Genomic DNA, 72,089 nt, shown 5'->3' with positions numbered 1-72,089 from the left:
CAGTTAGCTGGTTACAGGAGAAGTGCAGAATAGCCCAAAAGAGCACACGGGTCTTTGTGTACATCAACCCTCGTGTTTGTTATTGTGCCTGTTGCACATAACTCGAACAAAGGCTCCATCTGGTTAATCTGTGTGGGGTGGAGGGTAGCATGCATGGTACCATACGTGGAATCCATGATTACCTTTGTTCAGCGCTTGTCTGCTAGAACCGCAAGGAGGAGGAGCTGCCCGACGCTTGCATCTGGAGTGGGACGTGTGCTTGCACGACCATCTCTATTGTATATGTGAGGCAGTCATGGAGATTGCGCGTGCTCGTGACTCGTGTCTGCAGACTAGGCATGGGCGAATACGAAAGGGCGGGGTGAGCTGTAGTAATGTAGTTGCTGTGTCTGTGCTGGCTCCCGCCACTGTCAACCCCTTTCAGTATCCATCTGATTGGTGTCTACCAATGTGTATATACCACATCGGCATTGTAAGTGATTATGAATTAAACACGGGAGATGATCCCCGCGCGGCCGACTCTGCTGTTTATGTAGATTAGTGGTGGTGATCACGCGTACTGGTTGTTCATATGTGTGCGCAATCAGTTCATGTACTCCTGAGTTGGGTGGGATGACATATGTGTAGCTGCCAGAATAGTATTGTGTGTGACAGAGCCGGACATCCGGTTCTAGTGCGAGGGAAAACCACATAGTTGTGTGTAGGCTTCTGCTTGCGAGGCAAGGCACTGCCTGCATAGAGACTGTCCTGGTGCAGTCACACAATCGCAACATGGACAGTGCATAGCTCAGCACCCTGGTGATGTTAACATACCGAAATAATTGTATGTAGGATATTACATCTGCAGGCAAGGCTTAGACTGCAGTGTTGCAAGGGTGGGCGCATCTAAATTCGTATATACGGTAAAGCAGAACATAGTTCTAAGAGTGACAATATGTAGTGCTGGAGCGTAGAGTTAATAATCTCAGTGTTCTGTATTGGTGAAGTAAATGCTACAGTAAGACACCAAACACATAATGGAGAAAGGTCATTGGTTCGTTTTTTTATATTACAGGCTGGAAAATCTCATTCAGGCCATGGTAGTAGGTGTCTAAATGGTGGATCCACCTGGATTCTTTTCTGAGGAGGCTATGTTGGATGTCCAGGCCTCCTTTGATTTTCTCTACTACCCATATCATTGGGTGTGTGGTTAGCGGTTAAGAAGTGTTCCACTAGGTGTGCTGTTAGGTTTTTGCATCTGATTTTCGAACTGTGTTCAGATATTCTGATGTTTTGCTGCCCGTGTGGTTTGGCCGATGTAGCGCAGGCCACACGGGCATTCAATATAGTAAATCACATTCTGACCTTTGCAGTTGGTAAGGTCCCTGAGGATCCATTTGTGCCTGACAATTTTACAAGGTTTTCATCTTTTTAGTGAACTGCCAGGCAGTGGATGTTTCTCTCTCAAGTTGACAAACCCCTTTGAAGTACTAAAATCCAGGACTTTATGGAGGAGTGCATGTTGCCGGAGCACTTGTCGTAGGTGACTTGTCTCATAAGAGCATGTATCATAGGAGCATGTGCCATAGGAGTGTGTGTCGTAGGAGCGTGTGTTGTAGGACCGTGTGTTGTAGGACCACGTGTTGTAGGACCACGTGTCTGAAGGGAAAATGTCATATGATGGTGTCTTAGGAGGGTGTGTCACAGGATCATGTCGTGTAAGAGTGTGCTATGGGAACATATGCCATGGAAGCGTGTTTTGTAGTAGCTTGTGTTGTATAATTGCATGTCGGAAGAGGACATTTAATGTTGTACACCCATTTGCATCTGTAAACTGACATAAAAGTCAGCCCTGACAGTCTTGTGTTTGTAGAAAATGCTATGGTGTAATGTATAAATTGTGAAACCTATACATTCTTGGAACAATTTGTATGAAAAATGCACGCTTGTTCTGGGCATTTGCGATATGTAGATACATGATTTTTTCTTCAGTGCACTAATGTATGATGAAATCTAGTCACATGCCAAAAATTGTGAAAATCAAGGTAAATAATTTTGAGATATTTCCCCCGAATTAAATTTTTTTTCCTTTGGGAAAACCATGTTAAAAACTGTTCAAAATAAATTCAAAGGTGACATTTTTTTAATCTAAAAGGTGTTAATATACAATTCTGAAATGTTGCACACACAGGTCTGCCTCGAAATATTATTGACAAATATTTTCAGATTTATTCAAGCAAGGGTCTGGAAGTTATCCAGAAAAGTAATGTTCTCGAAACAAAAAAGCAGGTTCATTCTGGACACGTGCAATATATAGATTCATTTAAACTATTAATTCAAAATTCGGCAAGCTCATTTTCATTTTTTTTCGTGTACCAATTTCCATTTTGTTGTGTCTATTAGATAAGAAGGGATTAGTGATGGTATATTGTGACAAAGAAGAGTGAAGTGGAGTTAGTGGGCACTGTGACGAGGAAGACTGAATTTGTGTAGTTTGGGACTGCAATGAGGAAGAATGAGGTGGGGTAGTTGGGATCTGTGATGAGGAAGAGTGAGGTGCGGGTGGCAGTGGGGGACTGTGATGAGGTAGAGTAATGTGGTGGTACTGGACATCCATGAAGCGGAAGATTGAGTTGGTGGTAGTGGGTTACTGTCATGAGGAAGACTATGCTGGTGGTAGTTGGGGACTGTGACGAAGAAGAGTGATTTGGTAGTGGGGGACTGTGATGAGGAAGAGTGGTGTGGTGTTAGTGGTGGTAGTGGAGGACGGTAAAGTGCTAGAGTGAGTTGGTGTTAGTGGGGGTCTGTGGCAAAGAAGAGTGAGTTGGTGATAGTGGGGTGCTGTGATAAGGAAGTGTGACATGATGGTAATATGGTATTGTGATGATGAATACAACGATGGTGGTAGTGGGGGACTTTGATAAGGAACATTGAGGTGGTGTTAGCGGGGTACTGTAACAAGGAAGAGTGAGTTGGTGGTAGTGGGGTATGGTGACAAGGAAGAGTGAGTTGGTGGTAGTGGGATACTATGATGAAGTATGACATGGTGGTAGTGGGGGACTATTGTGAGGAACATTCAGATAGTGATAGTGGGGGTCTGTGATGAGGAAGAGTGAGTTGGTGGTAGTGAAGTAGTGTTGTGAGGAAGAGTGATGCTGAAGTGTGAGTTGGTGATAGTTTGGTGCAGTGATGAGGAAGAGTGACATGGTGCTAGTGTGGTACAGATGGAAAAGAGTGATGTGGTGATAGTGTGGCACAGTGATGAAGGAGAGGGAGTTGTTGTTTGTGGGGTACAGTGATAAGGAAGAGTGATGTGGTAGTAGTGTTGGATGGATGAGAATGACTGATGCAGTGGGAGTTGAGTACAGTGATGAAGAAGAATGTGGTGGAGATAGTAGGGGACTGTGATGAGCAAGAGGGATGTGGGGGTATATGCATAAGATTACTATTCAGTACTGGAACAAGGAAGAGGGATGTAGGAGTTCAAGTAGGATTACTAACTAGTTACTGTGACAAAGAAGAGACAGGTATGATCATGTAGATATCTTCCATGCTGATGTCAGGTATGATTTAAGACCTTCACTGTTAAGTCATGTGAAAAGCTTCTCCAAGCAAAGCAAAGGATATAGTAAACAAGCATTGGCTTCCTCCAGTGTTTTGTCACACAATTGTTATTCCACTAACTAAGGAATTATACGTTTTTTTAAACATTTAACAGCCGAAAAACACTACTGGGAACGTTAGACGCCACACCACACATTTTAAGATAATTTAGGAAGAAAGCCATGTAATTTTTATAATAAGAAAATCCATCCTTAATTAACTAACACTATTTCTGTTCCCCTACCTAGTAAAACACATTGGTTGCCACATTTCAGTATATCAATATAACATCATTTTGAAGTATGTACTCTTTTTTCTACCGTTTGTGCCATTTCTCAAACTCAGAAAAACACTTGGTGGGAAAACAACTACACCCTTCCCAAACCCCAACAATTCATAAGTCATCCTTTCCTATACTGCCCTCATGCTCCCTAGCCTCAGAACTGCCCTACATACACTCCATATATGATATTGCATTTCCTCTCTCTTCATATGTGCCTAAATAACAAATTGCTGTGTAACAAAAGGGCTTTGAAATGATTGACTTAATCTAATTTCAAGATTCTAGCCTCTCCCCATTGATCTTTAAACTTTACATGGAACTGCTCAGAACCCGTCTCCAGACAACATCCACTTTCACTGATTTGCAGATGACACGTAGTTCTACTTCAAGACATCCTCCATCAAACACTTCCACAAGCTCAAGAATTGCCTCACATTGAACCATTCTTGGATGTCCAGTGCTTACCTGAGGTGCAACCCCTCAAAGGCCAAATTCCTACTGCTGACAACAGCACCAAATACCCTGACATCCAGACCTGTCTCTCTGCTATAAAACTTGTGGGCTTCACAAACCTGCTGGAAAATTGCGTCAAGTCGCTTGGAGTATACATCAACTGACAACTGTCCTTCAAAGAGCACCTATCAAGAAAGACATGAATAGCATAGTCCATACTTTCTCTCCTACAGAAAATCAGGTTCTTAATCACAGCAAACAACTTCAGATCTGCTGTTCAAGCCTTGGTCCTCCCCAATCTGGATGATGGCGATGCCATTCTACAAGGCCTTCACGCGAACACACTAGCACCCCTTAGATGAGTACTACATTCTACAGCATGACTCACCAACGGACTCTGCAAATTTGACTATATCACCTCGTCCCTCATCAGAAAGCATTGGCTCCTACTGCAAGCACATATCCACCTTCAAATCCTGCTGAATCATCTACAAGGCTGTCACCCTCAAGTCCACAAGTTACATTGCTGACAAGCCTAGCATCTCCTGAGGCCTACGATCCCCCAGAAGGAAGGACATGTGCAGACTTGAACTCCACCATTGTAGGAGGGAAAGAACAAGAAGGCAGACTGTCTGCATATCCCCAGAACCTGTAAACTTATCGCCATCAACACAAGACTCGGCTCTTCACTTCTACATTTCAGGTAAGAGCTCATGACCCTCCTCTTCAAGAAATGTCTCCTCCCTAACATCTAGGTCCACTGACAGTCTTCAATTGACTTCAGATTGGGTGATATGCTTCCCTCTGTTTTCTCCCGTAGTTTAGTTGTTTGATGATCACTTGCTGCCAAATTACCCAAGGATGCCTCCTTGTGTTTAGCTCCCTCTCTATTGTATCTCAGTTTCCTGCACTGTGTACTACTCCCTATGACATGTAAAGCACTCTGTTCCTTCCTGAAGCTAGGTCAGTAATTAATGCACTAATAATCATCATCATCATCATCATCATCATCATCATCATCATCATCATCATCATCATCATAATAATAATAATAATAATAATAATAATAATAATAATAATAATAATAATAATAATAGGGATTGGCAAGCTGCAATGTAGGGAGGGCGTGCCTCAGTGGAGCTCCCGTAAGATTTGTGTTTGAATATGATTCCTGAGATTTTGACTCCTGCACGTAATCCTCAAAATGGGCAGGGCCTAGTACACCTCCCGGGCTAGACTCAAACTGGATAACAATGGTGTTTGGGCAATCGAGTCGGGTTATGTGAACGGAGCCCTGCAGGCACACCTACAAGAAACAAATGTGCACCTGGTGCGGACCCATGGTGCCAAAGATCAGGAGGAGGCTGTAGTTCACCCCTTTCTGATGGAAGAGGAATGAGGGGATCGACTGCCCGACCTGAATGAGGAAACAGTGACACTAAAGAGGCGATGGACAAAGGCTGGCAGCAACAGTTGTGCCCTGAGGTGGACGAGTGATGCCCGACGAGTTCAGTAACTTTTCTCTTTTGCTTAATTAGTGCCTGATAACAGGGGTTCCACCATGTCACGTTTGTATTCCGTTATCACACTGAATGAACCACACAGGTTAGTTGATTGTACAAGTTAAAGAGTGCCAACGTGCATTCTCTTTTTCTCTCAATCTTGCTTCGATGCAGTGTAGTGCTAAAAGGCACACGCTAGGTTTAAAGTAACTAGGCATGTGACAACTGCTATTCAAATGAAGACATTTATAGAATTTGATTGAGGTTTCCTTGTTTAGCAGGTGCAGTTTAAAATATACAAGGGATAAAGGGAAATTTCTCTTAGGACAAGAGCAAAGTGAAAAAAGTGAGAGAAGTGAAGATACTTTGAAATAAAATGAAAAAAGTGCAGTAATTGAAATAATTAAAAGTAGTTTCGTCCATCCAAGCGGTGATTGTTTCACTGGCTTCGTACACCCACTTGGTGTGAGGACTAGCTGCTGTATAGTCTATTTTCAGAAGAAATGGTTGGTTGTCTGTTCTTTATAATTGGTGACAACCCCTTGTAGACACTAGAGATTGCCATTTTTCATTAGGTTGCTCCGTTTGAGTTTTTGTACTGTACCCCTCTCAGTTTTTAAGAAGGGGTATAGAGGAAAAGAAGAACAATCTCATACTGTGACATCATTGGTTTTCACTAGGTTGGATTGTTCAAAAGCAGTTTGTATTCCGGACACCACATTAAGGTGTCCAAGTGTCAAGTGCCACGGGGATGAGGTGGGCTGAACCGCAGATGGGTTCTGAAAGCCTGTTACTATTGGGCGGAGTAGTTATAGTTTTGTTTTGAAATTTAAGTTACAGGGCAGTTTGCCATCACATTGAAGGTTAGGGACGGTGAACTGTAGGGCATCTTCACCAAGAATAAACTAGGACAAATCGCTGTTGAGGAAATATGATCATTTGAGGGGGTAGCCAGCTGAAGCATTGGTCGACATTAGCACACTGGATACTACCTTGCAGGCTGATATCGTGGGTTGGATGCTAGGCATACAGAGGACGGATCATGTTGTATTAATATTGCTGAATTGTTGAGAGTTGCTCCTTGGAATGTACAGGGGCTGAAAAGTTAAATCAAACGCCATAGTGTTGTCAAATACCTGTGTAAGAAGCAAGTGGGGATAGCTGTGCTGCAGGAAATACACCTAACAGCGGATAAACAGACCACCATTGTGGGGATGTAGGGTGAGGTTGGTAATGGCGCCACCTGCTCCAAATTCACCATATGGAGTGTTAACATGAGTTGTGCCCTCTGTGACCTTCAGATTAGGTGAGGTCCAGATGGACGATGGAGGGCGTATGGTCCTGCTGCATGGCTATGTGGATAGTAGGGAGGTGTGCATTATTGATACTTACACCCCAAACCACGATGCCTCAAGCTTTTTTCAATCTTTGTACAGCAGACTGGACCATATAGAGGGATTATTTGGATCTGGGGGAAGGGGATTTCAGTTGCACATTGAACCCTAGATTAGACAGAACAGATGACAAACACACAAAGCCAGTGACACCAGCTAGTGTACTAGGGAAGCTATTAGAGGATCTGAAGCTGGTGAATGTCTGGATGTGGCTAAATGGGCACAGCAGAGAATATTCACATTACTCATACCCGCATAAGATCCACAATCGTGTAGGTTAACTTTTTACTGGTCTCAAACAGATAGGGGAATTTGCAAGTGCCACATTCAAGGGAAGGACTCTTTTAGATCACGCATCTTTGTTTGCGAGCTTTGTGGTGAGTTTAGACTCTCTCCCTGTTTCTACATAGAAGCTTAGGGCCCAGGCTCTCCAGGGTGGTCCTTCGCAGGACCATATGGGTGATAAGCTAGAGGAATATTTCAGGGTTAATATGGGTAGTTTGAAAGGAGGAACAGTTCTATGGGATGCGCTCAAGATGGTGATGAGGGGTGAAGCAATTGACAAAGCAGGAGAAGTTAAAAGAGAGCTATTCGGGTGTCTTTCAAAATCAGAAGTGTGGGTTAAGGAATGGGAGAACTCACAAAGGAAGGTAATGCAGCAGGCAAACTTCTCGCACTTTGGATTTTATGGCAGATTGGAAGAGGCTGGATAGGTATGACTACACAAAGTACACAGAAGGGCTGCACGGACACAGGGACAAGCTTAGCAGGTTCTTAGCCTGGCTTCAAAAGAGGAGTATAGGGGTGCACAGACAGGTTAAGTAAAAAGTCTGAAAGTAGTAGGATTTATAAATAAGAAATGTATCAACAAAGGGTAGTGTTCAGTATTACAATCAGTCTTATGGTGCAATCGGGCTGTCGTCACAAGGCCACTTGGGACAGAAGAAAGCAAAAGAATCCAAAGCTGTTTATTGCTTTTTTTTTTTTTTTTTTTTTTTTTTTCTTAGCCTAGCTTTGCCTCAGCTTGCCACGAAAGATGATTCATACAATGGTTGACAAATGCAGGAAGCTATGGAGTTCTCAAAGAGAGATGAATAGCATATTCCACAGGTTTTACAAAACCTTTACAGTGTGAATAGGGAAGATGATATGAGGGACATTTTGGAGACATTGTCCCAAGTTGAAATGCCAAGGTTGGAGGATATGCAGGAAGAGGTATAAGGGGTGCCACTTACAGTGCAAGAACTAAGAGTATTGATTGTTGCTTTACCAACAGGTAAAGCCCTGCGGGCAGGGGGCATGGTATGCCAGCAGAATTGTACAAAGAGTTCTCGGATTGCATAGCACCAAGGCTACTGGAGATTTTTGAGGGAGCTTACTACCGCTTAGTATGACTGGGTCAATAATTGTACCAATGTGGAAACCAGGGAAACCAGCGCAAAATTGCCAGTCATATAGTTCATTGTCTATGGGTAATCAGGATTCCTCCTGGCAGAAAGGCTGAAAAGGGTAAACAGACTGCTGAGTGACTCACATCAGACAGGGTACATCCCAGTGTGTGGGAGCGAGGGGCCAATGGGCCCCTCTCTACCATCACTTCTCAGTACAAAACTTGGACCAAGTGGCTCTAGTAGTGGGTACGCCCCCCGCCCTTATGCGATACTAACTTTTGGTTATATTCGCGTAGATGGGACCTCCGTGCATGACACAGGGCATCCATTTTTTGTACCCCCTTTCGACTCCATCTTGGTAGCCAGGCCTCACTGCGATAGTACAAGACGCATCTCTCCCTTTTGCCTGCCACTGTAGCTCGGAGCACATGGCCCCCACCCTCGTCCCCACTCCAACTGGAAAACTCTGCAGCTCCATTCTCACGCTGAGGCCGGAGCTGCTTGCAACAAATAATAAATGTAACACATCCCTTTTCCTCTGAGATCACTGTCTCGCATGTGAACCAACATGAGCCAAGCACATAGCTCATTCATCTCCACAAAAGTGTCCTTGCCCTCTTACCCTCGCCATTTGAATTTATTGCCATTCTAACCATGTGTCCTTGCGAGGCGTCCCTTTCATGTGCCAGACTGCCAAGCATACTATGAAACCCACCCAGCAGACCCCAACTAACATTAGACCCCTGTGCAGTATATTGTGCCTAATACTAACAAGTGCCACATACCTGAGATTCTTGTGAGACTAACCCTATAGTTCAATGACAGTATTATAGTGGTCAAGGCCCTTAAACCTGTGACCTGTATAACCCAAATGTGTAGATGGTATAAACCCTTGAGCGATTTGTATAACAACATGATACACTACTAAGAGTCTTTTGATCAGCTATTATTTAGTGCATGCATTACTCAGAATGTATTATCTCAGCTTAGACAGTGACCACCGTGTTTCACAGCGACCTGACCTTCACCCATCCGGAGCACAAATGTCTGACGTCAATCCTCCCGCCAACCAAGCAACCAACCCGGAGGAAGAGATGATGCCCACACCTAAGTCGCCACCACGGCTGACCAATCCTGGTCCAATGTAGCATCATATGTTAAAAATGTAGATGTACTTTATAAATGTGTGGTAACCTTGATGTGGTCAGAGCGTTCTCAGAGATCTAGATAAACTTTTCCTTGAACTCTCACAGCCTGCGCTTTTGTGCCTTATTCCCTGCCCAGGGAGTGGCTGTTTTATTAATTTTACACGTGTGAGTCAGGGTGGGCACAAACACCAGGTAAAACCACCACCGGAAACATGAGGAAACTCCATGCGGTTATTGATAGGAGGAGATCCAGAAAGAACAGTTGCGGATTGATCTCGTTAGATGCGTTTAAAGCAATTGACCTACAGGCCGATTCATGGAATTAATGTGCGCTGAAAATTTCCGCACAAGCGTGCAAAAGCGTGCAAATTGCAGCGCAAGTACGAAAATCGCAGAAAAAACCCACGCACAGCGATTCATGGAAGTCTGTGCGCGTGTAAATCCATGGATGTGCGCCAAAATCCTGCGTGGCGCATGATGACGCACACGTCTTCAAACAGCTTGCGCTACGCGCACATAGCGCAGCGCACACAACAAAAGTAGGCCTAACACGGGGCGTAACACGCAGAATGGGGAACAACGCGTGAAAATGTGGGCGTCATGGGGGAAGTACAGGAGGCAAATGCGCGTAACGCCTACATGCGCGCCTACAACACCTATTCATGGATTCGAACGGGGCTAATGCGTGCGCCAAAAAAGACGCGCTAATCCGGAAACACGTGCGCCAGCAGGAAGCAGGCATACATGGACCCGCGCAGCATAAAAGTGCGCGTAAACAACAAACAACTCAGACGCTAAGATGAATGTACCGTTCCTTGCAGCAGTGGTCGTGGGATACCGCATGACCAGGTGTATGGGAGGTACAGGTTTCCACCTCACATAATACTCGACCTGGTGAGTGAGTGGGAGGATGACCTCTCATCACCCACCCTGTGCTCCCAAGCACTGAGCCCCCTTGAAAAGGTGCTTAATGTACTGCACTTCTTGGCCACTGGATCATTTCAGCGGACAAGTGCTATCGTGGGGGGGGGCTCACAGGCCACGCATTCACGCTGCCTACACCAGGTGTTGGCCATCATGACTGTATGCCCATCAGTCCGCAGGCACATATACCTGCCCAGAACACCTGCAGAATGGCAGGCTGCCGTCCAAGATTTCTACGGGGTGGCACAATTCCCCAAAGTGCTAGATGCCATTGATTGCACCCATGTGGCTCTACGTCCCACCAGGGCAACAGAGCACATCTATGGAAACCGCAAGCACGGGCATTCCATCAACGTGTAGGTAGTATGTGATGCCAAGGGAATCATCACCTCAGTATATGCCAACTATCCAGGGTCCACCCATGACAGTTTCATTTACAGAATGTCAACCCTAAACCGGGACCTAGAAGCTGGGCGGCATGGCGATACATGGCTGCTTGGTGAGTATAAATGCCACTGCACATGCATGCATGTCAGATACTGAGTAATGTCACAAACCCACTAATGATACCCATCACCACCTCCCCAGGGGACAATACCTACCATCTGAGCACCCACATGATGACGCCAATTCGGAACCCCACCACACCACCCGAGGTAAGATACAACACAGCCCATATTGCAACCCGGGGCATAGTGGAGCGCACATTCGGAGTGCTCAAGTCACGCTTTCGCTCTCTTGACCGCTCTGGTGGGCAGCTGCTATACGCTCCCCCAGTTTTGTGCAGGATCATAGTGGCAGCATGTGTCCTGCACAACGTTGCAACACGCCGGGGCCTGCCAGTGGTCATGGTCGTGCCCCCACATCCCCAACCACATGCACGGCTGCTGCGCATGAGAGGGGAAAGGGCACGTGGTGAGGCAGCCCATACGCAGCTGGTGGCTAATTACTTCACCTAAAATCACACCCCTGTGAAGTGCACACAGCCCTGGCACATACCAGCTGACAATCAATGATGATGACATAAGGGACAGTCAACTGTCACAACCATACCAGCCTGAGATTGGTCACCTGGAAGTGTTACATTGTGTGCATCCCTACCTACCGAAACATCACCAATGCTGTGTCATTATAAGACATACATCTATGCTGCTAAATTGATTACCCCCTTGCAAAATACAACATGAAAACAGCGCCATGTCACCCAACCCCTGCCCAGCTACGCCACCCAACACACCATGGCATGTCATGCAATGTGAAAGCAAACAAAGCAATGCACAAGACCTGACACAAGTGTCACAAAGTGCACTGTCCCAAATGGAAACTGCCAACAGACAATATGCTCCCAGTAATCAATAACAAACAGCACACATGAACAAATACTTACCACCAACACAATACAGCAACACACCATGAAACATTGCAAAAACATGACAGTACTAATTCAAAGTAGTGGTAGTCTTACAACCTGAATAAGCCAGCACATCGACCCTTTCCAACTGTAGAGTGGTGCTGCCACGCAAATGTGTCAGTGTACTGCAAACAACATGAACTCCATCTGCTAAGGAGACGGCCTTGTGAAGACATGAGGAAGGAACCTGCAAATTAGGAAGAAGACATGAATGCACAAGCACATATCAATACACCATGCAGTGTACAATACAACAACAATACCCACTAGGGATGTCCACACAGTATTGACTACAGACTGCCCACACAGCTCATGGGAGCCGAATGTCACTGTGTAAGTCACTGTCACTTGGTCGCACCCTTTGCAAGCCCATGGAAATGGGAAGCAGGAGGGGTGTGTGTGTCACGAACCCAAGCATCTAACCCAAACTCAGGACAAGCCTGCATGTGCCCAGCCGGAATACAGTGGATGATCACTGGAGCCACACGAGGCAACACAGAGTAAAAAAATAAATTAAAAAAAATCAAAAATGGCCATGTGGGGGCGAGGAGGGGAAGGCCACCCAGGAGGTTCGAGGACAGGGTGCACACCAACACCCACCTGAATGGATGTTGCAAAAAAAAAAATACCTCCATGGGCTCATGGCCTGCACGGCTATGCCATTGTGGGAGAACTGTTGTCGCTCTCTTCACCCTCTGCTGCTGCATCAGGAGGTGGTGGCACTATGGGAGGCAGTCCACCCAAAGCCCTGGTATGGTCCTCCATGGCAGCAAGCATGCGGGTCTGGAAGGTCTGATTCTGGAGGATTAAAGTGTGGAGATCCCCATGCAGCACCTCACGGGTTGCCTGCACTTCTGCATGCATGGCCTTGTGTGATGCCCGGATCTCCTCACGTGTGCCTGCAGCTCAGCTGAGAGCGAACGTGTGAGCTGCTCCAGCTGCTGTTCTGCCCTAATATTTCGGGAAGCCTCAAGTTCAAGCAGACTCTGCCTGAGGTTATGGAGTTCTACCCTCAGGGCTTCCCTGTGTCCCTGTGACTCTATTAATATGGATTCGCGCAGAGTCTCCAGTGCCGCCCTTCGGTCCCTGTTGGACGCCAACATGTCTTCCCTGTGTGATTGGCAAATGGAGTCTGTTGCCTGCTGTTGTTGCTCCATCTGCCTTTCAGGGGGGATAATGGAAGTGGCCACCCTCTCCATTGCCTAAGCCATCATTTCTACTGATGCTGCCTGTTGGGTTGCCATACCGTACATGGAGTTTTCCCATACAGTATTGCCGGTGGTGCACGACCACCGCGTCTGCGGGCACCACACCTGTTCGGGGCAAGGTGATCTGCACCTTGCTGTGCTGGCACTGCCTGAGGCTGCAGGACTGCATTCAGCCTCTGATCTGCAGGCCCAGGAACAGGATCAGATGCTGTGGAGTGTGACCCTGCATCCGTAACCGCCAAAGGCGGACCTACCAACACTGACATCCCCATAGAGGGTTCTACCCCTGGTGCAGGTGGGTTGGACAGAACAGAAACCCTGCCAGAAGCACTGACCTGTGACAGCACATAAGTCTCATCATACGACTCAGCACCTGAATAGAGGTCTGGGGAGCTGCACCCAGAGACACCCCTTGACAGTATGGTCTGCAGTACCAAAGTGTTTTCACCCACCACCACACCACGTCCCCCACTGGTGCTGTGCTTGGTCGTGGCTGAGAATCCTCCTGGGTCTGCACCATCTCCTGAACCTCACCAGCATCAAGTGCGTTGTCACCTGCAAAAACATGAAATACAAGAAATGGAAACAGGCATGAGCACCATAGCCCACACATAGGCCTGACAAGACAGCGATCCTGTACATGGTTTACACATGTCCCACATGACTATAACCCTGGCATGCATGCACTGTCAATGAGTTTGAAGGGGAGTCAAAAAGGCAGACAATGAGGACACCAAGATGGAAAAGCAACACATTCGCAGCATGTTGTGTAGCACTGGCATCACACATCAGCCTGTGAGTGGCATGTCCAATACACATACAGGACACATGCCAGCACACAGATGTCATGTAGCATAGCCATGGTAAATTAGACAACTACAGCGATATGTCAGTGCATGAGTACTGTCACACATCCATGTCACATGGACATGATGAGAAGATTAACGCAGAATAGTGTTGCAAAATATGCATGTGCCACACACTGCAACACATCCAGTGTACAATAAGACAGTGATTTTAGGCAGATGTACACATCAATGGTTGGTCACTTCAACATGACAGGAAACAACTATCATGTTCCACATGAAAACAGGCCCTAAAAATAAATTTCAGCAGGCCAATACTCCCTCGCCCTGAATAGTCTAATCATTCACATAACCAGGTAACTAAAGTGGCACAATATGGGGTGTAAACAATGACAGAAGCATTACACATATGTGGCATTAGGGATGAAAAAAGCATATGAAAAATGGGATGATCTAAACAATCAGCCTGAATGAACACAGAAAAAATCAGAACAATGTTGTTGCAAGATGATAGTTCAAGGGCAACAGCAGTAATGTGGGGGTAATTGGCTACTGTGGGCAGATGGGATACTGTCATACCCAAATCAAAGACACTTGACTGTATTGGAGGAAGCACATGGGTGACACATAACACTCAGGAGTACACACCCTCACCTGGCACTCAATCAGAACCCGTCACCCAAACAACATACACATGGATTACACACACATGCATGGGCACTCACCGGACAATGTGTCGTAATCAGGTAGGTCTCCCATGCCTTGGATCTGTTCCTCTGTGACGAAGGTCGCAGCAACAGACTCATGTTCAGTGAGTTTGTTGTCCTCTGGTGGAGACCCACCGCCAGTCACCAGAGTAGCGGCATGATTTGAGGACAGCTTGTTCTGTGCTCTGCGTTTCAGGTCATTCCACCGCTTTTAGCAATCATCAGCTGTGCGCCTCACAAATCCAAGGGCACTTATGCGGTCCGCGATGGTCTGCCAGTGTGCCGTACGTTGACCAGGTGTGGTCTTGCACCCTGCAGTCACCACCATTTTGTGGCTATGTGCCGACACATAGGTCACAAGTGCATCAAGTTCGGCATCATTAAAACTAGGCTTCCTTGACGTGCCGGAGTGTGTAGCCGTGTCTGGGGTCTCAACATGTAGTGCAAGAGCACCCTTCTTCCTCTTTTTCAAAGGTGGAGCGGAGCCTGAGTGGCTTACGCTGCTCTGGTCAGTAGGGGCAGAAGTGCCAGTGGACTGGGTACTAAGAGTGTGTGAAGGCACAATGACCATAGGTCTTGGTGCAGGCATTGTCTGAAGTGTGATGTTGGCAGGGGCACTCCTTGACAGTATGGTCTGCAGTACCAAAGTGTTTTCACCCACCACCACACCACGTCCCACATCCCCCACTGGTTCTGTGCTTGGTCGTGGCTGAGAATCCTCCTGGGTCTGAACCATCTCCTGAACCTCACCAGCATCAAGTGCGTTGTCACCTGCAAAAACATGAAATACAAGAAATGGAAACAGGCATGAGCACCATAGCCCACACATAGGCCTGACAAGACAGAGATCCTGTACATGGTTTACACATATCCCACATGACTATAACCCTGGCATGCATGCACTGTCAATGAGTTTGAAGGGGAGTCAAAAAGGCAGACAATGAGGACACCAAGATGGAAAAGCAACACATTCGCAGCATGTTGTGTAGCACTGGCATCACACATCAGCCTGTGAGTGGCATGTCCAATACACATACAGGACACATGCCAGCACACAGATGTCATGTAGCATAGCCATGGTAAATTAGACAACTACAGCGATATGTCAGTGCATGAGTACTGTCACACATCCATGTCACATGGACATGATGAGAAGATGAATGCAGAATAGTGTTGCAAAATATGCATGTGCCACACACTGCAACACATCCAGTGTACAGTAAGACAGTGATTTTAGGCAGATGTACACATCAATGGTTGGTCACTTCAACATGACAGGAAACAACTATCATGTTCCACATGAAAACAGGCCCTAAAAATAAATTTCAGCAGGCCAATACTCCCTCGCCCTGAATAGTCTAATCATTCATATAACCAGGTAACTAAAGTGGCACAATGTGGGGTGTAAACAATGACAGAAGCATTACACATATGTGGCATTAGGGATGAAAAAAGCATATGAAAAATGGGATGATCTAAACAATCAGCCTGAATGAACACAGAAAAAATCAGAACAATGTTGTTGCAAGATGATAGTTCAAGGGCAACAGCAGTAATGTGGGGGTAATTGGCTACTGTGGGCAGAAGGGATACTGTCATACCCAAATCAAAGACACTTGACTGTATTGGAGGAAGCACATGGGTGACACATAACACTCAGGAGTACACACCCTCACCTGGCACTCAATCAGAACCCGTCACCCAAACAACATATACATGGATTACACACACATGCATGGGCACTCACCGGACAATGTGTCGTAATCAGGTAGGTCTCCCATGCCTTGGATCTGTTCATCTGTGACGAAGGTCGCAGCAACAGACTCATGTTCAGTGAGTTTGTTGTCCTCTGGTGGAGACCCAACGCCAGTCACCAGAGTAGCGGCATGATTTGAGGACAGCTTGTTCTGTGCTCTGCGTTTCAGATCATTCCACCGCTTGTAGCAATCATCAGCTGTGCGCCTCACAAATCCAAGGGCACTTATGCGGTCCGCGATGGTCTGCCAGTGTGCCGTACGTTGACCAGGTGTGGTCTTGCACCCTGCAGTCACCACCATTTCGTGGCTATGTGCCGACACATAGGTCACAAGTGCATCAAGTTCGGCATCATTAAAACTAGGCTTCCTTGACGTGCCGGAGTGTGTAGCCGTGTCTGGGGTCTCAGCCTGTAGTGCAAGAGCACCCTTCTTCCTCTTTTTCAAAGGTGGAGCGGAGCCTGAGTGGCTTACGCTGCTCTGGTCAGTAGGGGCAGAAGTGCCAGTGGACTGGGTACTAAGAGTGTGTGAAGGCACAATGACCATAGGTCTTGGTGCAGGCATTGGCTGAAGTGTGATGTTGGAAGGGGCAACGTAGGTTTGTTGGACCTGGACCGACACTGTCCCGGCTGGGAGACTCAGAGCTGGGGTGGATAGATCTGCAGCTGCCCCTGCAGCCTCTCCACCCTGCCTACTTGGGGCAGCAGATGACATCGCTGCCCCAGATCCACGTGGCCTGGTGACACCAACTTGCACCACCACACGTGGCTTAGACTTGCTGACCTGGAAGTCAGCCTGGGAGTCATCCTGTGCCGGGTCAGGTGCCACAATGGGCTGGTCCAACAAGGGCTGAGCTGGGATGGTCTCAGCTACGTTTCCCACAACCATGGGGGGGCATGGGTGTCCCTGATTGGTCCTCCACCCATGGGAGTCCAGGGGCACCAATGAAATCCTGGCCACATCCCCTACCGCGCCCACCACGCCCACCTTTTGGAGGTCGGCCACCTTTGCCTCCCTTACCGCTTGGTCGCCTCCCAACCATGGCACTGATGTTGTTGTGCGTATGGGAGTAGCAGTAAATGATTTTCCTGGGCAATTGTGGGGTGAAAAGGGTAGGGTACTAGATGGAATTCGTACCCTAGTGCTCTAGCAAGGCTGTCTGTGACCCCTGGGGGAAGATGACGGGTCACGCAATGCACAGGCACCCCGAAAACAAAAAATAAGGTGCATGCAACCCCTCGTAGACCACGTGCGTGGAAAAATGAAGCCACACTACGCTGTGGCACCCAGGAACACAAAAATAAGCGTTCGCGTGTTACACACAGCCAACAATGACCTCTGAAGGGGTACGCGACACACGGGGCAAGCACAGTTGGTAAATATGTGCGCAACTCACCGTCTGCCTGGAAAAAGAACGTGAAAAAGACGCGCGTGTGCGAGTTGGCAACACCCCCACCAAAAGAAGAATTGTACGCTGTCTGTGGAGACAGGACAAAAGTAGAAGTGAACACTGTTTGAGTAAACAGGCCCAACAAAAAAAATTAACGCTGGTAGAGTTAATAGGGAGTACAAACTTGAAACGTTGTGAAGTAATCGCGTGTGAACTGACAAGAAGTACAGAATTCACCCACTCGCTCTCCACGAAAAGCACGTACAAGGAAATGTGGTCCTACACGTACCTTTTAAAGCAGCCCACACGTACAACGTCACTTACGCGTGTACGCGCTAAGGCCCTTTCCTCCAATTACACAAACTGACACTCGGATGTGCAGTTTTTGGACGTGTATGATGAACATGCACCCGTGTTGAGGGAAACGCCCACGCGGGTCACATCACATACGCGTAGGCCCTTTCCTCGGATTACACGCATTCACACGCAGACGTGCAGTTTTTTCACGCGCCATGAGCCACTATGCCCACGTCACGAGGGAAACGCCCGCGTGCATAACGTCACAGATGTGTTTACGCGCTAAGGGCCTTTCCTCGAATTACACGCAGACGTGCAAGATTTTCACGTGCCAAATCACTCCGTATCAAGCTGGCCACGCAACAACACACGGAAGACCACGCTCCTGCCCAGAAGGCCGAATTACTGCCCCCCAGAGCCCCGAGCACGCTCCCACCTGCCATCTGCTGCTGCCTGCCAGCCGGCTGCCCACGTGCCCTGCTATTTGGTGCCTGCACGTCAGCCAGGGTTCCAGTTGCTGTGTCCACCCCTGCTGAAACAGAAGACTCCCGACTGGGATACCATCGCTCCACAGCCCAGCTCCAGGACCCAGTTGCCCACCTACGCCTGCCTCGGGGGTCGCCATGTCGGGGCAAACACCATCTGAGACCACTGGCGACCCCCAGCCAGAGAGGCAGAGGGCCACCAGCTTCAGTGTGAAGGAAGTTGGTGTCCTGATGAAGCATGTCCTGGGGCATTATGATGCCCTCTTCGGAACATCACGCGCCAACAAGGAAGGACGGGAGAGGATCTGGGACGATGTAGTGGTTGCCATCAACGCGGAGGGGGTTGCAACCCGCGACATCAAGCACGTCAAGAAGCAATGGGAGGACTTCAGGTCCAGGACCCTCCACAAGGCCCGGCGCCTCGCGGAGGGGGGCTGGGTCAGCATGAGTGACATCCAGATGAGGGTTCTGGAACACGTATGCCCAGCGCTCCACGTCTAGATCCTTCGGAGGAAGACCCATCTGGAGTTGAGCGGTAAGTGAAACAGGGCATGTTGCAGTGTGCTGGTAGTCTGAAACTTGCCTGTATGTGTTACATGGGCCATGTATGGATGTGTGTGTGCAGGGACATCATGGTCATGCATGTGAGACCAGTAATGTGCGAACCACATGGTTGGTGCATGAGTTCCAATGCAACATGGAGAGCTGTATGGCAAATGCACACATGAAAGCATGCTAGTGTCTGTTCTTGCACATGGTGGGGGTGTGAGGGATGGGTGCTGCTGTCATGTACATGTATGGTGCACATGTGTGTGTGTCTGAGAAGTGTGTCTGTGACTTCGATACGCCATTATTCATGACACATGTCCGTGATGATGTGTACATTCACTCATGCAGTGCGGTCACCGCTGTATGCACTGTGTCTATCCACTGTGTCTGTGGTGTACAAGGCATGATGCATGACCCTCCGGTGATGTGTGTACATGGGATCAGTGTGAGCCATGATGCATGTGAGTTTGAAGGCAACATTTCGATTAATAGAGGCCCTTGTACATGGATGCTGATGTTGATTGCAGGCGCCATGCCTGTTAATGCATGTGTGTTGCGTGCATTCGCCCATGTGTTGTGGAGGGACAGCATGGAAGTGACGTTAGACACTGCCACTCATGTGTTATTGCTTCCTGTCTAGGGGAATATTGTACTGTACCCTGATGCTTGTGTTCTATGTCTCCCTCTACGCAGCATCAAGTGAAGAAGAGGGCGGAGACGGCGCTGTGGAGCCAAGCGGCAGGGATGCCTCCACTGGGGAGCGACGCAAGGCGCAGCCAGCCTCCCAGGACTTTGCCATCATCCGGGAGCGAGGGTGCTGGTGCCGCATCTGCCACTACGGCTTGCAATGGCGGAAGACGTAACGGAGTCATCCAGGTTGGTGGTCTCCACAGAGGAGGAGGAGCCCGCTACTGGCCGCACATGGGGCCTGGTGGGGGTAGTACCACTGGTGCAAGTGGTGCAGTCCAGGGCCAGGGTAAGGAGGCAGCACAGGTCACCGCAGAGGGGCCTGTGCATGTGCCTGTCCTTGACCCTGTGACTGCACCACCATGCACCAGCAGGGATACCCCGTCCCAGACCTGTCCGCAGGTAGGGGAGAGTGCCATGTCATCTGCCTCTCCACTACCTGCGGACAAGGGGTCCAATGAACGTATGGGCTCCGTCCTGATTGGTGTCGCGCTGCGAACGTGTGACATTCGTGATGACGTGCGTTCTTCCTGGGCAGAGAACGCACGCCATCACGAACAGCAGCGTCGCAATGTGGCACTGTTGGGAGGGGCCCTGGTTGGTGGGTTCCTACATGTGACGCGCACTCTGGCGGACCTCTCCTCCTCTGTGGAGACTATGCGCCAGTCATTCTCCCTGCCGTCTTCCGGCCCAGATTCCACCAGGGCCCCCTGTGGACCTGGCCTGCCCAACACAGCCAGCTTGGTGGAGATCCCATCCCTGCCACAGTCGGGAGTCGGCGGTCCAGCAGGGGTGGACACCACAACTGGAGACCAGCTGATGGAGGATGTGCAGGCATCATCGGACAGGGCACATGGACAGCAGAAGCAGCAGCAGGAGCAGGCTCTAGGTGGGAGCAATGATTGCTCGGGGCCATCGACATCAGGGGGGCAGGGATCGGCCAGAGGGCAGGAGAACCCTGGAATGGATGTGTCTTCCATGTGGCTGCGGTTGGGCCAGCGTATAGGTGCGGAGCGGCGGCGGGCGGAAGAGGCACGGCTCACCATGGTCAGGGCGGAGTTCTCCATGCGTCGGGCATTGAGGCGGGCAGAGTGCCCCGAGGCGACTCGCAGGGAGTTGGAACAGGCCATGAGTGCCTCCATGCGAAACCTCAGGGCGAGGACAGAGGCCCGCCTCCAGCAAATAGACATGGAGTTCGATGATGCCCTGGCCGAAAACATCGCTGAGTGTGCCGCAGGACTTGTCCGTCGCCATTGTAAATAGTTTATAGTGTTAGGTTTCCTTTTATTTTTTTTATTTTGGGGCTTTTGGACTATGCCCCCCACTTTTGTAAATAGTTTTTTTGTTAGGTAGATTATTAGATAGGTTTCTTTTGTTTCGTTGGGCTCATGGACCCTTGAAAATTGTATTGTACATAGTTGGACGTTGGATTTATGTGGACATTTTAATTTCATTTCACCATGGATCAATGGATTTACCTTTTTGCGTTTCATTTGGATTTGGTTTGGTGGACAGAGAGTTTGGGCAATTTTTCTTCTGGATTACTTGGGTTTTTTTGAGGATTTTTGCATTTTTTATTTGGACATGCATTTCATTTCATGTTTGCCATTATTTTAAGCTTTAAGTACTTTCAATTGGTTTTCATGTTAATACATTTTGATCTTTTACTTCAGTGTGTGGGATTCACTCATTGGGTTCATGCATGTTGACATGTGGGTTTACTCAATCAATGGCAACGTGTGTGTGTGTGTGTGTGTGTGACGGACATGTGTGCTCCTCACTGCTGGGGGGTGGGGTTGCAGGGGGACATGAGTGGGACATGAGTGGGGGCCTGATGGCAGATGCCCCTCACTGCTGGGGGGTGGGGGTGCTGGGGGACATGTGTGGGACATGATTGAGGGCCTGCTGGCAGGTGCCCCTCAATTCTGGGGAGTGGGGGTGCTGGGGGACATGAGTGGGACATGCGTGGGGGCCTGCTGGCAGGTGCCCCTCACTGCTGGGGGGTGGGGGTGCAGGGGGACATGAGTGGGGGCCTGCTGGCAGGTGCTCCTCACTGCTGGGGGGTTGGGGGTGCAGGGGGACATGAGTGGGACATGAGTGGGGGCCTGCTGGCAGATGCCCCTCACTGCTGGGGGGTGGGGTGCAGGAGGACATGAGTGGGGGCCTGCTGGCAGGTGCCCCTCACTGCTGGGGGGTGGGGGTGCAGGGGACATGAGTTGGTGATCATATTGCAAGGTGACATGTGGCTTGGCTGGGGGGCATGCCCATGGTGGATGGGCTGCCTGCGGGACATGACCAGGGGTGCAGGGTAGTCCCCTGTGGTGTTGGCTGCCTGCTGGGGCTGTGGACGGGGTAGTGGGGACACCTGGGAGGACCCACACTGCAAATTCACGTGTAGGACTCACCGCGCACCACACTGGATACACGTACCCCGCTCTGACAGCAAAATCGCGCGTGAAACTTCCCGCGAACCCCAGTAATACACGTACCCCACTCGCACAGGGCCAATCGCATGTGACACTTCCCGCGAACCCCAGTAATACATGTACCCCGCTCGCACAGGGCCAATCGCGTTTGAAACTTCCCGCGAACCCCAGTAATACACGTACTCCGCTCGCACAGGGCCAATCGCGTGTGAAACTTCCCGCGAACCCCAGTAATACACGTACCCCGCTCGCACAGGGCCAATCGCGTGTTAAACTTCCCGCGAACCCCAGTAATACACGTACCCCGCTCGCACAGGGCCAATCACGTGTGAAACTTCCCGCAAACCCCAGTAATACACGTACCCCGCTCGCACAGGGTTAATCGTGTATGAAACTTCCTGCGAACCCCAGTAATACACGTACCACGCTCGCACAGGGCCAATCACGTGTGAAACTTCCCGCGAACCCCAGTAATACACCTACCCCACTCGCACAGGGCCAATCGCGTGTGAAACTTCCTGCGAACCCCAGTAATACACGTACCCCGCTTGCACAGGGCCAATCACGTGTGAAACTTCCCGCGAACCCCAGTAATACACGTACCCCGCTCGCACAGGGCCAATCATGTGTGAAACTTCCCACGAACCCCAGTAATACACGTACCCCGCTCGCACATGACCCAATCGCGTGTGAAACTTCCCGCGAACCCCAGTAATACACGTACCCCGCTCGCACAGGGCCAATCACGTGTGAAACTTCCCGCAAACCCCAGTAATACACGTACCCCGCTTGCACAGGGCCAATCGTGTGTGAAACTTCCCACGAACCCCAGTAATACACGTACCCCGCTCGCACAGGGCCAATTGCGTGTTAAACTTCCCGCGAACCCCAGTAATACACATACCCCACTCGCACAGGGCCAATCGCGTGTGAAACTTCCCGCGAAACCCAGTAATACACGTACCCCGCTTGCACAGGGCCAAACGCGTGTGAAACTTCCCGCGAACCCCAGTAATACACGTACCCCGCTCGCACAGGGCCAATCGCGTGTGAGACTACCCGCGCAGCGGGGTACATGTATTCGGAGGGGTGCGCAGGGAGTTTTACAGGCGTTTTCGAAGTTGTGAGCCATGTACGGGTTTTGTGCGCTGTACATGGCGCATGGGGAGGGGTTGGAGCGTAACTGGCACTGCTGCAGGGTTGATGTGCCACTCTGCGCCATGGCTGGTTTTGGATGTTAAGATCCATGAATACGCTGTGCGCGGAAATGGATTTTAGCACACGCGGCTGGTGCAGAAAGTCGCACGCGCACACAGTGCACCAGCCGCGTGTGCCACTTGTGCGCTGAATTATATGAATTACCCCGCTAGTCTGTTGGGGGTGCCTGTATGCCACACTTAAGTGCTTTGGTGTGGGAGTGAGTTTTCTTTGGTGGGTCAAATTAATAAACACAGCCTTGACTGCAAGGGTAAAGACAGGAAAGCACATATCGGAGAAATGGGATATACAGAGGGGCATAAAACAGTGGTGTCCATTTATTCCCATGCTTTTTACTCTGGCACAGGAGCTCCTGGCGTTGTTCCTGAGAAGGAATTCAGGATGCAGGGCTGATGGTAAGCGGGATGAACCACATTGTCTCATACTACACTCATGACATACTTCTGCATGTCCAAAATACAGAAGACAATTTATCATATATTTTAAGTCCTCGACAACTTGTAAAAGCTCTCCGGGATAAAACTCAGCAGAGATAAATCATGCATATTCCCGCTAGCAGGACGGGCATGTCTAGACAATGGAAACTTACTGAATCTCGGAGTGAGGTACCTGGGAGTGAACATATGCCATGTAGTTAAGACCTCACATTTACAAAATACAGTTAGAATAAGGAAAGGTATAGAACAATCGATCATATTCTGAAAGAAGCTACCACTCTCATTAATAGGAAGGTTAGCACGCACTAAGATGGTGGTTCTTCAGGGAGCCAAACACCATATTGAGTGGATTCATATGGGCTTGTGAAGGTGTAGAATCGCCATTCGCATGAAGTGCAAAGATTTCACGGAAGGAGGGAAACACTGGCACATATGGAACTGTACTATTTAGCGGGTCAGCTGCAGCATGTAGCCTGGTGGCTATCAGATGAGGTTACGCAAGAAACAACGCTTTTACAAAAGCCAATGGAACTGTACCTGTTGAAAGAGGCGCTCTGGCTACCAGATTAATGAATCCCAGATTCTCACTACATATTGTGACTAGGTAACAGGATATGGACAAGAACTAATAAACTGCTAAATCTCGGCCAACATTATCCTCCGAATATCCCCTTGGTTGTGGGGAATATTTGTGGGGAATATAAAAGCGACCTCAAGCTCATTAGGAACCAGTGGAAAGATAAAGGCGTAGCAGTTTGGGGGGGGGGGGGATCTGTACTTTGAAGGTATGCTGCTTGAGTTCCAAGACATTTTGGAATGGTCAGTAGTAAATACAGGTTAGTTCCTGATGTATACAAGATTGCTTCATAATGCCAAGACTAGATGGCAGGGATTCCCCGACCATATGGAAGAAAACACAGCCCTAAGATTATTATATGACATTTCCGAGACCCATCATGGTGTCTCAGGAATATATCAGAGGCAACTATCAGGACTACAAATGAATGAGCTGAAAGTGAAATTACTTTGGGAGGCAGAATACAGCCACAGAGTTCACAGACCTAGGGGGTCATTACAAGTTGGGCAGTAAGGGAAACCAGGCACTGGTGGTGCCGGTAATCCCTTACCGCCCAATTCTGAGGTCCCTTAGCGGGAACCATAAAGGACGTGTGGTCTGACCACTTGTCCTTTACGGGTCCCGCTAAGGGACCAGGGCGCTAATAACGGGCCTGCTATACGCGAGCCCGTTACCCTCCCCATTCCCATTGAGCCCTTTGAGGGCTCAATGGGAATGGGGAATGGTTGGTTCAATAGGGATTTACCGGTCCCTCCAGGGTCGGAATGCACCGGTAAGTCCCCATTGAACCAGACCGGTGCCGATCCCGGTATTGGAGGAAGCCATGGCGCAAATAGCGCCATGGCTACCTCCAATCTCGGAATGAGGCCCTATAATGGGCAAAACATTGATGTCTAAAAAAAAGGTCTCCAGGAATGCTAGGGTTGAACTTACTCAGTCGTACATGTTACATAGAGCATATATGACACCACATCCGATATCACAATTGCCTGGTTCATTAGACACAGGGTGTCCCAGACGTGCGGAAGAGGGAGCTGATATGATTCACATGTTCTGGGAATGTACTGTGATTAAACCAGGCTGGCATAATAAATGATAATAATTGGTTATTTTTAACGCACTTATTACCAAAGAGGTTTATAAGTGCAGTCCCAGGATAAGAACCTGTGTTGCTCTGAGTGCTTTGCCAATGAGCTACACTACACATACATGAAATAGCTGTCAGGATAATGCACCAGTTTGAGTGCATGAAGGGGATTTCAATCTGTCAGGCTCGAATAACTGGTACTAGCCAGTAGCTGATGAAAGACTAACACTGACCCTCTCACTTGTACAGCACTCTTTGGATAGATAACCAGCTGTGCCAAATAGGGAAGCTGTCTGGGACTGGCAGGCACAACCCAACCCATCTCAGAACCATTGACTCACACGTTGCCATCAGGAAAGCTATAAAAACTGTGCTGTATGCTTTTACTCACCATGCGTTGTAATTTTACTGAAACTGTTGTTAATTGCAACCTGTAACCACCTATTAATGTAACCTGTAACCGCCTATGCAACCATCTACTTCCTGCACTGGAAGGCTCTACGCCCATTGTAACCTTGAGCAAAGAAATATCCTTGTAACTAAGACACTTTCTTGCAACAGCGCCTCGATGCGTTTGGGCAGCTAGTGTGCTTTAAGAATTTTAAAAATAAAAATAAAATAAAATAAAGGAGTAACATTTCCCTTAGCTGTATATCAGATGAGGGTTGAAAGTGGAGTGCAGCGAGAGCAAGTCCACATTTAAGGGACCCAAAAGCCTTTAAGCAATGGAGGTTTCTTAGAACCTTGTCCGCCTCCTTGCTTCTCAGATTCGCTCTGTCTCCATGCAAAGGGCTCTCTGTAGGTCAGTGCCAAGCTATAGAGCGATGAAGTCTCTGCTGGAGGTTTCAGCTGAGATTGATTAATGATGGAGGACGAGACGTCAACAGATACAGTCCTTGAATGTGGACAGCATCAGGCCAAACACTTGGGTCAACAGGTATAAAGAATGTTGAAAGGTGAGGGGCATGTGTAGAAGCATGGTTTTATAGCCAGGCCATAGGAGATGCTGGGACGCATACATATAATCAGCTGAACACAAAGTTAACTTTTGCAGTGCCTGCATGAGCACAACATTTGGGGGCATGAGTCTGCAGGTGAGTCTAAGGTTTGTGCCACTGATTGGTGTCAGTTTGTTATAGACTTAAGGAAGGAAACAGAACTGTGGTCAAGGGATGAGCAGGTCCTGCAGAAATCCTATGTGATGATTTCGAATCACAAGGATTTCAAAACTCCTATTGCCCTGAGACTATTGAGTCAAATCATCTCGGATTCACTGCCCACTGCTGTTCCTCCTCCCTTGCCTCCATCTGTGGGAGACGCTGCCAGAACCCCAATACCTCTGACCTCACCCCAAGCTACCACTCCTAGACCCTCTCACACCCCATGTGGCTAATCCAGGGTGCATTCCTTGTGCCCCTAACATTCCCCACCCCACCCGCCTCCATTCACACTTACATCTGCTCCTCCTCCACTACCCACCCTTACCCATTCAACAATGACATGACCTCCTCCTATGCTGACCAGGCCCTGCAGAGAGCCAATAATCATATGAACAGAGTGTGTGCTGCAGCCATTGGCCACATACAGTCATGCATCTGCTATCTTAAGACTTCTGGCGGCAGCATAAGTCAAGACCAAATCTGACTGAGAAATCTGAAGTCTTGGGTGAATCCACTCCTTGAGCATTTGCCAGGGAAGAAAGCTCTTAAGTTGAATATGATGACAACACTGATTGTGTAATCCTTAAAAAGCTTGATTGAATGCAACGACCAAGATGAGATTTGGGCCCGACATCATTACCCAGGTTCTCATATATTTAGCACGTATGTCCCATTTATTTGGAACACTATGTAAGGAAATACGTGAGGCATAGGTGGAGCTAGGATCCCTGCTATTGAACCTGTTAGACCTTCTGATGTTGATGTTTAATGCCATGGGTAAACTGACTCTCATTTTCCAGAGTGGAGGACAGAACCACAGTGTATGCCGCATGTCTCCGCTGCACAAGCCAACATGCAAGCCTTGACCCAGAGGACTTCTTAGGTACACTATCAAAGGAAGTTGCTTCACCATTGGGATGCATGGACCATGAGAGCTGAGATAACCTTCAGCTGGCATAGCCACAAATGCTCAGCTACTAAGTATTACAAGGCTTTTTATTGGTGCATCCGCTTCATCATGGAAGATAGGAATCTGATTATCACTAACATTCCGAAGGTTGAAGCTATAGCGTTGAGACAAGCATTGCGCTATAAGGTCCTTGATTGGTTGCGACAGAGGACTGGGCCTGGCGCAGTCAGACTGTTGGATTTGAAGATCCTGCGCAGATTGGGCTTGGGTGACTGGTGTACACAACCCAATAGTGACTGTGTACTAGTGGACTGTGGTGGCAGCTTCCTACAAGCCTTTCTAAGAAGATGTAAATATCTCCCCAGAGCATCCTCCTTGTGTAATCTTTTAATTTGACGTGTACCTCGCTGTTGGGTTATCCTCCTTATGCGGCGCTGACTTATGCCTAGTTGTGACTTTTTAGTTTCCTGCCGGCGTGTGCATGTTCTAATATGCGGGGCTTTGCCCATCATTTGTTTCCATGCTGACATGTTGTAGGTACTGTATGCGCCCACACACCTCCGGGTTTATGGTTGTGCTATATACATGCAATAAAGTAAAGTAAAGTAAATAACAGCTGCACTTCCTGAGGAGGCTGAGAAAGGCCCACCAAAAGGCACCAGGGCAATGATTTGATAGTTAAGAGATAATGCCACTCAAGATGACATGACGGTGAGGTAAGTCTCTGTTGCTCCGATGTTTCTGTACCAAAGTTTGCTTCTTCAGCCTTAACCCTGAGCCTGACAACCACATTTTAAAAGGGCATATGAAACAACTGGACCATGCAGTCTATGCACTTCTTGCAACCAGAAAAGTGATGGGTGGAAGGTGTTGACTAAATCTGAACCACTGGCAATGCTCTGGGCAACCTTCCACATCACCTTTTGTTAACCTGTCTGTACCTGCATGATTTGCAAATGACTGGACCCCTTTTGCAATGGCGCAGACGAACTAAAAAACGGTGGTGTGGAAGGTTGCCCAGAGCAATGCCAGTGGTTAAGATTGTTTCGACACCTACCACCCATCACTTTTTTGGTTTTAGTCTATGCACTTCTTGAACTATATGGTAGATAAAAACACCTGTCCTCCATTGACTGTATTAATATCTAGCCTCAGAACCATGGCAATCTCCGACTCAGTCAATAGGTCTATGCTTTGCTTTCCACCCCAACATCAAACTATTCCAGCATCTGGGTTGCACCAAGGGTGACTGATCATGCCATGGTATATGGCTGTACTGTGGATGGAATTTGCCAAGTGACACTGAGAACCTTGAAGTTGAATATACCACATAGTTTGTGCTTGCAATCTTGTAAACCCTTTCACCCAGGGCAACATTGTTTTCCTTTTGACATGACAAATATACCTACGCTTATGCCATGCACCTATTTAAAGCATACTGCTGTCTGAGAGTTCTTTTTTATTCAATCTGTCTTTGGATTGCTCTGTATCTCATCCACCTTGATCGCCATCGAGGAGAGTGGACTAGCCTGCTCGACTATGACTGGCACTGCGAGGAAAGGCCTTGTAAAGGAGGCCTTTTTGTCTTTCTCAGGAACAGTGTCCAACCTTTACTTTAGATCCTTGCTGAAAATCCTCTTAGCAATAACATAGAGATCAACAATACTTATTTTAAATGGAAATCAGGTTCAGGGTATGAGGATGTGTCCCAGACAAATCAGATCAATTCCGTAGATGTAAGCTCTCCTTTTCACACGGGAGGTATTAACTTCCTTTCTTGATTTTGTTTAGAGAATAAGTCAGTCTGAGTGCCAGGGAGAGCTTGGTTCAGAGGCTCGGTATTCATCTAGAAAAACTTGTTTGGCTTCTTTCCTTTTGCCATGTTCTGATTCTCAAGTCAGGGCTTCTCTACTTTGGTGCAGAGGCATAAGAGTGGTGGGATGGGTTCTGACAGTTTGATGAGATATTGTTTGTTACTGCCTTTGTGCTAAAGGACAATGGCATGCATGATAGCTTGGAAGTTAGCTGCAGGTAAACATCGTTTTATCTTTTGCAGATAAGACAGTGGTTTCCAGGCATTTTGGAACATATTGCTGTTGAGGCAGCGATTAAAAAGCCATTCAGTGCCTTAGTGCAGTGCCAATATTGAAGCTTGTTGTATAGGATGTTGCTGATGGCAAGTAGACACTCTAATTGCATGCACATCACTCTTTAGTAGACATCTAGAATTCAGTTCCACTAACGAGCCTGATTTTCCAATTCTTGCCGAGGGACGACACAATGAAGAAATGTTGAGTACCATTGGTACATATTGATGGACAGTTTCTGTGAAAAGAGAATCCACAACGTTCAATCTATGGATATGTGATCATTGGGGAGAGAATTGCAATTAGATGCAAGCAGGATCAGATGAAAGCCTTACCCTTCCAGCTATGGAATCACTAAGTGTCCTTGCACCATACTTGGCAAAGCTCCAGAAGGTAACATACTCAAAATGTCTGCTTCAGTTATTTCCCATGTGTGTTTTAAATCCCATCCTTACTGCCAGTGTTGTAAATACAAACAGGCGATGCTCTTTGTCCACACACAGACCAGCTGGGGAGTCGTAGCAGTAATTCCAGGTGGCTTTAATGTACATAGGTTCATTTGTACATAGCCAGTTACTTGCAGGTATTAACAGGATACATAGACAGGTAGATATCAGCATACATCAAGTGGCACAAGGGACATCCACTGGCCATCCTCTCACATCCAGCTTAGGCCCCAAACTGACATTCATAGAACACTCACACATCACACTCACTCAACGTTCCCCTGATCTGTCCATCATACATTTATCAGCATTCTATCAGCATACATCCATGGCCAGCGAAACAGAACACGACCAACTAACATCATAACAAGACACCATGAACACTTCTTCTTCTGTCTTGAAGCTTTTTGAGTGAGTATTGTGGGAATTCTTATTCGTTGTCTTAAGAGGGGAAGGGGTTCTGTGCTTCTCTACCTATTTCCTACATGGCAACACATGAGGGACAGCAATGTGAGACATGGTGATCGATTGCACATAAAAATCCATTGAGGGATCATGGTCAGGATGTCTCTTTTATGCCTAAGTGCTGTATATGAGCCTACTTGTAAAATTGCACTGTCGAAAGCATAGTTTACCAATCCATATTCACTGGGCCCATATCTATGATGTGCAAAGGTGACTATCTTTTTAGGCAGGTTATATTGATGACAATAAAATGGCAACTGAATGATATGTAAGATCTGTATAAATCCATAGACATAAGGGACTTCATCATAGCCTGGAAATTAACTGCATTGTACATTATTCCATATTAGTACCCGGCGAGGGTCAATCAGAATGTAACAACCATTCTGATTGGCCCTCGCCTGGGCTTTACCCGACTGGTTATCCCTTGGCCGGGATTCTTTTCCTTTGTCCCCGGCGGTGGGCATGGCAGCCAATGAGGAGGCTCAAAACGGGGCAATCCCCACTCCGATCCTCCACAAGGCTGGAGGCTGCCATGCTCCCCCGCCCGGGATTCAGATAAGTATTTTCTTTCTTCCTTCCCGCACTCCTGCAAACAATCCCCTGCCCGTCCTCCCAACCCCACTTACCTTCTTTTTTCTTCTTTTCGGCATGGAACGCACTGGGCAGACTTCTGTCCCCAGCGCGTCCGCTCCTGATGGCTGCCATGGAAAGGGAAAACTAACTCTGTTTTCCCTTTCCCAGTGGCCATTTTTTAAAATATTTTTTATGTGTCTTTATTTCTGTTATGAAACGCTGCAGCGTTTCGGAACAGAAAACATGCTATTAGTACCCCCGGTCTTGCGGGCAGTGGTACTAATAGTAATAAGCCCCTTGCTGCGGGGACATTACCGAGTCAGGTAATGGCCCATGGCATAGGCCCCGGGGCATTACCTTAGTAGGTAATGCCCCAGCAGCTCAGGGCTTATTGATTAAGTATTATTATTATTATTATTATTGTTAATAATATTAATGATAATACAAATTTTGTAATACTATTTGTGATACAACTACTAATAATAATGCAAATAACAACAATAATAATAATAATAATAATAATAATAATAATAATAATAATAATAATAATAAATAATCATATACAATACACCATATTGTAGATCTTGTTTCAGGATGTCAATTCAGATGGGTAAAGTATCTTAAATATATAGAGGCATGTCATTTTCCTCTCTGACAAGCCCCTGGGACACAGTGGGGTAGTCCCGGTAATCATCTTGGCATGGCCCCCAGGTGAAGCATTGCATAGCAGGCAGCGGCACCAAGCCTCTGGCCTCCACACCCTTTATCCGAAGATTGAAGGGACTTTGTTACTTCACATTTGAAGAACAACCCAATTTGTGATTTTTTTTTATTATTGCAATAGGTAATGTGAGGGGTCAGAAATAAGAAGCATACACAACGTTGTAATGTTATTAGCATCAGACATCTTTATTAAACAAAAAGGGGTCAATGAAAGCCTTTCTCTCCCTATCTTCAGAAGAGTTTCCATACCTTGGAAACCAGAATTAAAGATGAGTCTGTGTCTCAACGTCAAACTAAAAAACTCTCCTTGTGTCCAAAATCATACTAATCTGACACTTATAATAAAAATAAATTTTAGAAGTGCAAGGAAATATATCTGACTTTTATATTTGGTTAAAGGTGTTTACAACTAAGATCCAAGGAAAAGTCTTTGCATCCAGGGTGTGGTTTCCTTCCCCTGCATATTAAGGCCAGATAGTAAAAAGTGTCTTTTCAAACATCAGTTCTATAAGTATAGTGCAGAGTCTTGCAGAGTCTTCTGTCATGATGCCTACCCCCGGGGACCTAGACCAAGTCCAGCAACCCCGGAAGCAGGCATCAGGTTATTCCAAGCAAGCCCAACAACCCCTGCTAGGGGCTATTTGGGTGCAGTCCTGGCGTCTATGGCGCCAGGCTCATATGGAGAGTCAGTCCTGGCACCAGGCTCATAGATTAAAACTTACCTGATGCAGACCATGCTGCAAACTTACCTGATGCAGACCATGCTGCAAGAGCTCCAAGCCAAAAGAAGCTTGGAGGGGGCTACTTTAGCTAGGGTCTATTTTTTACTCGGGTGGGGCTGGGGAGGTATACTTACCTGGGACTACTTTGGAGGCTATTTAAACCACGCCCGAAGAGCAGCACACGCTTCGCGTTATCCTGCATCCAGCAACGTAACGCTCACCGTGCCTGCAAGTCTGCATCCAGTCTTCTGCCACGCCCGAGTCTGGAGCATCTAGAAAAAGGGAGAAAGAAGGAGAAAAGGTTAGAACAAGAGCAATACCTTTGATCCTTACCTGAATTCCCGATCCACCGCGCCTTCGAGCTGGAAGAAAGAAGTTATTTAATGCGCATCGCCTCGCCTGCTGCAGCGCCTTGCTGAACTCACCGGCCTTCACAGCATCTTCACATTCCACCGCGTCCTTCTGCATGTTCCCGCCGCACTCCGGCACCTAAGGGGAACACAAGAACAGCAAGGTGAGCCAAGGGAATAAACAGAGGCAATATTAGTTACCCCCCATAGACTTACCTGATTTTACCACCGGGGGTACTAATCCTCTTCACGGGTCGGTGCAGCTTCCACAGCATCCTCGCCGAACCCCGGCCCCTAAGGGGAAACAAAAGGACAGCAAGGTGAAACAAAGGGACAAACAAGGGGAAACCTCCTCACCACAATAGACTTACCTGATTTTACCGCCAGAGGCATTATTCCCCGAGACTTCATACTTTCTCTCAGCGCCTGAATAAGGGAGAAAGCAACAGGTTACATACTGACATTATTTTATCAAACTGTGTTGGATAATACAAATCTTTACCTGAATATTACCGGTTGCCACAAGGAACTCTTCGCTAGGGTCAAGCTGCAACCTGCAAGGAATCAGGCGAGAGTGAAAGTCAGACATTTGAACTCTTACGAACTACATACTTACGGCGCCTTGCCAGAATTCTCAGAGTCAATATTGTTCTGTAACTCACCAATTCCTTCGAGCCAGTGAAGCAACTGGTTATCTACGCGCCTCTGCGCTCAATGCAGGATGGAGAGCTCATCTTTCCAAACCATCAGGTGAGACTATAAGAGGGGACATCAAAGGTGATCAGTGGGGAGAACAGCGGGAGTGGGTGGGGATTAACGCTCAACTCCACGGGTGGTTAATTCCCTTTCTCCATTTGCAGAAGAATATTCTTATGGGCGAAGCAAACAAAGCTAGGTGAGCCAGTCCAGTCCGTCATCTCGGCACTATGCATCACATTGGTTGAGACCGTAGCTGTCCAGTTCAGATTGACGCCCCTGTGGGAGCCAGGGGAGCGTAACACTTGTTTAAACAAAAGACTTCTTGAGGTTGGCAAAGTGTCTCTTTCAAACAAAGATTTCTTGAGAATGTCAAAGTCTCTCTTTCCAACAATAGTTCCTTTAATATAGCTAAAGAATATCCAGTGTATTTCTTTACCATATATTTTGTAAAATAATTAACTTTCTTTATAAAACTTTAATGGACCTCCTTGTATACTCTCCTGCCAGGAATCCATTTCTGAGTCTTTCATATCTCTGCATATACCCTCCTGCCAGGTATCCTGCCCCTGGTGTTCATTGTCTGGTGTCTTCCTTTTACTAGGACTGCTTCTTGAGTTCACTGTTCTTTAATTCAACACTGTTGTACTACATCACTGTGTTTCTACTTCTTTGGCTTGAGGTTTTACTTGTTCCAACTTTCCCCACACTTACATTTTATGTGTTGACTTTTTATATCTTCATTAGTATTCATTTGCTTTGGGTAATGCTTGTTCCAACTTTCCCCACCTTGATATTTCATGCATGGGGATGCGTTCAAATTCTGTCTTTTTACTTCACTTGGTCGGTAAATAGTTTCTTAATTGTTCCCGCTTCTGTCGGTATGCCACAGGGTCCCCAATGGATCTGGTTTGACTCACCGGTATACTGAAGCATTCCCGATCTGTGGTTCGCTGCTGCTGTGAAGCTCCTGCACTGGGACAGTCTCCCCTGTACATCATTTCTCCTTTGATATGATATGATATGATAGGTTATTTATAACATACTTAATAACCAGAGGTTTTTAAGCGTGGACCCGGGGATCAAACCTGTGTTGCCCTTTGTCCTCTTGCTTCTAAGGCAAGCACTTTGCCGCTGAGCTATCCTCCCAAGACTTTCAGTTCTCTGGGCAGCTCTGCGCTCACTCACCTGCATGACCGTTGTCCCTCTGTATAACTGTGTTTCTGGTAGCTTCTTTGTTGCTGCTGGTCTTCTGATGGTTCTTTCATGGTGCTTGTAGCGCTCCTTCCAGTCTCGCTCCACACTGGTAAGTAACTCCTGTGAATGGCTTAGGAGAAGGGCCCTTCTTTGAACACCATCTGTCTTCAGCTCTGTTTCTCTCTTCTCCTCAGTTGCTTCCTTCTTCTCTGGCTCTCTTGTTGTGAAACGGGACATCATTTTTAAATGTGCCACTCATCCGGATCTCTTCAAAACAACTATTCTGCATGTTTGTGTTTCTCTTAATCTGCATTAACTCCTTCTTCCTCTTCCTCGTCTAAGTACTTGAGGCTTTCTGGGAGTAGAAGTTCATAGAACCTCTGTGACTTTCAAAGTGATATTATTTAGTAATTCTATTCAGAAAACTATTAGAGGTAATAGATGTTAAAGGTGTGTTATGTGTAACCTGACGGAAATGGCAGTAAGCCATCTGTTCTTTTAGGTGTCAAAGGTTTTTCTTCAATGGGGGGAATCCTTTGTCTCTCCCAATGTCATCTCCTCCCACATGATCGTCCCTCATAGTACCACCCCCTGGGTCAGGATCTGGCTACAGTCCCATGTCCATGTTGTAGGAGCTCATTACCAAGGAATTAGTGATGACTCTGTGGGATTTATCACAGTACAGTAAGGCAGTTAGGGTAGCCATAATGTGTAATCCTTCAGTTGATTGTTTGAATATATTTTAGGCCTGTTCCAGAAGTAAATAAGTTAATCTCATATCTGGAACATTGCATAATGGATGTTGAAAAAAAGAGTGAAGGCTGTTTATCCTTGACATATTCTTTTCTGCTGGCAACAGAATGAGGCTTTTAGAAGGCTAGTGCACATATCTTACTACGAAAGGGTACAGCAAGCTGTGCTTCACTTCCTAAGGCCTCACATATCAACCACCAACAAGGGCACAGCAATGCTATGAAAACAGTAATAAGGGAGAAATGAAGAAGAAGCTCATTGGTTCAAATGGTTGTTTGAAAAGATGTGAGCATAGGTCAAGGAATTCAGTTATATGAGCATTGTAGCTGCAAATCAGTTGCATGGAGACCTACCACAATAGAACACCACAGACACTAAGCCATTGCCTTGGCTTTTGAATTACAAGAGGGATACTGCATCAAAGATTTATGTTGGGATGAGCAAAAATAACCATCGTGCGACTATGCAAAAAAGGGAAACGGAAAGGTGCCTTATCAGCCACACTACCTACTCCCTATACAGTCAATAATGATAGATTCACTGTAACCTCATACAGCCTAAGAGAAAGGCCTATTATTATTAATATTAGTAGGACATGCATTGAGTGCAGGCCTAGCTTCGGTAAGCTAGGAGAAGTTCACATTCATATGGGGACTTGAGCCCGGTGTTGTGGGGGTATTGTAACGCTGCTCACCCACGCTCGGCATTTCTTTCGTGCTACGAGCGAGGTGAGTGCAGCGCCAGCAAGCACTGTAATTCTTAGATCTTGCGGCCCTCCTGGGCTTTAGTGCTTCAAAGTGTTTGGGGGAAAACTGTTTGTGCATTGTTTTGTTCTTCTTGCCGTCCCATGTCTCCTCTCTCCCGGCATCCCTCCTCCCTCATCTGGCCCTCCTTCCCGCCCTCCTCCCAACCCACCCATCCCCCCTGATTGGCCTCCCCTTCCTTATCTCTGAACCACCTAGGGCAGCCTCTGTCCGGCAGCCCTACGGCTAAGGGCCCCCTAGGCAAAGGGCGGCTCCTACTTGGCGGCTCCCTGTTAGTGTCTGCAGGTGTCCGCAGGGGACGCCAGGCACCGGTCCACCTTTCTTTCTGGTTAGCCCCACCTGCTGCCCAGCCCAACTTCTACACCTTCCTTTCCTTTTTCACTCACGTGGTTTCTACACTTCAGTGTGTACCGCTAATTTGTGGTAAACTAGGGCTTTTTTCTCCCCTCGCAGGACTCTCAAACTTAGGTGGCCTCTATACTGGGTACCTAATTCGTATTTACTTTGCTACTGTTGCTCTGTAATTGTGGTAAACTAGGGCTTGCCGCTTTCCCTCCTGTCAGCTTGCTCTTCGTCTGTCTCCTCCCCACTCCCTCTTTATTCCATGGTGCTCTCTATCTCTCCTATCTTCTCTAACTGCTTCTCCATTGACTATCCTGCTCTCCTCACTAAATCTGGTAGGAAAAAGTTTACAAAGGATATCCTGGTCTCCAACCCAGGCCTCCCTATCGCTGACGCCTATACCAGTGCCTCCTCCAAGGAAACTCTTACTGACATCCTCTTTTTTGTGCCTTCCCCTGCCCTATGGACCCTTCATATGGTCTCCGTGCTCTCTCCCTTCTCCTCTTCTCCCATTAATGGTGGCACCCGTTGGGATGTCCTCTTGGCCCCCTTCCGCTCCTCTAAGGCCATCATTAATGTCTACGCTAATGGGACCATCTTGGTCCAAGGCCCTCAGGCCAACCTCCACCTCTTTGATCGACGCTTCCCGTGCCTCATCAACTTCCTTTCCTCTCCTGCTGTCCCCTCTTCTCTGTCCACGGCTACCTTGCCCTTTCTCTTGCTCCTTCCTCTTCACCTCCACAGGGCGTACCTCTGATCTGTACCCCTCCACGGAAGTCCTTTAAGGATGGCAACCTTCTCCTCATTGCCACTCTCAACTCTCGCTCTGCCGTCAAACATTCTTCTGATATCTGTCGCCTTTTTGAGGAACTGGACCTTGACATCCTCGGTCTCACTGAGACTTTTTTCACGGCCAGCTCTGTCACCAGCTTTGACACACTCCTACCTGACGGTTACAAGATCCTCTCCTTGCCCAGGCCCAACCGTGCTGGGGGGGGTGTGGCCCTTATCTTCCCTGAGTGGATTCCTGCCACTGTCACCCCTACGCAGACCTACTCCTCCTTTGAATGCGTTGTCTGCCGACTCTCTCTCTCTCCTAGCCATTCCCTTACCGTGGCTACTATCTATCGGCCACCTGGTCAAATTTCCTCCTTCCTCTCTGAGTGGGCTGACCTCTCCTCCTCACTCCTATCCTCAACCACTCAACTCCTCTTTCTTGGAGACTTCAATATCCACCTTGATGCCTTCTGTCCTCCCTCTGGACTCTTTCGCGACCTCTGCGACTCTCTCTCACTCTCTATTCTCCCGTCTGGGCAGACCCATTCTGCAGGGCACACTCTTGATGCTCTGATCTCTTCTGACCTTCCCCTCTCTGTCCCTCTCTCCACTCCTCTCTCCTGGAGTGATCACTTTCTCCTATCCTCCCACCTCACCTTCCCAACCCCACAGGCAAAGCCACCCTCATCACTGCCACCCACCTTCGCGGTCATCCGACCCATGAAGCGCGTGTCAGTTGAGGCTTTCGCCTCCACCTTCTCGCCCCCCCTCCCCCTTCGGCTGACTCCCACCCTAACACAGCCCTCTCCACTCTCCACTCTGCTATATCTGATATCCTTGATATCCTTGCCCCAGTCATGAGAATCCGCTTGAAGCCCAAAGCCAAATGTAACTCCTGGTACGACTCGGATCTCGTCACCCTTAAACGCAAGTGCAGGGTGGCAGAGAGGAAATGGCGTGCTTCATGTTCATCCTCTGACAAACTGGCCCGCCGCCTGCTCCAAAGGCAATACCGGCTCTCCGTTCTCACTAAGAAGAGAGCCCTTATCCAAGCCCGCATCTCTACGGCATCTAACAATTCGGCTGAACTCTTTAAAATCTGCAAGGAGCTGGCCAACCCTGCTGCAGTCTCCACCTCTCCTGTCCCCTCCCAGGCCCTCTGTACGGCACTGGCCTCTCACTTCATTTCAGAAACTCAGGACATCCTGCACTCCCTCTGGCCCTTCTGCAGCCACCCCTCCTCCCTCCTTCTCTGCCTTTCCCCTTTTTTCTGCTGTCAAGGTTTCGAGACAAGTCTGATCTATGAAAGTCTCATCAAAACAGGTCCACCCCTGTTCCTCCAAAACTATCAAGGACCACATTGACTCCCTGGCACCTGCCCTGGCTGACTTCTGCAATCACTCCTTCGCCTCTGGAGTCTTCCCATCCCCCTTCAAGCACTCCCTTGTGCACCCCCTTCTTAAGAAACCCTCTTCCAACCCCTCCTGCCCAGCTAACTATTGACCAATCTCTATCACTCCCTTCCTGGGCAATCTCCTGGAGAAACTGGCCATCTCCCAGCTTAATCTCAATGCTGAATCTGTTGGTAGTCTTCATGACCATCAGTCTGGCTTCAGAGCTGCCAGAAGCATGGAAACTGCTCTCCTGAACATCCGTGAGGACCTGATCTCAAACCTTGACTCATTTTGCTCGACCTCTCTTTTGCCTTTGACACAGTCAACCACACCATCCTGCTCAACCGTCTCTGTGATAACCTGGGTATCACTGGTCAGGCTCTGGCGTGGCTAACCTCCTTCCGCTCCAATCAACCCTCCGAGGTCCAACTTGGTTCCTTCCTCTCTTACATCTTTTTCTCTACCTGTGGTGTCCCCCAGGGATCTAACCTCTCCCCCTGGCTGTTCAACCAGTACCGGGCACTTCTTGCTCACCGCATCGCCGCTCTCTGTCCCAACTTTCAGTGCTATGCGGATGATACCCAGCTCATTTTCAGGCTACCCTTGGCCTCCTCCTCCCCTTGCCTCATCTCTGACTGTCTTTCTGCTATCCAGCAATGGTGTGCCGCCAACGACCTCTGCCTTAATGCCAGTAAGACTGAGATTCTACTTATCGGCACACCCACTCCCTCCTTCCCTGCAGCTCTCTGGCCGGCCTCCCTTGGCCCTCTTCCTGCTCCTACCTGCAAGGCAAAAAACCTCGGGGTCACCTTCGACTCCACACTCTCCTTCTCTCCTTGCATATCTGACGTCTCTAAGAAGTCACACTACCAGCTACACCTCCTCAGAGGTATCCTTCCTTTCCTCTCCTTCCCCCAGAAGCTCACTGTCTCCAGAGCCCTGATTCTCTAGAAGCTGGAATACTGTAACAGCCTCTATCTAAATCTTCCTGCCTCTACTCTCCGGCCTTTGCAACTCATCCAGAACAGGACTGCGAGACTTGTCCTTGGCCTCAAGCCCAGGGACCGTATCTCTCCAGGACTGAAATCGCTATACTGGCTCCCAGTGGCTGCGAGGATTAAGTTCAAAACCCTCTGCATTGTCCACAAGGCCTTCTGGGGCCTTGGGCCAAAATACCTTCAATTCTCTCTTCCTAAATATCTTCCTTCTCGAGCTCTTCGCTCTTCCACCATCCAACTACCTCAGGGTCAGCCGCTTCTCCAAGCAACGAGCTGGGGGTAGATCTTTCTCCGCAGCAGGGGCCTCCCTCTGGAACAGCCTTCCTGCCTCCCTGAAACTTGAGGAGAACCATCTCCGGTTCTGGAATCACCTCAAAACCTTCCTCTTTGCCTCCGCTTTCTCTCCCTCTCTCCCCTGCTAAAATCCCTGAACCTGCACTGAATCTGCAACTGGCCACTCACCGACCTCGGTCCTTGGCCCAGCCACTCTTCCCTGCACTGACCACCTGCACTATGGGACTGTCTCTGTATCCTACAGCCCCTTCTCCCAGCACTTACCTTGCACTTGCCACCAGCTGGCCCTATTATTTAGCTTGTTTTCTACTAACTATGTACTGCACTTCCCCTCTCCCCCTTCCCCTTGTGCTTTTTCCCAGTCCCCCTACCCTTGCACTTGCGCGATCTGAATGACACCTGGCGTAGTAGGATCGTTGTCTGTTCTCCCATTGTCCCCCCTCCCTGCCTCGTCGCGCCTTGAAACACTTGTGTATAGGCGCGTTACAAATGCCATATCATTGATCTACAAATACCAAGGTTGAAACAGTGGCGATCAGATCACCCAGTTTCAGGTATGGTGAGGAGTGGTCGTTGTATGTACCTAGGTATTAGGGTGGAGTCAGTCCTTCAAGAGGAGGATCTTGAACTTGTCCTGAACTGTAGAAGCTCTAGAGTTGGATTTCGATGGGGAGGAGGTTTCCAGAGTCATGCAGCATAGACAGAGAAGACCTGCCTTCTGTATTTTTTCCTTCCTGCACCGGCAGAGTTCAAGTCTGCACTTGTCCTTACTCCTGTTGGTTTGCAGGCCTTTGGAGATGCTGATTTTCTCTGTGAGTTAACTTGATGACTTCAGGATGGCAGCCTTTTAGATGATGCAGCAGTATTTGAAGATATGCGCTTACAGCAGGAGCGTGTTCAGTTCGATGGGGATGGGGGTGATTTGATTGAATTTGCAGAGTCCTTTGATGAGTCTTGCAGCAGCATGCAGGACACTTCTCAGGAGAGCCAGAGTAGTCACTGAAATTCCTTCCAAAATAATCTAATCATGAGGAAAAGATTTAATGAACTGCCCTTAAGGAGTGCAACTAGTTGATGGTCCGATTCAGATAGTATAAGCAGATGTGAGCTATGTGGGACTTCAAAGAAGGATTTTAAACATTTCTTGTTATTTTTTCCAATTTACCCTCAACTTAGACAAAGAATCCAGATTCCGATTTTGAATGAGTCTGGTATGCCTCAATGTCACTCAGCTTTCTGCTACCTTTTAATGGTTGAGTTTCCACGATGGCTGTAATGAAGGGTAGAACATGTATATTACAACTGTTCGGGAGCATTGTATTGCAGTTTTCTTATAATGAACGTGTTAATATTTTAACTTTTAGTTGGTGTTTATTGTTGTTTATTTTGGATCAGAGATCCATATAACAGTCAAAACACAGATGATACGATAGATAGAAACAACCATCAATTGATACATTCAAATATTATAATTCATGCTTCTCAGTGAAATATTTGATTCTCACACTCTACAATACTTGCTATTAATTTGTAAAACCCAATATGCAGCCCATGAAATCAATAACAAAATTATCTTGTAAGCACAAATACAACCAAGATGTAAATCACAGTCCACATGTAATTACATATTATGAAAGATATGCATAGAAAAACAACACATAGTATGCATTCTACACACATTTCCAAATAAAAAACTTAGTGGCCAAACACCAAAAGCACCATAGGTTTTTGATGCAAATATGCTCTCTTGGCCCAAGCCTGCCTCAGGCAGCTAGACATGGCAAACACCACATTCTCTTCTGAACACTTCACCAGAAAAAGCAAAGCAGCAACTTTAAGTGGTTTATATGTGTCCATATATCTTTGCTCTCATGAGGATTTTTTTATCAGTTATGAATTTAATTGAAGTATATGTTCCATGTATTTTCTATGTTAGTCCCTGTTATGAATTTATGTTTTGTTTAATTGTATGCTGCTTTCTTGACATTTTTGGTTGACATAAAGTTACTGAATGATAATAATAATAATAATAATAATAATAATAATAATAATAATAATAGTAATGACAATAATAATATTGTTTATATGTTTGCCTTTCATATTGCATACCAACTAGCCTTTGAGTAGATCAACTCTGACGTGGTTGTGGCCCCAAATTGCAGGAAGGCCATGTTTTGATTATTTCCCAAATTCTGTGTCCCTACTTAAGGGGATTTCTTAGGAAGGGCCAGGTTCTGGCCTAAAATGGAGCCACACAGGTGTAATTTGGTGAACAGAGAGACTGTGATAGGTGTTGGAATTTAGAACAACGTGCATGTCTGTGTATAATTTTGTAGTTTTGATTGTAGAAACTTGTGTGCTATCCTAGAGAGAGTTTAGAGATACAAAGGGTGCACAGGGTGATGCAGTGGTGACCGTTAGCAAGCCGACAACAATGAATGCTAGATAGATGTGGTTCCATTGGTGGAGTTGCAGAAGTAGTCTTGCTGAGTTATATGCAAACTGCTCATCATCCAAGATAATGAGAATCCTGGACAACCTCACCACCCTGCCCTCTCTGATTACTTTGCCTTCTTTCCTCCATCCACATCCATCCCTACTTCATTTTTCCTACGCTTTCACCCCCAACGTCTCCCACTCTTTGTGAGCGCATCCTGTGATCCTGTTGACTCATTTCCCCAGGAGATGGTCAAGGAACTTGGACCGCTCACGTATTTATATCTCTCCTCACTTTAATGTCTATATTTTTCAGGTAATCTATCCCTCCAGCTTCATAGAAGCTATTGTCCTATTGAAAGACCAAAGGAAATATCGAGGCTTAGTACCACCAAAAATGAAACACGCCAGTCACGAGTTCGGAGGTACATGTACAATTTTAATGTGCATATACAGATAGCTTTCTGGCTTCCAACACCTCGCAGTGTGTACCAGCAGACACCATGAGGGAAGAGAGTGCTGGACATTACAAAGCATGTGTCCAGTTTCAAGAACAACCAATCATCTATCCCTCCAGCTTCATAGAAGCTATTGTCCTACCAATCCCAAAGAAGCCCTCAGCTGACCCAAACAACCCAAATAACTATCAGCATGTCTTTATCCTTGCTCATACCTCTAAAATCTCTGAGTGACTCATCTTTGAGAGGATTATCTCCTACCTGAGTGCTATGGCCATCTCCATTCCAGTTTCCAGAGCTGCTGCTCTACAGAGACTGTCCTCACTCATGTCTCTATTGTGTGTGTGTACCACTAATCATCATTGAAAACTCTCCTGCATACTAATCCTGCTAGACCTCTCTGCTGCATTTGACCTGGAATAGCACCCCACTCTGCTCTGGACCATTATGACCTTAATATCCAAAGCACTGCTCTTGAAGGGATTGCTTTCTACCTTTGAAGTTCTATCTTCTCCATCACCTGGAACACAGACAGTTCTGGTCTGACCCCATTCCTTTTGGTATCCATCAAAACTCTGTCCTTGCTTCCTGATTCGTCACTCTTTCCACCTCCTTTCCACCTCCTCTCTGGGCAGAGGTATCTACTCATTTGGGTTCTTAGCATCCATTCAGTGATCATATTGCAAACCTTCTTCTCCTTCCATGCACTGACTCTTGGCTTCTTTGCATGCCTGCCACATGGCTATCCACTACTGCATGGCACTTTGTTGATGTGATGGAAGGAATACTGGACAGACGTGAGTACAAGGGAGAGTAAAGGCTTTCAAGCACTTTGCCCAAACCGTGTTCTACAATTGGGCCAGTATTGTCTCAGTTTTAAAGATTGAGCACTCAACTCAAGTAGTTTATACCTCCTTTGCATCTATATGGAAAGCATGGAACTGGGGCAGTCTGTACACTCCAAGAGATCTAAATCAGCAGTTGAGGATCCAAACAATAATAGTTCAGAATGTGTCAAATTAAAGTAATCAGAGGCAATCAGGTGTTTATATTCCAGCTGGTCACCTTCTCTAATTTCTTAGTGGTGGTTAAAGGAAAGGGTTTAGCTCCTTTCTGGAAATGCTTATCTTCATCCCTAACTGGACTGTTTATGCAGATCCAGTTCGAAAAATATTCAATTAGATTAAATGTATTTTTTATTAGTATACAGTTTGTTACAAACTTTTACCATCCATGTTAAAACAACACAAATCAAAATCAAGTATAAGGAAAAGGAGGGAGGGAAACATTAGGGTAATCATAAAACAAACCAAGCAATCTAAAATAAAACACAGAAAAAAGGAGAGGGAAAGTTGAGGAGTAGATGGTGAGGACACAGAGGAGGCCAGAACCAATGCATTTTCCTCCCAGGCCTGGCTAACCAAACATCATTACCTCCTCAAGACCATTGCGTGAACTTCTTACACATTTTATAATGTGTAAGAAGTTCACTCTGGTCAAGGGGCACAGCAAGTAGAGCACTCGCTTTGACATCCGTGCAGAGCCGCAGGTTCGAATCTCAGTAGGGCCAAACTCAGCCTTTCATCCTTCCGAGGTCGATAAATGAGCACCACACACCGTGGGTAATAATAAGCAGCGCTCAGATACCTGAGGGTTCGTAGCGCTATATAAATACGAAATTACTATTGTTATCCTCTTAATTTACATAATACCAGGCAGCTACCATCCATCCTCCTGAATTTCCGTTAAAAGCTTTGCCATAGCGAAGATCAGTTTAAAATCATTTCTGCCATAGAACCATTCCCACCATTCGTCTATGTCCAGCAGTGGGGAGTTTGCAAAGCGTCTGACCCCACTGGAGGTATTGAAGTTCATTTTTAGTTTTTTTTTTATCTCACCAGGGTTTTTCAGCTTCATTGTCGGAAAGTAGGTCTGTATATTTTTGTTTGTTCTGTTTTAATGAGTGTTTTTGTGGTTTACAAGCTAGCTTATCGTTATTCGTCCTGTTGGTTTATTGTCTCACATAGTAGATCCCCTTTTTTCATTCATATATTTCAAATCCTAAAGATCTTATGTCATGAGCCGCCATGAAAATTTGGTTACACACCAAATTGGAGGGCATGTGCAGACTAACACTGTCAATTTTTTCTTCCGTATGGAATTCCACCACAGTTATGTCCCAAGAAGAGATGGACGTCATATTTGGAACACGGTGGATCAAACCATTTTCTTTTTTGTTCGGTTTAGTATTAGTCCATCTTCAATACATAGAATGTAATCAGCATAAGGACATTACAGCCCGTTGCAACCCCTCTTCTTTTTTTTTTTTTAATCGTGGACCTGACTGGTTATGCTGACGTTCTCAAAGCTTTGACTGTTATAGTCAGACCCACGTTCGGAAGGATATATAGTTGTTAGAGGTCTACAATTATCCTCCGGCTCAGACCATCTGCCAGGCACTTGTCTGTGTTTTTCTTCAACCAGTATTTCATGGTCACTTTTATGCTTTTTGACCACCCTAGCTCTCCTCTCAGCCAGTGGTATAAATACATGGTTTTGGCAAGTTCCTGCATCTGCTTTCCTGATTGTAGCTTTACAGGCTGTGTTGTAAAGATTGTTGAGGCGGCCGCTCCCTCCGCACCCTTCTCCATGCTCAAAGGTATATTACTGTTGTCATTGTATACAGGTAGTTCCATCAAGTCTTGCTCTTGGTCAGAGGCTGCTCTTGGTCAGAGGCTAGGATGGAGAGATCCTTCTCAACTTGTTCTTTCTTGTCCAAATCATGACCTTTAACCGGAGATGGTTTCTCGCTATGTGTTAAGTGCAAACTTAAGTGATCAACGGCTGGTAGAACTCACCTGCCAGGTTTTCACTCCTCTTCTCTTTGGTTTCAACCAGCCTTTGGCTAGTACTGATATGTCCTTTTCAGGGCCCCTTTTGGTTGATGTATTTCTAATGCACTGCTAAGTTTGTCCTTGCCTGGTATACTCTTCTACCAGGACCTTCTTCAACACACTTGAAACTGCCTGGTATACTCTCCTGGCAGGGCTTTTTTAAACACACTTGCAACTGCCTGGTTCACTCTTTTGCCCGGACTTTCTTAAGTACACTTGCAACTGTCTGGTACACTCTCCTGCCAGGACTTTCTTAAACACACTTGCAACTGTCTGGTACACTCTTCTGCCAGGACTTTCTTAAACACACTTGCAACTGGTATATTTCTAGCCTTCCCACTCTCACTCTGACTGCCCACCCTGGGCCCTCTACCTGTACTTTCCAGTGAGGCTAAGAACATTGGTGTCATCTTCGACTCCACCCTCTCCTCCTCTCCTCACATCTTTGACATCTCTAAGAAGTCACACTATCAACTGCACCTCCTCAGAGGTATTCTTCCTGTTCTCACTTTCTCCCAGAAGCTCACTGCCTCCAAACCACTGGTTCTCTCTAGGCTGGACTGCTGCAACACCCTCTTTCTAAATATGCCTGCCTCTCATCTTTGCCCTTTACAACTAATCCAGAAAAGGACTGCAAGACTTGTCCTTGGCCTCAAGCCCTGGAAATGTATCTCTCAAGCCCTGAACTCTCTCCACTGGCTCTCTGTGGCTGCAAGGATCAAGTTCAAGGCTTTCTGGGGACGAGGAACACACTACATCCAACTTTCTCTCCCTCAGCATCTTCCTTCTCAAGCCCTCTGCTCATCCACCTACAACTCTCTGAGGTTCAGATGCTTCTCCTAGCAGAGTTTGGGCAGTAGATCTCTCTCTTCGGCTGGGGACCTCCCTCTGGAACAACCTTCCTGCCTCTCTCAAACTTAAACCAAACCAACTATGGTTCCAGAAGCAACGCAAGACGTTCCTTTTCACTTCTGCTTTCTCTCTCTCTCTCCCTTGCTGTTGCCCATGCCTGCTGTGTAAACTGGTTACCTGGCCACCCAGTGAACTTATGGGATCAGGATCCTGCACGACCAGCTGTCCGAGCACTGCCTCTGGGACCCAACCACTTAGGGACGGTATCTGCAACCCTAGAGTCCCCTGACTCCCTGCACTTATGAGCCTCCTCCTGACAGCACTTACATGTTACATGTTCCTTAGCACTCTCCTCCCCCCGGCACTTCTCCCTCCTTCCCCCTGTAAATGCACAATCAGAATGACACAAGGCCTAGTAAGATAATTATTTTGTCATTCTTCTGTCTTACCTACCTTGTCATGTCACGCCTAGAAACACTTGTGTACAGGTGCGTAATAAATGACTTATATCATATCATATCCTGCCAGGACTTTTCTTCATTATTTATTTATTTATTTATTACATTTGTTATACGCCCAAACCCGGAGGTATCACAGCATAGTTACAGACATTTGGGTAAATACAATCTTTACGTTATAAGTGGAAAACATTAAAACAAAATACATACAGTATATATAAACAAATCCAGAGGCAGGGTATCTGGGAACACCTGGTCGGGATGGGTTAGGAAGATTAGCTCTTGTTAGAATTGGTTGAATAACCAGGTTTTCAGTGATTTTTTGAATTGTTGGCAGGATTATTCGTTCTTAATGTTTGTCAGGAGGGCATTCCAGTGTCTGGGGCCAAGGACTTTGCAACTACTACCCCCGCTTTCTCCCTTTTGTATCGTGGGATTTCGAGGAGTGAATTGTTATTCGATCTAAGCAATCTGGTGGAGGATTTCTTCATGACTGTTAATAAGGTATTTAGGGGCTTTGTTAGCAATACTTCTGTGTGTTATCGTGCTACCATGAACAATGGTTGGCCGGACACAGGTCCTTGAACAACAAGCTGCTGTGCAGCAGGAGTGCCTCATGGTGCCTGTGCCCCATTTTCTTGTGTTACTGGAGTCAGATTTCTCATTTATCAAAAATGCGACATAGGTCAGCGATGAAACTGAAATCTCTAATAAGCCATATAACTACACTACGCAGCGTGACTGCATTAAAGTGAGACGTCAAAAACCAAAGTTTCAATTTTGTGAGAAAACCCATTCATGCCATAAAAGAACAATCCCAACCCTACAAAATCACTCAGATGCAGGCGGACATTACTGATTGCTTTCATGTTGATAAAACAGAAGTGTGTGATCAAAAATCCTTGATCGTGATTGACGACACAGAAGAACTCTCACATTCACGCACCATAGAGAACAATAATTCACTACTAAAGATGTGTGTGGGTCTGCAGTGTGTGTCCTTAGGTGGGTAAAAGGAGTGGTCTGCCCAAAATCTTGACGACAATGTTATCGAGATTGACTTATCAAACTCACTGCTCGAACATCGCTCTCGGTCACACCTGACATTTTCGAGACTAGCAGTGAGGATGATGATGAGAGTGACAGGGAAGAGGATTGTGAGCTGGATGTCCTAGAAAAGCAAATATTAAACCACATAAACATAATTATGGCAAAGATTGAAGTACTTTCTATCATGATAGTCACATTGGCAAAGGAGCAAGTCAAGATAAAAAACTCTCTCGCAAAGGTGATAGAAATGACTGAAAAATCAATGTTCGCGCCCATTCAGTCACAAGAGTGTCCCAAAGTGCAAAATGACTACAATAGCCAGGACCTTATCTGTCTTGGTACGTGATGTACCAGTCTCCCCCTCCCTAGCCCCATGTCTGTATATCCAAAAAACATGGTAATGGGTTTATGGACGCAGCGGCACTGTTACAAATGGTGCCGGTGCTTACGTGAGGATTCTGCCTACTGGGGTCGGGACACCCTGCAGAGTCAGACCTGTCGGGTGCAGCGGCCCTGGCAGGCAGATTCAGGATATGGCGGTATGGAAACAAGGGTGCCGGTAAGCTTACCGGCACCCTTGTTTCCGGAAAGCCAAACTCATAATGAGGCCCATTGAGATGGATATATCGGAACACACGGGGCTACCGCTCTTTCCTATTTCACCCTGATGGTTTAGATCAACTAAATTCAAGTGATGTCTTCCTATTAGAAGAGATGTGGTGCACCCAATCGTTTTTTGTAGAAGACTTGCAGATAGTACACAACCATGCAGGACCCTCACCTAGGGGTCGAGCAAGTGGTGGCCTCGCAATTGGAACTAGGTTGGAGCATACTTTGTTTGATTTCCCTCAAATTAAGGAATCTCCTTACGTTTTAACAGCTGTACTCAAAATAACCAAAGATAAAACCAACGCTATCCTGATTATAAATGTATATGATCGCCCGGGAAGTACGCAGACCAATGGTATAATGTCTACCATTGATGACCTCATTGTGCAGTGGAATGAGACATCACCAAGGGGTTACATTGTAATAGCTGGCGACTTAAATGCCAAAAAAATCTGCATCTGTTTGCCCCTCCCTCTCTTAAAGAGGATTGTGTTTGGTCACGTTTCTTGGTGACCCGATTACACAAGCAAGGTGCAGCCACATAGAATTACAATTCAACAAATTGAGCAATCACGCAACATATATGAGTTGACTAGTCAATTTTAACCTGCAGGGTAATCGTTGACGCTGGACAGTTTTGACTATCAGGGACATAAAAGATGCACTATGGGGTAAACAACACAACCTACAAAAGCTGTTACAAAGAGAAAATTGGGAATTAGAGTGATTGACCAAGGCCAACGATAGCTTTACCTGTAAACAAAGTGGTGGTAAAACTAAATATTATAGTACCAAAATAAGAGATCCTTTTGATAATTTGATAGCCGATAAAAAGAAGTTACAGGAAAGCTAGAGCTGCAATCAAGACTAATCGATTACTGAACTAGGGTGAAAAGCAGAAATGTATTAAAAACCTAGCCACCAAATACAATAACTGGCAAAAGTAACGTAAGTACTCAATCCAAAACTCAAACTGGCTTCTCTTGTTTGGCTGGTTGAAATCATACGATAGCCATACATTTAATGAGTACAAGAAGGCACTATCGCCCAGTGAGTTAAATCACATCCCAGAAAGCAAATAGTTGGCTTACATAGAGCTTTACTTTGACCAGAAATTCCATACTATGATGACCATACCGGACGACACTTAAGCTACTGTGTCAAGTCTGTATGTGGTAGAGGAGTCTGTACTTAATATCAAAATGAATCTAAAGAGGTTGCGTGCACCAGGCCCCAAAGGCATACAAAACATTGTCATGAAGGCTCACCCAGCATTATGGGCCGGATTCGAACAAAATTATATAAGCACATAGAATCATCTGACAGTATAGCAACAATATGGCGTAAATCTATGCTGGTCCCCATCTTTAAAAAAGGTGATAGATTGGACCCGCACAACTATCGCTTGTTAGCCATGATGGATACTAGCCAGAAGATTTTTGCCACAATCCTTCTGAAAAGACTCACTCACTGGACAAATGAAAATAAAATATGTAGCCCTTTCCAGAAAGGTTTTAGGAAAGGTTACAACACAACTGCCAACATGTGCGTATTGCAGTACCTTATAGCTGATAAGGCAAAAAAAAACAGACCAAATCTCGATTGTTGTATAGACTTTAGCAAAGCCTTCGACCTAAGCCCTAGTGATCTGCTCTGGCGTACACGTATAGCCTTGGGGACAGACAAAAACATACTATATTATATCCAACATCTGTAAACAAATACATCTATTATGGTTTGTTTAAATCATGCAGGATTGTGTACAAAATAACAAGCCACAAACTGTGGCCATAAACAAGGGTGCCTACCGGCCCTGATTTTGTACAATTTATATGCTGCAGACTTGAACTAGGTGTTAGGCTCAATTCAAAACTTTCCAACAAAAATAAACGGCTTGCGGATACCATGGCTTTCATACACCGATGACATCATAATGCTAGACCTTACACAAATTGGCTTACAGCGCTAAATGTGCACCATTGGCAAATATGCCGTTAACAATGCTATGGATATAAATATATCTTGGTCGAAAATCATGAGCATGGGCAAACAAACAAGGAACAAACCTGTGGCACATTAAAAACGTCTCCCTTGAAAGAGAAAACGTGGGATTTCCCATACAAATCAATCCTGGATTGCCATATTATGGAGAGAAGACTATTGCTAAAACTTGAAATATTGGCTGATAATCAAGCACTATATAGTGCATCGTGGTGGATTCAACATCGAGAGCCTGCTTGAGATTTATTTCTCAAGTATGGTACCAAATATCCTATATGTTTTGGTTGCTTTAAATTATAAGCAAGTATGCTGGTTGGAAAAACTTGAGGCCAAACTACTGCAATCTGTGATAAATGTCCCAAACTCTGAAGTTCTAAGATTGGAATTCGGGGTAATTTCACTAATGACACATTGGCAGAACTTTTTGAAAGATAGTCAAAACACCAAAGAGGTATTTTTGTTAATGGGAAGAAGTGTTTGCGCCCTAGATAAAAACATATTTATCACTGAACTAAAAAAGACAGCAGACAAATGTGTAGAAGCGCCTGATCTGGAGTCAGACATTCCAAACACACATCCCAATTTTGAAATTAAGATAAAAAATAAATGCGGGTGCTGGGATAAGTCAACAAATATGGATAAGCTTTTTGCGAAAGCGAGGTACAAAGAATACACATATATATAATTTCCCTGAAACAGGGATTACATTGGCTCAGGCTATGGGGGAATCTCTATGCCACTTTAACTCATGAAATCATTATTTTTTTTTAGATATGGACTAGAGAGACAGTTGATGGGGTGAATTGTATGCATTTGTACTCCCCGAGTAGTTCCCTATCCCGGAATGAGATAAACCGATGGACTGCTGGTCTGTATACATCTGTAAGACTGAATAGGGAAGGCTTAGAACTCCTGAAGCCTAAGAATCGTGGTCTGATGACCATTATGTCCCAGGGTGTTCAAGGTTCCCTGCTCTGGGCTGAATCACCAATTGACCGTGTACTTTTGACATAGGCTAGGTTCAACTGTATCCACTTGAGGGCTGTGGTGGCAGGCTGGTCCGGGGGGGGGGTGCGGGTGCGGATCGTTTCTGCCCGCCATGTGATGCCTCGTATAGATCTCTCTCCGCAGCAGGGGCCTCCCTCTGGAACAGCCTTCCTGCCTCCCTGAAACTTGAGGAGAACCATCTCCGGTTCTGGAATCACCTCAAAACCTTCCTCTTTGCCTCCGCTTTCTCTCCCTCTCTCCCCTGCTAAAATCATTGAACCTGCACTGAATCTGCAACTGGCCACTCACCGACCTCGGTCCTTGGCCCAGCCACTCTTCCCTGCACTGACCACCTGCACTATGGGACTGTCTCTGTATCCTACAGCCCCTTCTCCCAGCACTTACCTTGCACTTGCCACCAGCTGGCCCTATTATTTAGCTTGTTTTCTACTAACCATGTACTGCACTTCCCCTCTCCCCCTTCTCCTTGCACTTTTTCCCAGTCCCCCTACCCTTGCGCGATCTGAATGACACCTGGCCTAGTAGGATCGTTGTCTGTTCTCCCATTGTCCCCCCTCCCTGCCTCGTCGCGCCTTGAAACACTTGTGTATAGGCGCGTTACAAATGCCATATCATTGATCTACAAATACCAAGGTTGAAACAGTGGCGATCAAATCACCCAGTTTCAGGTATGGTGAGGAGTGGTCGTTGTATGTACCTAGGTATTAGGGTGGAGTCAGTCCTTCAAGAGGAGGATCTTGAACTCGTCCTGAACTGTAGAAGCTCTAGAGTTGGATTTCGATGGGGAGGAGGTTTCCGGAGTCATGCAGCATAGACAGAGAAGACCTGCCTTCTGTATTTTTTCCTTCCTGCACCGGCAGAGTTCAAGTCTGCACTTGTCCTTACTCCTGTTGGTTTGCAGGCCTTCGGAGATGCTGATTTTCTCTGTGAGTTAACTTGATGACTTCAGGATGGCAGCCTTTTAGATGATGCAGCAGTATTTGAAGATATGCGCTTACAGCAGGAGCGTGTTCAGTTCGATGGGGATGGGGGTGATTTGATTGAATTTGCAGAGTCCTTTGATGAGTCTTGCAGCAGCATGCAGGACACTTCTCAGGAGAGCCAAAGTAGTCACTGAAATTCCTTCCAAAATAATCTAATCATGAGGGCAAGATTTAATGAACTGCCCTTAAGGAGTGCAAATAGTTTATGGTCCGATTCAGATAGTATAAGCAGATGTGAGCTATGTGGGACTTCAAAGAAAGATTTTAAACATTTCTTGTTATTTTTTCCAATTTACCCTCAACTTAGACAAAGAATCCAGATTCCGATTTTGAATGAGTCTGGTATGCCTCAATGTCACTCAGCTTTTTGCTACCTTTTAATGGTTGAGTTTCCACGATGGCTGTAATGAAGGGTAGAACATGTATATTACAACTGTTCGGGAGCATTGTATTGCAGTTTTCTTATAATGAACGTGTTAAGATTTTAACTTTTAGTTGGTGTTTATTGTTGTTTATTTTGGATCCGAGATCCATATAACAGTCAAAACACAGATGATACGATAGATAGAAACAACCATCAATTGATACATTCAAATATTATAATTCATGCTTCCCAGTGAAATATTTGATTCTCACACTCTACAATACTTGCTATTAATTTGTAAAACCCAATATGCAGCCCATGAAATCAATAACAAAATTATCTTGTAAGCACAAATACAACCAAGATGTAAATCACAGTCCACATGTAATTACATATTATGAAAGATATGCATAGAAAAACAACACTTAGTATGCATTCTACACACATTTCCAAATAAAAAACTTAGTGGCCAAACACCAAAAGCACCATAGGTTTTTGATGCAAATATGCTCTCTTGGCCCAAGCCTGCCTCAGGCAGCTAGACATGGCAAACACCACATTCTCTTCTGAACACTTCACTAGAAAAAGCAAAGCAGCGACTTTAAGTGGTGTATATGTGTCCATATATCTTTGCTCTCATGAGGATTTTTTTATCAGTTATGAATTTAATTGAAGTATATGTTCCATGTATTTTCTATGTTAGTCCCTGTTATAAATTTATGTTTTGTTTAATTGTATGCTGCTTTCTTGACATTTTTGGTTGACATAAAGTTACTGAATGATAATAATAATAATAATAATAATAATAATAATAATATTTTTTTTTTTATTGAACTTTACTCAGTAAACTAAGTTTTGTCAAAAAAGAAAATATTTTTGAACTTCTTCAATAATAATAATAATAATAACAATAGTAATGACAATAATAATATTGTTTATATGTTTGCCTTTCATATTGCATACCAACTAGCCTTTGAGCAGATCAACTCTGACGTGGTTGTGGCCCCAAATTGCAGGAAGGCCATGTTTTGATTATTTCCCAAATTCTGTGTCCCTACTTAAGGGGATTTCTTAGGAAGGGCCAGTTTGTGGCCTAAAATGGAGCCACACAGGTGTAATTTGGTGAACAGAGAGACTGTGATAGGTGTTGGAATTTAGAACAACGTGCATGTCTGTGTATAATTTTGTAGTTTTGATTGTAGAAACTTGTGTGCTATCCTAGAGAGAGTTTAGAGATACAAAGGGTGCACAGGGGGATGCAGTGGTGACCGTTAGCAAGCCGACAACAATGAATGCTAGATAGATGTGGTTCCATTGGTGGAGTTGCAGAAGTAGTCTTGCTGAGTTATATGCAAACTGCTCATCATCCAAGATAATGAGAATCCTGGACAACCTCACCACCCTGCCCTCTCTGATTACTTTGCCTTCTTTCCTCCATCCACATCCATCCCTACTTCATTTTTCCTACGCTTTCACCCCCAACGTCTCCCACTCTATGTGAGCGCATCCTGTGATCCTGTTGACTCATTTCCCCAGGAGATGGTCAAGGAACTTGGACCGCTCACGTATTTATATCTCTCCTCCCTTTAATGTCTATATTTTTCAGGTAATCTATCCCTCCAGCTTCATAGAAGCTATTGTCCTATTGAAAGACCAAAGGAAATATCGAGGCTTAGTACCACCAAAAATGAAACACGCCAGTCACGAGTTCGGAGGTACATGTACAATTTTAATGTGCATATACAGATAGCTATCTGGCTCCCAACACCTCGCAGTGTGTACCAGCAGACACCATGAGGGAAGAGACTGCTGGACATTACAAAGCATGTGTCCAGTTTCAAGAACAACCAATCATCTATCCCTCCAGCTTCATAGAAGCTATTGTCCTACCAATCCCAAAGAAGCCCTCAGCTGACCCAAACAACCCAAATAACTATCAGCATGTCTTTATCCTTGCTCATACCTCTAAAATCTCTGAGTGACTCATCTTTGAGAGGATTATCTCCTACCTGAGTGCTGATGACTGCTATGGCCATCTCTGTTCCAGTTTCCAGAGCTGGCGCTCTACAGAGACTGTCCTCACTCATGTCTCTATTGTGTGTGTGTACCACTAATCATCATTGAAAACTCTCCTGCATACTAATCCTGCTAAAACCTCTGTGCTGCATTTGACCTGGAATAGCACCCCACTCTGCTCTGGACCATTATGACCTTAATATCCAAAGCACTGCTCTTGAAGGGATTGCTTTCTACCTTTGAAGTTCTATCTTCTCCATCACCTGGAACACAGACAGTTCTGGTCCGACCCCATTCCTCTTGGTATCCATCAAAACTCTGTCCTTGCTTCCTGATTCGTCACTCTTTCCTCCTCCTTTCCACCTCCTCTCTGGGCAGAGGTATCTACTCATTTGGGTTCTTAGCATCCATTCAGTGATCATATTGCAAACCTTCTTCTCCTTCCATGCACTGACTCTTGGCTTCTTTGCATGCCTGCCACATGGCTATCCACCACTGCATGGCACTTTGTTGATGTGATGGAAGGAATACTGGACAGACGTGAGTACAAGGGAGAGTAAAGGCTTTCAAGCGCTTTGCCCAAACCGTGTACTACAATTGGGCCAGTATTGTCTCAGTTTTAAAGATTGAGCACTCAACTCAAGTAGTTTATACCTCTTTTGCATCTATATGGAAAGCATGGAACTGGGGCAGTCTGTACACTCCAAGAGATCTAAATCAGCAGTTGAGGATCCAAACAATAATAGTTCAGAATGTGTCAAATTAAAGTAATCAGAGGCAATCAGCTGTTTATATTCCAGCTGGTCACCTTCTCTAATTTCTTAGTGGTGGTTAAAGGAAAGGGTTTAGCTCCTTTCTGGAAATGCTTATCTTCATCCCTGACTGGACTGTTTATGCAGATCCAGTTCGAAAAATATTCAATTAGATTAAATGTATTTTTTATTAGTATACAGTTTATTACAAACTTTTACCATCCATGTTAAAACAACACAAATCAAAATCAAGTATAAGGAAAAGGAGGGAGGGAAAGATAAGGGTAATCATAAAACAAACCAAGCAATCTAAAATAAAACACAGAAAAAAGGAGAGGGAAAGTTGAGGAGTAGATGGTGAGGACACAGAGGAGGCCAGAACCAATGCATTTTCCTCCCAGGCCTGGCTAACCAAACATCATTACCTCCTCAATATCATTGCGTGAACTTCTTACACATTTTATAATGTGTAAGAAGTTCACTCTGGTCAAGGGGCACAGCAAGTAGAGCACTCGCTTTGACATCCGTGCAGAGCCGCAGGTTCGAATCTCAGTAGGGCCAAACTCAGCCTTTCATCCTTCCGAGGTCGATAAATGAGCACCACACACCGTGGGTAATAATAAGCAGCGCTCAGATACCTGAGGGTTCGTAGTGCTATATAAATACGAAATTACTATTGTTATCCTCTTAATTTACATAATACCAGGCAGCTACCATCCATCCTCCTGAATTTCCGTTAAAAGCTTTGCCATAGCAAAGATCAGTTTAAAATCATTTCTGCCATAGAACCATTCCCACCATTCGTCTATGTCCAGCAGTGGGGAGTTTGCAAAGCGTCTGACCCCACTGGAGGTATTGAAGTTCATTTTTAGTTTTTTTTTTATCTCACCAGGGTTTTTCAGCTTCATTGTCGGAAAGTAGGTCTGTATATTTTTGTTTGTTCTGTTTTAATGAGTGTTTTTGTGGTTTACAAGCTAGTTTATCGTTATTCGTCCTGTTGGTTTATTGTCTGCTCACATAGTAGATCCCCTTTTTTCATTCATATATTTCAAATCCTAAAGATCTTATGTCATGAGCCGCCATGAAAATTTGTTTATACACCAAATTGGAGGGCATGTGCAGACTAACACTGTCAATTTTTTCTTCCGTATGGAATTCCACCACAGTTATGTCCCAAGAAGAGATGGACGTCATTTTTGGAACACGGTGGATCAAACCATTTTCTTTTTTGTTCGGTTTAGTATTAGTCCATCTTCAATACATAGAATGTAATCAGCATAAGGACTTTGCAGCCCGTTGCAACCCCTCTTCTTTTTTTTTTTTAATCGTGGACCTGACTGGTTTTGCTGACGTTCTCAAAGCTTTGACTGTTATAGTCAGACCAACGTTCGGAAGGATATATAGTTGTTATAGGTCTAAAATTATCTTCCGGCTCAGACCATCTGCCAGGCACTTGTCTGTGTTTTTCTTCAAGCAGTATTTCATGGTCACTTTTATGCTTTTTGACCACCCTAGCTCTCCTCTCAGCCAGTGGTATAAATACATGGTTTTGGCAAGTTCCTGGATCTGCTTTCCTGATTGTAGCTTTACAGGCTGTGTTGTAAAGATTGTTGAGGCGGCCGCTCCCTCCGCACCCTTCTCCATGCTCAAAGGTATATTACTGTTGTCATTGTATACAGGTAGTTCCATCAAGTCTTGCTCTTGGTCAGAGGCTGCTCTTGGTCAGAGGCTAGGATGGAGAGATCCTTCTCAACTTGTTCTTCCTTGTCCAAATCATGACCTTTAACCGGAGATGGTTTCTCACTATGTGTTAAGTGCAAACTTAAGTGATCAACGGCTGGTAGTACTCACCTACCAGGTTTTCACTCCTCTTCTCTTTGGTTTCACCCAGCCTTTGGCTAGTACTGATATGTCCTTTTCAGGGCCCCTTTTGGTCGATGTATTTCTAATGCACTGCTCAGTTTGTCATTGCCTGGTATATTCTCCTACCAGGACCTTCTTCAACACACTTGAAACTGCCTGGTATACTCTCCTGGCAGGGCTTTTTTAAACACACTTGCAACTGCCTGGTACACTCTCTTGCCCGGACTTTCTTAAGTACACTTGCAACTGTCTGGTACACTCTCCTGCCAGGACTTTCTTAAACACACTTGCAACTGTCTGCTACACTCTTCTGCCAGGACTTTCTTAAACACACTTGCAACTGTCTGGTATATTTCTAGCCTTCCCACTCTCACTCTGACTGCCCACCCTGGGCCCTCTACCTGTACTTTCCAGTGTAGCTAAGAACATTGGTGTCATCTTCGACTCCACCCTCTCCTCCTCTCCTCACATCTCTGACATCTCTAAGAAGTCACACTATCAACTGCACCTCCTCAGAGGTATTCTTCCTGTTCTCACTTTCTCCCAGAAGCTCACTGCCTCCAAAGCCCTCGTTCTCTCTAGGCTGGACTGCTGCAACACCCTCTTTCTAAATATGCCTGCCTCTCATCTTTGCCCTTTACAACTAATCCAGAAAAGGACTGCAAGACTTGTCCTTGGCCTCAAGCCCTGGACATGCATCTCTCAAGCCCTGAACTCTCTCCACTGGCTCTATGTGGCTGCAAGGATCAAGTTCAAGGCTTTCTGGGGACGAGGAACACACTACATCCAACTTTCTCTCCCTCAGCATCTTCCTTCTCAAGCCCTCCGCTCATCCACCTACAACTCTCTGAGGTTCAGATGCTTCTCCTAGCAGAGTTTGGGCAGTAGATCTCTCTCTTAGGCTGGGGACCTCCCTCTGGAACAACCTTCCTGCCTCTCTCAAACTTAAACCAAACCAACTATGGTTCCAGAAGCAACTCAAGACGTTCCTTTTCACTTCTGCTTTCTCTCTTCCTCTCCCTTGCTGATGCCCATGCCTGCTGTGTGAACTGGTTACCTGGCCACCCAGTGAACTTATGGGATCAGGATCCTGCACGACCAGCTGTCCGAGCACTGCCTCTGGGACCCAACCACTTAGGGACGGTATCTGCAACCCTAGAGTCCCCTGACTCCCTGCACTTATGAGCCTCCTCCTGACAGCACTTACATGTTACATGTTCCTTAGCACTCTCCTCCCCCCGGCACTTCTCCCTCCTTCCCCCTGTAAATGCACAATCAGAATGACACAAGGCCTAGTAAGATAATTATTTTGTCATTCTTCTGTCTTACCTACCTTGTCATGTCACACCTAGAAACACTTGTGTACTGGTGCGTAATAAATGACTTATATCATATCATATCCTGCCAGGACTTTTCTTCATTATTTATTTATTTATTTATTACATTTGTTATACGCCCAAACCCGGAGGTATCACAGCATAGTTACAGACATTTGGGTAAATACAATCTTTACGTTATAAGTGGAAAACATTAAAACAAAATACATACAGTATATATATACAAATCCAGAGGCAGGGTATCTGGGAACACCTGGTCGGGATGGGTTAGGAAGATTAGCTCTTGTTAGAATTGGTTGAATAACCAGGTTTTCAGTGATTTTTTGAATTGTTGGCAGGATGATTCGTTCTTAATGTTTGTCAGGAGGGCATTCCAGTGTCTGGGGCCAAGGACTTTGCAACTACTACCCCCGCTTTCTCCCTTTTGTATCGTGGGATTTCGAGGAGTGAATTGTTATTCGATCTAAGGAATCTGGTGGAGGATTTCTTCATGACTGTGTTAATAAGGTATTTAGGGGCTTTGTTAGCAATACTTGTGTGTGTTATCGTGCTACCATGAACAATGGATGGCCGGACGCAGGTCCTTGAACAACAAGCTGCTGTGCAGCAGGAGTGCCTCATGGTGCCTGTGCCCCATTTTCTTGTGTTACTGGAGTCAGATTTCTCATTTATCAAAAATGCAACATAGGTCAGCGATGAAACTGAAATCTCTAATAAGCCATATAACTACACTACGCAGCGTGACTGCATTAAAGTGAGACGTCAAAAACCAAAGTTTCAATTTTGTGAGAAAACCCATTCATGCCATAAAAGAAAAATCACAACCCTACAAAATCACTCAGATGCAGGCGGACATTACTGATTGCTTTCATGTTGATAAAACAGAAGTGTGTGATCAAAAATCCTTGATCGTGATGGATGACACAGAAGAACTCTCACATTCACGCATCATAGAGAACAATAATTCACTACTAAAGATGTGTGTGGGTCTGCAGTGTGTGTCCTTAGGTGGGTAAAAGGAGTGGTCTGCCCAAAATCTTGACGACAATGTTATCGAGATTGACTTATCAAACTCACTGCTCGAACATCGCTCTCGGTCACACCTGACATTTTCGAGACTAGCAGTGAGGATGATGATGAGAGTGACAGGGAAGAGGATTGTGAGCTGGATGTCCCAGAAAAGCAAATATTAAACCACATAAACATAATTATGGCAAAGATTGAAGTACTTTCTATCATGATAGTCACATTGGCAAAGGAGCAAGTCAAGATAAAAAACTCTCTCGCAAAGGTGATAGAAATGACTGAAAAATCAATGTTCGCGCCCATTCAGTCACAAGAGTGTCCCAAAGTGCAAAATGACTACAATAGCCAGGACCTTATCTGTCTTGGTACGTGATGGACCAGTCTCCCCCTCCCTAGCCCCATGTCTGTATATCCAAAAAACATGGTAATGGGTTTATGGACGCAGCGGCACTGTTACAAATGGTGCCGGTGCTTACGTGAGGATTCTGCCTACCGGGGCCGGGACACCCAGCAGAGTCAGACCTGTCGGGTGCAGCGGCCCTGGCAGGCAGATTCAGGATGTGGCGGTATGGAAACAAGGGTGCCGGTAAGCTTACCGGCACCCTTGTTTCCGGAAAGCCAAACTCATAATGAGGCCCATTGAGATGGATATATCGGAACACACGGGGCTACCGCTCTTTCCTATTTCACCCTGTTGGTTTAGATCAACTAAATTCAAGTGATGTCTTCCTATTAGAAGAGATGTGGTGCACCCAATCTTTTTTTGTAGAAGACTTGCAGATAGTACACAACCATGCAGGACCCTCACCTAGGGGTCGAGCAAGTGGTGGCCTCGCAATTGGAACTAGGTTGGAGCATACTTTGTTTGATTTCCCTCAAATTAAGGAATCTCCTTACGTTTTAACAGCTGTACTCAAAATAACCAAAGATAAAACCAACGCTATCCTGATTATAAATGTATATGATCGCCCGGGAAGTACGCAGACCAATGGTATAATGTCTACCATTGATGACCTCATTGTGCAGTGGCATGAGACATCACCAAGGGGTTACATTGTAATAGCTGGCGACTTAAATGCCAAAAAAATCTGCATCTGTTTGCCCCTCCCTCTCTTAAAGGGGATTGTGTTTGGTCACGTTTCTTGGGGATTACATGACTTGGTTTTCTTGCTCCTGGTTATAGCACATGGAAGTCCATTGGCACACACACAGTCAAAAGGGAAGGTTGGCACACACACAGATCACATCATAAGTGACCCGATTACACAAGCAAGTAGCAGTCACATAGAATTACAATTCAACAAATTGAGCAATCACGCAACATATATGAGTTGACTAGTCGCTTGCAACCTGCAGGGTAATCGTTGACGCTGGACAGTTTTGAATATCAGGGACATAAAAGATGCACTATGGGGTAAACAACACAACCTACAAAAGGCGTTACAAAAAGAAAATTGGGAATTAGAGTGATTGACCAAGGCCAACGATAGCTTTACCTGTAAACAAAGTGGTGGTAAAACTAAATATCATAGTACCAAAATAAGAAATCCTTTTGATAATTTGATAGCCGATAAAAAGAAGTTACAGGAAAGCTAGAGCTGCAATCAAGACTAATCGATTACTGAACTAGGGTGAAAAGCAGAAATGTATTAAAAACCTAGCCACCAAATACAATAACTGGCAAAAGTAACGTAAGTACTTAATCCAAAACTCAAACTGGCTTCTCTTGTTTGGCTGGTTGAAATCATACGATAGCCATACATTTAATGAGTACAAGAAGGCACTATCGCCCAGTGAGTTAAATCACATCCCAGAAAGCAAATAGTTGGCTTACATAGAGCTTTACTTTGACCAGAAATTCCATACTATGATGACCATACCGGACGACACTTAAGCTACTGTGGCAAGTCTGTATGTGGTAGAGGAGTCTGTACTTAATATCAAAATGAATCTAAAGAGGTTGCGTGCACCAGGCCCCAAAGGCATACAAAACATTGGCATGAAGGCTCACCCAGCATTATGGGCCGGATTCGAACAAAATTATATAAGCACATAGAATCATCTGACAGTATAGCAACAATATGGCGTAAATCTATGCTGGTCCCCATCTTTAAAAAAGGTGATAGATTGGACCCGCACAACTATCGCTTGTTAGCCATGATGGATACTAGCCAGAAGATTTTTGCCACAATCCTTCTGAAAAGACTCACTCACTGGACAAATGAAAATAAAATATGTTGCCCTTTCCGGAAAGGTTTTAGGAAAGGTTACAACATAACCACCAACATGTGGTATTGCAGTACCTTATAGCTGATAAGGCAAAAAAAAAACAGGCCAAATCTCGATTGTTGTATAGACTTTAGCAAAGCCTTCGACCTAAGCCCTAGTGACCTGCTCTGGCGTACACGTATAGCCTTGGGGACAGACAAAAACATACTATATTATATCCAACATCTGTAAACAAATACATCTATTATGGTTTGTTTAAATCATGCAGGATTGTGTACAAAATAACAAGCCACAAACTGTGGCCATAAACAAGGGTGCCTACCGGCCCTGATTTTGTACAATTTATATGCTGCAGACTTGAACTAGGTGTTAGGCTCAATTCAAAACTTTCCAACAAAAATAAACGGCTTGCGGATACCATGGCTTTCATACACCGATGACTTCATAATGCTAGACCTTACACAAATTGGCTTACAGCGCTAAATGTGCACCATTGGCAAATATGCCGTTAACAATGCTATGGATATAAATATATCTTGGTCGAAAATCATGAGCATGGGCAAAAAAACAAGGAACAAACCTGTGGCACATTAAAAACATCTCCCTTGAAAGAGAAAAGGAATATACAAACCTGGGATTTCCCATACAAATCAATCCTGGATTGCCATATTATGGAGGAAAGACTATTGCTAAAACTTGAAATATTGACTGATAATCAAGCACTATATAGTGCATCGTGGTGGATTCAACATCGAGAGCCTGCTTGAGATTTATTTCTCAAGTATGGTACCAAATATCCTATATGTTTTGGTTGCTTTAAATTATAAGCAAGTATGCTGGTTGGAAAAACTTGAGACCAAACTACTGCAATCTGTGATAAATGTCCCAAACTCTGAAGTTCTAAGATTGGAATTCGGGGTAATTTCACTAATGACACATTGGCAGAACTTTTTGAAAGATAGTCAAAACACCAAAGAGGTATTTTTGTTAATGGGAAGAAGTGTTTGCGCCCTAGATAAAAACATATTTATCACTGAACTAAAAAAGACAGCAGACAAATGTGTAGAAGAGCCTGATCTGGAGTCAGACATTCCAAACACACATCCCAATTTTGAAATTAAGATACAAAATAAATGCGGGTGCTGGGATAAGTCAACAAATATGGATAAGCTTTTTGCGAAAGCGAGGTACAAAGAATACACATATATATAATTTCCCTGAAACAGGGATTACATTGGCTCAGGCTAAGGGGGAATGTCTATGCCACTTTAACTCAAGAAATCATTATTTTTTTTTAGATATGGACTAGAGAGACAGTTGAGGGGGGTGAATTGTATGCATTTGTACTCCCCGAGTAGTTCCCTATCCCGGAGTGAGATAAACCGATGGACTGCTGGTCTGTATACATCTGTAAGACTGAATAGGGAAGGCTTAGAACTCCTGAAGCCTAAGAATCGTGGTCTGATGACCATTATGTCTCAGGGTGTTCAAGGTTCCCTGCTCTGGGCTGAATCACTAATTGACCATGTACTTTTGACATAGGTTAGGTTCAACTGTATCCACTTGAGGGCTGTGGTGGCAGGCTGGTCCGGGGGGGGGGGTGCAGGTGCGTATCGTTTCTGCCCGCCATGTGATACTCGTATAAAGATCGAGCCCATTTGGTTTTTTTTTGCCCTCTATATGTGACATATAGAAATCATCTTATTAGGCCAATACTGTGTGAACATGGCTTTGTGTAGTATCGGCCTGCATTGATTTACCTGTTGTGGGCAAATTCACGCTGTGTGGCCTGGTCCTTACTCCTGTTTTAGAAAAAAGCTTTGTATCATAGGAAATGTTTCCTGCAGTCATTGACCCGTAATGAGTTCATTGACAATACTGAATGAAATATATTTTTTAATCCCTTCTGGTTGTATTAACGTTGTTTGTTATAGATGCATTTTTACTTATTCTTACATTTTGGATATCTTTGTATTATGCACTGTTTTTATGGGTGATCTATGCATATCCGAAGTAAACTTGATGATGATGAATACACACAAAAAAGCTTTAAATGGTATAGTCTATGTTGTTATCTGACTAAGCTGTGCACAATGGAACTAAAATGTTTCACTTTATATCTGCGTCTAAACCCATTGCCAACCATGGATTGCATTAGCTCTTGTCAAAATACTCCTGTTGAAGCACGACTATGTAGATTGTGTCACAAGGAGACTGAGACAAGTCGTCAGATCTTGATCTAAAATGAAAGAATGCTATAAGAGGGCTTATGTCTGTTTTTTGACAAACATTAAGGACATTGCTAAGGACCAATTTTGGTCCACTTTATTTGGGGCAAACTCGATATCGATAGTGGCAGCAGCTTTCATCATTTGTAAGGAAGTATTGAAGACATTATAAATGTACAGTATATGTATATAGAATCTTTAATTTTTACTTACTACCTAAAATGTTAAGTTTGTATACATCTTTTAACACCAAAAGAATAAGATAGCGAAACTGAAGAGAACATTTATTGTAAAATTACATTATATCATGTAAACAGATCTTTTGTGAATTTCTGCCACATTCTACTTTTTCTTGAATATCGTTTTTTATAAATGTGCTTAATGTTTTTTGTAATTAAACTAATTGCTTGATAAAATAAATGAAAACAATATGCACCTTTGAGATGTCTGCCAATACTCCCTGGTGTCCCTGCTTCTCTTCTGCTGTCTCACTGGTTCTTGCTGGCATGCTTCATTCCTCTCGCGTTAAAACGGTGGCGGTCATTTGGCATTTCTCCCAGTCTCGCTGCATTCGTTCTTTGGCTTCTCTACCTCTCGCGGTTCCTAATGGGCCCTTTTGCGTACTGTCAGGCTCTCAGATGCCCGGAGCCCTGCGTTGGCTTCTGACTTTCCCACAGGGTGTCTTCTCTCATGGTCAGCTTTCCTCTTCTTCCTCTCTGAGCTGCACAGCGCCACAGACCTTCTAATAGCCCCATGGTCTCCCGCTCCTCACAGAGAGAAGCAGCTTTCTCTCTCCAGCATGGCCCCTCAGTCAGCTGTTGCTGCTGTTTAAATCTGGCTGTTGGTACGTGTGCCCAACAACAAGAGTGCAGCTTGTGTTCTTGGTCTTTTCCGCTCCCCATCGCTCAGCTCATCTTCCTCGTCCCAGTATTCTTGCAGTTATGGGAGCAGATGTCCATTCTTGATGTTTTACATGGAAAGTCTGGGTGAGTGCTCTCAGAAGTCTTTAAGTGCAAGTTAGTTCTGAATAACTTGTAGGTAGAGTCTGAGGAGATAGTGTCACGAGCTATGGAGGGTAAGTCAGATCTTTATGATTCACATACAGATCTTGTTAGAAGGTCTTCAGTACCTTTCCTAGGGGGACTAAGGGGGTGTAACAATATGTAATTTAGGTAGTGGGTGTCCTCACAAGAGGAAGGGGAATACCATACCTTGGTTGATGGTGCCCTACTACTCTCCCGAAGGTTGTGTCCCTCTATGTTATCCTCCATCATATAGCTGCCCCCAGGATCAGGATCAGGCAGTCGCTGCCGTTCCCTGGCCACATGGGGAGAGGTCACTGCCAGGAAAGGAGTGATGACACTATCAGATTAATCACAGATGGCTCACCAGGCTTGATTCAAGCATTGAGTAGGTTTAAGATGTGCATTAATGCTGGTTCGGGTAGATGAATGAACAATGCTGCACCGGTTCGAGTCAAAGCCCATCACTTCAATGCAGTGACCTTGGCGATACAATACAGGGTTTGAAGAGACAGTGGTTTGAGTTTTTCCACAGCAGCAAGCTGGCTGTTCAAGCCAAGTAGGTGAATTGCTTAGCTTGGCACACTTCGGCAGTGATCTGGTTCTATGGATGACAATGATTCAAAGTTTGATTGAATACTGTGAGAAACCTGAATGTGTCTCCCTGACTAGTTCCCGGAAGTCTGTATTTCAGGTGGCCAGGACACGGGCATTGCTGTTGGATCCAGTTCCTGGAGGTGACCCAGTGAGGGAGGATTATCTGGATGGGAGGTCCTCTGGGAGTGGAAGTGGGACACCTATGTGTGAGATGTGGTATCCCCCTTCTTATAAAACCTTTTCCCTAACCTACTATGTAGGATGTTCAGACACTCTACCCCCCCCTTTTCTGACATGAACACTGTCACATATCACGAAGGACAACGGACTAACACTCAAGCCATTTACCAGGATCGGGCAGAATCAGGCAATTGACCAGAATTGCACACACCTGACGGCTCTTTCCCTTCCCCACAGGGATAAAAGGTAGAGCATGAGAGCACACTACGAGTAAGGTAGACTGCACAACGTGACTACTAACTTAGCACAGCAGTTCAAGAGGAGGAGGATGATGGCACATACCGAGAGGGTGACAAGGGGAGAAGCTACCTTGCTTTTTCCGACCAAGGCCCGTGAAACCTTTTCAGAAGGAAACCTAAGACCGTGAACAATAGCCAGTGTGTATTGCAGCAGCTGTCAATGGTACACAGGACCCTCGGCCACTGATAAGCAAGCCAGAGAGAGACGCTGTCTCTATAGTACCAACCTTGACTCCAGAGAGAAGAAAGCTGAGCGGTTCATCACAGCCAGTTAGTAGAGAGGAGAACCGATAAGAAACCGAAAGTAGCAAATGGCAAATTGAACTGTGAAAAAGAACTGTTGATATCAAAAACGGGGGAAACCAGCAACAGTGAAGTCCGGCACCACATGGGTGCTCACTCAAGAAACTATGGGTGATTACCCAATTGTAGAAACTACCAATACCAGAAGGCCTTGGCAAAGGTGAGAAGGTGGTCAATGTGGTCATAGAGGGGTCTTGTAAAATCCTCTGTACAGTCAAAAGTCTTTGACCGACAGATGATTATGAAGCTAATGGAAGTGAATCCTTGATTGTAAGAGTTTAATAAGAAAAGGTACAATTGACAAGATTGGCAAGAGTGAACCCGAGCGAGGGATGCCGATAAAGAGGGGGCTAAGTCTAAAGTCCCAAAATACAGTGTGTTGACAAGAGTGAATTCAGCAGAGGGATTTCCACAGTGAACTTTTTGAAAAGATATTAAGATTCGAGAAGGGTCCGAGCCCGGAAGTGGGGAACCCAGGTGTAGAAAAGCATCACCAATTGTGCAAGTAGAAAGGAACTTTTTGTTTATTGTTTTGAATACATCAGGTCCACGGCAGCAAGTGACTTTTTGTAGAAAAGAGACATAACCACCGAAGACCCTGATTGCTGAGACCAGAACTGTTAGCTCGTGCTGGAAAAGCGCGAGCATGTGCTGTGCTCCAGAATCCTACCTTGTCCCATGCTTAAAACGTGGGGAAGGAAGACCCTGAATACCACATCCTGACGTATTATTTGTGAACACTCCCTTCTTTCTTGTGAACATTATCCCACACTTCTTTTTGTATTTAGCATAAGGAGTGCCAATAGGTTTTTCTTAGTATAGGCCCTTTAATTTGACAAGACGCCACAAGGACTGCAATACTTTTGTTTGGTTTTCAAAGCTTGATCCCTTCTTATATTTACATTTAGATTAGGTGTTTTTCCAACTGATCTTGGCTGTATAATAAACACGCTTGAACTGTGATCACTTGTGTCTGTCTTTACTGTTGTCACCATGAGTTCAAAATCAACCCTGGAAGGTCTCTCTGTTTGAAGCGTGATGTGCAATGTTCAAATGCGATTTGACCAGATCAAATCGGTGCAACAGGGATCCTGGCTATTTAGGCTCCCCAGAGGCTGTGAGATCCACTGCAGGGGCTATAGGACAGGGTTAATCTTTTCAGTTTCTGCTCACTCATCCTATGGATGTGTATTGCAGAGTTGCGGGTCCTGGTTCTCAGTAAAAGTCATCCACAATGTGCCCTGAGAGTGGGTAGTGCAGAAGAGATTGTCTTGGAACACTCCTTATTTACCTTAATGGATAAATGCTTTGACAAGATCGAACTCACTGCCATTCTAACATCCATCAAGGCCACCTCATATGCAGACAACATCTTCCCTGCCTTCTTACTCAAAACACTTCCCACTGTAGCAATCCTCCCTTTCCTGATAATCATCAACATTTCCCTAACTCAAGGCGCCTTCCCCTTCACCCTCAAGATTGGACAAAACCTCCCACTTCTCAATAAACCAACACTGAACCCTGATGACTTCAGCAACTACCACCACATCACCCATCTTCCTTTCCTATGTAAAATGGTAACATCATTGAGAAAGCAGTAGCTACACAACTTCTCCAACACATTGAAGCCAAAAATCTGGCTTCAGACCCAGATGCAGCACATACATGGCTACCATCATGTTGATCGACAATGCCTTTAAAATCCTTGACGATGGCAATCCTAACCTCCTAGTTCTCCTTGACCTCTCAAGAACATTTTACACAGTAGACCACCACACACTCACTGACAATCTATATCACTACATGGAGATCAGCAAGGTCATCCTCAACTGGTTCAAATCATACCTTGCTAATCAACACCAGTTTGTACACATTGATTCTTCCAGATCACCAGCTCTATCCATCTCCTGTAGAGTCCCACAAGAATCCATCCTCTCCCCTGTGAACTTCAATAGTTACAAGGAACCACTTGGAGCACTCCTCGCTCCACACAACATCCACATCCAACATATCCTCCACTGAAGAAATCCAAAGACTCAAAGCATGCCTCTCATTGATCCATTTGTGGATGCCAGTTCTTAACTGAAACTCATCCCCTCCAAGACTGAATTCCTACTGCTGACTAGCAATACTGAACACCCGGATATCCAGACCTGGCTCTCTACTATGCACTCCAGGGCTTCACATCCCAGTTGGCCACCTGCGCAAGTCCCTTGAGTTTGACATCGACTGACACCTCTCCATCAAGCATAACAAAGCAAGGAAGACACTACCAACTTTCTTTCCCGTGTAAACTTCTGATCTGCTGTCCAATCCTTGGACCTTCCGGTGACTACCCTGGTTTCCCAGAGATGTGTCCTGCATGCTGTGGCAGCTGGCCATATCTGATCACAGCATTTTTTTTTTTCTCCACACGGCTATTCTTAGCCCGGCAAGCGCGGTAGTCTGGTAAATATACCACGAATCTAAAGCATCAAATTTGAAATCCTCCGTGCTGCACACAAGCTGTGCTGCCTAAAGCAACTTGTTCCAGCACCCTGTGCCACCATTGAAAGACACGAGGTGTTTCCACTTTCAAAGATGGCGGCCCGGGGCCCCCTCTTTGTTTACCATCATCAGCCCTCCCTCCACATGGATGCCTGATAGTGATTGGGCATTGCAGCTACATCTGGAGCCTATCAGAAGCCGGCAGGCGTGAGCCGGCCCTTCCTGGAAAGGCCCTGAGGGTAAGGCCAGCAACTGTCCTGTGACTGTCCAGTGCTGACAGTGCCAAGGGCCAGAACCTCTGCTCGTTTGGATACAACTACCCTGATCTCTCCTGCTACCTGCCAGTCAAGCAGTAAGAAGCTCAGATTACTACTACATTCTACTAGAAACTACCCTATGCCCTAACTCTCTCTGACCGCATTCAGTGCTTATCCTATCTAACCCGGCATTCCTGCGCCATTCCCGACCCCTATCATTACCTTACTGGTATACCTGCCACCCGCTGGGGCTGCCCCTCATCACCTGCAGGAGCCAGTCTACATATTCACGTACTACATACTCGCTGCCACTGAACTGCTAAACGGCATTGTTTACATACTTAGAATCAGCTCTAAACTAACTTACCTGCTAAGTATACCCGCATGCTGCTCACCACCTCTGTCTGCATGCTGCATCTAATCTTCTTGCGACGCACGTATATAGACGAACAATGGCAACTGTCTGAAATATGCCAATTTAGGTGGCCTAGTGTTTTCATGCATCTGTTTTAAAAATGCCAATTAAGCCCACATTGTGAATATTCGAATCTAGGTGGCCTAGTGTTTTCATGCATCTGTTTTAAAAATGCCAATTAAGCCCACATTGTGAATATTCGAATCTAGGTGGCCTAGTGTGTTCATGCATCTGTTTTAAAAATGCCAATTAAGCCCACATTGTGAATATTCGAATCTGGGTGGCCTAGTGTTTTCATGCATCTGTTTTAAAAATGCCAATTAAGCCCACATTGTGAATATTCGAATCTAGGTGGCACCCATACTGCAATTACAACGGCTAGTGCTTATGGTTGCTTATTGACCACCCCGCAATCTAGTTGTGCCTTATGGTCGCCTATTGACCACCCTGCATTTTGTTGTGCCTTATGGTCGCTTAATGACCACCCTGCATTTTGTTGTGCCTTATGGTTGCTTATTGACCACCCTGCAATCTAGTTGTGCCTTATGGTTGCTTATTGACCACCCCGCAATCTAGTTGTGCCTTATGGTCGCTTATTGACCACCCCGCAATCTAGTTGTGCCTTATGGTCGCTTATTGACCACCCCGCAATCTAGTTGTGCCTTATGGTCGCTTATTGACCACCCTGCAATCTAGTTGTGCCTTATGGTCGCTTATTGACCACCCTGCATTTTGTTGTGCCTTGTGGTCGCTTATTGACCACCCTGCAATCTAGTTGTGCCTTATGGTCGCCTATTGACCACCCTGCAATCTAGCTGTGCCTTATGGTTGTTTATTGACCACCCTGCAATCTAGTTGTGCCTTAAGGTTGCTTACTGACCACTTGCTATCTTCCTGCGCCCCACCCAGCACACAATCATGCCCATAGCCATCTGCAAGCTCGCCGCCACCACCACCACACTGCTCACTCTCTTTGCTACACTCACCGCTCACCAACCCTACACATCAATCCGCCCTCAATTCGCACTCCTGCCACACAGCCCACCCCCCAATCCAACACAAACCGCTGCTCCGGATACCGCACAAACTCATTCACATCGCACTAACACACCCCCTGCTCCCTGCACCGCTAGAATGTACCTGTGGGATGTATTTACCCATGCATCCGGGCCCTACCTCAAAACTGTGCAGTACTGGCATTGAAAACATCATAATGGCCAGAGCTCCCCAGAAAATGCACAGGAAAATCCCATTTTGCCTATATTGTGAGTTCAGAGATGCAATGCTGATTGCCAAAAGCAAACCCATACTGTTGGGAATTCATTTTTCTTGAATGTCAAATATGGCAAAATCATGGGCACAGAATTACTTTACTGCAGAAACACACCAATGCCATGTCCTGAACATGGACAATCTACTCCATATAATATAACTTGCTGAAAGGAATCAATCTAAAAAAAAAATCCCAAGGATGGATGCAGTAACCACAAAATCCTGATGGTGGCGCTAGCGGTCTAAACTCTGACAGGAGAGCTGTCTTGCAAACTGCATGAGTGCAAAGAAAGGGGTCTTAGTTCATCAAAGGTTCAAAGGGG

Source organism: Ambystoma mexicanum, chromosome 2p (assembly GCF_040938575.1).
Source record: "Ambystoma mexicanum isolate Mex_15411 chromosome 2p, UKY_AmexF1_1, whole genome shotgun sequence".
In the NCBI taxonomy this organism is placed as follows: Eukaryota; Metazoa; Chordata; class Amphibia; order Caudata; family Ambystomatidae; genus Ambystoma; species Ambystoma mexicanum.
Note: the sequence above shows the minus strand (reverse complement) of the source record.